At 42.9% G+C, this 50,948-nt stretch overlaps 1 protein-coding gene across 2 annotated transcripts; it reads right to left on the bottom strand.

Moving 5' to 3' along the window:
* Nucleotides 1-1,110: 1,110 nt before the first annotated feature.
* ASMTL (acetylserotonin O-methyltransferase like) lies at nucleotides 1,111-43,709 on the bottom strand. 2 transcript variants are annotated; one of them, XM_053309599.1, is made up of 13 exons: nucleotides 43,547-43,708; nucleotides 38,799-38,930; nucleotides 37,223-37,270; nucleotides 33,794-33,858; nucleotides 24,054-24,115; nucleotides 17,966-18,074; nucleotides 11,909-12,320; nucleotides 9,121-9,283; nucleotides 7,364-7,548; nucleotides 5,928-6,060; nucleotides 4,954-5,094; nucleotides 3,775-3,897; nucleotides 1,111-1,482 (listed from the first exon to the last, which is right to left on the bottom strand). In XM_053309599.1, exons 1-13 carry the CDS (start codon nucleotides 43,637-43,639, stop codon nucleotides 1,265-1,267), a joined length of 1,884 nt encoding a protein of 627 aa, XP_053165574.1. In that variant the 5' UTR covers nucleotides 43,640-43,708; the 3' UTR covers nucleotides 1,111-1,264. The 2 variants fall into 2 exon arrangements, with proteins under 2 accessions (XP_053165574.1, XP_053165575.1); XM_053309600.1 differs by lacking the exon at nucleotides 4,954-5,094 and having other exon boundaries at nucleotides 43,547-43,709.
* Nucleotides 43,710-50,948: the final 7,239 nt, after the last annotated feature.

Below are 50,948 nucleotides of genomic sequence, written 5' to 3'. Positions count from 1 at the left end.
GGGGACCTTGGGGCCCGATCCCACCATTCCCGTCCCCCCGCCAAATTACTAAGGGCCAAATTGGCCCTGAAAAATGCCGCCGCCGAACCGCCCTCCCAGCTGCCCGATCCCACCATTTGTACAGGAAAGAGGAGCTCGCCAGCAGAGCTCCTCTTTCTGCAAAGGCTCTTCTCAAACTGGCGCTTTGAGCGGAAAGGGCGTCCTTTCCGCTCAAAGCGCCAGTTTGAGAAGAGCCTTTGCAGAAAGAGGAGCTCTGCTGGCAAGCTCCTCTTTCCTGTACAAATGGTGGGATCGGGCAGCTGGGAGGGCGGTTCGGCGGCGGGGCCGAAAGCATTACTAGCGCCCGTTTTTCAACGGGCTAAAATTCACTTGTTACCTATAAAGCCCTTAATGGCTTGGGGCCAGGCTATTTAAAAAGAGCGCCTCCTCTGTCATGAGCCCGCCCGCCTTTTTTGATCTTCTGGAGAAGTCCAGTTGCGGTTGCCACTAGCTTGTCTGGTGGCGACTCAGGACCAGGCTTTCTCTGTGGTTGCCCCAGGGCTTTGGAATATGCTCCCTGCTGAACTAAGAGCATCTCCCCCTCTGTTTTCAGGAAGACCCTCAAGACTTTCCTGTTCTCGCAAACTTTTAATTAGAATTTTAATAATTTGTTTTATATGGCTTTTATTGTGTTTTATGTATTTTAACCTGTGATTTTAATGTTGGGATTTGTACACTGCCTAGAGATTTACATATCAGGCAGTATAAGAATATTATAAATAAACAAATTATATATAAAGACACCCTGTTCTGAAGATATGCTTCTCCAAATACTCCACCAACATAACAAATTATACTACAAAATGTTTACACAGAGGATTGGCATGGAAGTATACTAGATGAACATGCAGCTCCACAGAAGTAGGAGGTTACTTCTGAGTAAAATAGCTTTTTACTAAAAAATGGCACCTTTTGTTCCCAGTCTTCCTTTTTGAAACTCAAAATTCAAAGAGTGCTCTTAAAATGAGACAAGAAGGAAGAAACTAAGCAGAATGGATTTGCAACTAGAAATTGCTGATCATTATATAAAGACATCTGCAATGTATTTTTCAGGAAGAAGAAAGTCGCTAGTGGTTTTCTTGGTGTTTTAATCAAGTAAGATAAGGTTTTACACACAATTCGTACTGTAACAAAATAATTGCCCTAAAAACAGAAAAACCCAACTAATTTTGGCTGATGAGTGGCACTAAATTATGTTACTTGCTTCAATTATTCACCATTCAATTTAATGGGTAGACATTTTCTTGATACACAAAATTACATCTAATAGGTTTCCTGTGATCTTAGTCTGCACACTGGTGAATCCATATTTCTCCAACAGCTGTTTGTACTCCATATCACTTCTCTGCTTGCCTTCAGTCATACTGAGAGCCTGTAGAACAGCTCTTGCAGGGCTTGTTCGCTTTTCATTGAGCACAATTTCTGCTACTAGCAAAGCACTTCCTGCATTTCCAAAAGAGTAACCAAAAATTGTTTAGTAACACATCCTTAGTTTACAAGTCACCAACATTTCCTCCCCACCGGCGCTACCACTGGCTGGGTTTTCTCCCTATCAGAGTCAGCAGTTTTGCTTTTTTCCTTGCAGTTTTTCACCTAGAAAGTGAGTCTTTTAAGACAGCATTTCATAAAATACAGTTTTAAAGAGTCAAATCTTTTACAGACAAGTCTGCTATGGTGGATAGAATGCATAATCATTACACAACTGCTGCAGGGAATCATTGTATCTTTGCTCAGTCAAACCATTCATGTGTGGAAATCATATTTTCTCAGCTCTGAAATCACAACCTTTTGTCTTTTGCAAAATGTAGCTTCCCTTCCCCTATACTTTCATTTTTATGAGGTATGTTAATGATCATTTAGGTTACTATCTGTGATGTTACTGGAGACCAGTGATGGATCCTCCCCACCGCATGTCTACATTATGTTTAAAAATGACATTAAATTTGGTTTTTTGTTTGTTTTGAGTTTAAGAGGCTGACACTTCCTACTGTTCTACCCCTGTGAAACCACCAGCAATGGAAGGCTCCTCCCACCTTTTCCACACAAACTGTTCTGCTACTTCATGAAACTTTTTCTTCTTTCGTTTAAATTCCTGGCTATATACTACCTCTCTCCAGGACTAGAACACAGACATGTTATTTTATTTTATTTTTAAAGGCAGGGAGGGGCTTCCAACAGGCAATCCTCCATGCAGGATAGCTGCTGTCTTTTTTTGTCTTCTGAAAAGGCCTGTGTAACCCAAACCTAAGACCAAATCTTATGAAGTTTCTACTATTAAAACTTGTTATTTTCTCTTAGCTTACAAGATATTTGTTTCTTTTACAGCAATGTATTTTAAGATCACACTGTAGGCCTCTCCTAAAAATGCTATTAGCAGGAACCTAATGGTTCTTCAGAGCCAACATTTAGATCAAAGGTGCCTCTTATTCTAGCTATATAGTGATAAAAGTCCATTTTCCAAGACTCTGGTAGGGATGTGCACAAACCTGTTCGGAGGCCCTTTTAAGGTTCTCCAAACCAGTTCAAATGACTGGCTTTTTGGCCAGTTCAAAGGCCGAAGAGAAAACAGGGCAGCAGGGAGGTACGATGACGCCCCAAGGGACACTTAAAATGGAGTGCTGGTGAGGGAAACGCAGCGGGAGGGACAAGGGCACCCTCCCCCACCCTTAAAGATATGCCCCCCCACCTTTGAGCCACCCCCACCCCCCCGCTGGTTCCTTGCACATCCCTAGACTCTGGGAGGATTTAATATTACAAGACATACACACAAATGGCAGCCTCATGTCCAGTTCCTTCTCCCGTCTCCATAACACCTAGTACAGCTTTCCCGGTGTCCTACATCATTCTTCCTCCTTCCTCCTCATAGTTGGATAAAGCTGTCCTCTGACAACTTTTAAAAAGTCTCTAAGGACACATTTATTCACCCAAGCTTTTAAACTAGACTTGTGGTTTCAAATTGTTTTACGGTTTTAATTTCTGTTTTAATTTGTTTTATGTTGCTGTAAACTGCCCAGAGATGGAAGTTTGGGGTGGTGTACAAATATAATAATTACATTAATTAGATTAATTAAAGTCAAAAATAAATAAATAACTGCTTGTGGCTGATGGGGCATGGACAGATGGGTAAGTTGTACTTAACTTTGCAGAGGACAAAAAGGAACTCAACACAAAGTTGCCATTTTTGTTGGGAACACCATGTTTCTTACAATCATTGATTTTATCAAGAGATCTGGAAACCAGAGAGTTTTTCACTACATGTCTAGAAAAGAGGCTGCATAGCAAGAATTGCAAAATGCTCCCAAGAGCCATTTAATTCCTGTTAATGAACACCTTTCAATATTGTTAGTAAATATACTAGCTTACAACCCAGTGATTGAAGCGCATGCATAAGGGAGGGCTAGGGGACATTACAGTGGCCTGTCCACAACTTCCCTAGCCTCTACACACACGCTGTTGTGCAAGCAGGTGAAGCTTCCCAGCTCTGCCCACATTCCAGAAGCAATCAGTAAGAGAAGAAACATGTCAGCTTCTGGAGTGGAGTATGGACAGAGCTGGGAAGTTTCGCCCGCTTGCACAACAGTGTACATGTGAACAGACCAGAGGAGTTGTATGTAGGCCTCCGTTGTATTCCTGCAATCCCTCCCAAGGCATGCACTTCATAAGTTAGAATGTCAGTCACTGTTTAGTACTGTAATATAAATTCAAAGGGAAAAAAGAAAAAGCCACAATTCTTACCTGGTTTGCAAACAGCAGATATTTTGCTTAACAATGTATTAATCTTTTCCTCAGAGCAGTCATGTAGAACCCGTGAAAGAATATAAAGATCTGCTTCTGGAATATTATTTTTGAAAAAGTCTCCTGTTTGGAAATGCATTTTCATTAGTCTATTAGTTTAAGAAACTAAATTTTCATCTCAGTAGCTTCCTACACACCTAATGGCGCAGTGGGGAAATAACTTGCCTAGCAAGCATGAGGTTGCCAGTTCGATTCCCTGCTCATATGTTAACAAGCAGAAAGTTGCCGGTTTCAATCCCCACTGGTATTATATCGGGCAGCAACTATATAGGAGATGCTGAAAGGCATCATCTCATACTGCACAGAAGGAAGCAATGGTAAACCCCTCCTGTATTCTACCAAAGAAAACCACAGGGCTCTGTGGGTGCCAGGAGTCAATACTGACTCAACAGCACACTTTACTTTGGCTTCCTACAGTATATGCATTGATTTTTCTATCAGCATGCTGATATTTACATTTCTCATACAGGAGTCAGGGATTCAGTTTTGAAAGAATGTAAGAAGCTGTCACCATTGCAAATATATAAAGAAGTGTAGGCTCACCAGGAGCAATTCAAAGAAACCCTAGTTAATTTCAGTATTTGATCATAATGGGTTGGATCTCCAGGTATCTTTCAGCATTTGGAAAGCATCTTGCACTCAGGAAAGGGCTGTATTAGACCTTAACTTAGGATACTACACAAGAAAAGTGAAACCAAGTTTGTGCACCCTCTTGCACAAGCAAAAGTAAGATCACTGCTAGAGATCTTTTCTCTAGGATAAAATCTAAGAAAAAAATGGGAGTGACTAACCATACAAGCCTTCCTAAGCCCTTTGGAGGAATAACAGGATAAACAACAGGACATAGCACTGTGTAGATTCTTGTGCAACCCTCTACACAAGCATTTGCAGATTAGCACTAACCGCTGTTTTCCTTCTGTTCACGATTCTTTGGCCATAACGCAATGTTCATGGATGCAAAGAAGTTAAGAATAGTTTACTTGTATCAAAAGAAGTATTCCACATTTTAGAAGTGATGAAAAGAATTCCATGTTAAGTGGCCCTTTGACAGAAACATTCTTCATGTTTAACTTCATGTGTACCCACTTAAAACACAGCAAGGTGCTGAATAGGTGGTACCTGATTGGAGTGATACTCGAGTTGTGTTTTGGCTTGGCTGAAAGCTGGCAACACTTGCAATGATATCTGGAAGGTCAAATATAGTGACTTTCATGTCTGGGTAGAGAAGGACTAGCTCATAAGCAAGAGCTCCAGTGCATCCTACAGAGAGCAAGATATTCAAATAATGGGAGCTTTTGTTAATTCTTATTCAGTTAAACCTTAGGTCTGATGGTATTAGCATTCAGTGTTTACCCAAGAGTATATACATTAAAACTCTAGGCTTGCACAGCCTACATAATTTCCCTGTGTAACCTGCCCCCTCAGCTTTTAAAACCTTGTACTGCCAGCCAAACTGAAAGTTACCGTACTGAGCATTCAGCTGGATGCATGGGATTGGACCCTAGAGTCTCAGAATGAAGGGAGATATAAACATGTAAAAATGAAATACCTTATTTTCCTGAATCAAAGATGATTCTGAATTTAAGATGGCCTCTTCTAAAAAAAGGTTATGCCTGTGTTTAACCTGAACGGAAGAGGACTCTGAATTTAAGACAACCCCCTGATTTCCAACATAAAAGAACTTGGGGGGAACCTAGTCTTGGATTCAGGTAAATACAGTAAGATAATATCTGTCGCCACTTAGGCTTGCTTTGATTATTACTGGATAGTGAAACTACTCCACAGAGGCCCAATTGCAAATCTCAGTACTTTTACCTTAACTGTGAACTACTCTAAGCTACTATGTAGTTTTGAACATCTTCGTTAAGAGAACTAGAAATAAAAAAAGTCTTAACTTCACCCACAGCAAAAGAAATAGTTTTAATTTATTTTGTTACATGCAAAAAAGAAAGTGATAGGGTTTTGTGTGTGCTAAAAATCAGGTTTTAGCTTTAAGAAGTAGAAACAAGAAATGTCACCACACTCAAAAGGATGCATAGAGAGAATTACACATTAAGCCACAATGATTTTTAAGACTTTTCATCAATGCCTACCTCCCAAATCGCATACATTTCTGAACGGGGAAAGATCAAAAGCTGTGGCTACATCTCTTGCTGTCACTTTGGCAATGCTGTGCATGGCACTCATAAAATGCTGCTTCACTTCTGCACTTTGGCAATAGAAATCCTGAAAAGCAGAAAAGATAACCAATGTTTCTAAATTCATTCTGAACAACAAAAACATAAAGAAATATCTCTGATTTATACATTTATTGAATTTCTATACTGCCTAATATATACCATCTGTACTCTAGGTGGTGTACAGATTAAAACAAAAATATAGAACATTTAAAATTCATAAAACAGAAACAGATCAAAAGACATGAAAATTTAAAAGTTAGATTTCAGTTAAAAGCCTGGGGAAATAGGTATGTCTTCAGGGTCCTCCTAAAAACAAATGGAAAAGGATACGCTCTTATTTCAGCAGGAGCGCATTCCAAAGCCCTGGGGCAGCCATAGAGAAGGCCTGGTCCCGAGTTGCCACCAAATGAGTTGGCGGCAACCATAACTGGACCTCTCCAGATGATCTTAATAGGCAACAGGGTTCACGACAGAGAAGGCACTCTCTTTAGTACCCTGGACTTAAGCTGTTAAGAGCTTTATAGGTAATAACCAGCACTTTGTATTTCATTTGGAAACATATCGGCAGCCAGGGCTGTTCTTTTAGAATCAGTGTTATATGGTCCCTTTGGGTAAATCCAGAGACCAATCTGAATGCCACATTCTGTACCAATTGTAGTTTCTGGACTACATACAAAGGCAGCCCCACGTAGAGTGCATTACAGTAGTCAAGCCTAGAGGTTACCAGCTTTAAGGTCATTTGTCTCCAGAAATGAACGTATCTGGTGTATCAGCTGAAGCTGATAAAAAGAACTCCTGGCCACAGCCTCAACCTGAGAAACCAGGGAGTTTGGGATCCAGGAGCACCCCCAAACTACGAACCTAATCTTTTAGGGGGAGTGTAACCCCATCCAGAACAGGCAGATCTAAACCATCTCTTGGATCCCAACCCCTACAAATAGTACCGCCATCTTGTTTGGATTCAACTTCAGCCTGAATTAAAACGTACTCCTGAAAACCGCAGCATAGCTTTTTATTTTCATCATGACAATAAAGTCAATTGCTTCCAAATGGATTTGTTAGTGTGATTACTCAAGATGGGAGCACCATGATATGTTTAATACGATGTCACACATTGTCCTTGAAACAGTTTCAATAGAGAACAGAAGAAGTCAAGTGCTATACTCTGGATCACATCAAACATACCAAGTAATTTGCCAGGTTTAACAGAAACCTGAGACATAAGAATAACCTTTTCCCTTGTTATTTTTGCCCACTCTACTTTTCAAAGTTTTTCCACTGTAATGACAATCTGAAGTTGAAGATTTTCAATTCAATCTTTATTGAAGAATATGTAGAATCTGCATTACCTGAAACAAATCTCCTGCTTTATTTCCAGTCATGCGACAGTTCAATGAAGTCCCTTCTTTGACTGCTACCTCCAAGTGTGTGTACAAAGGCCATATGTGGTCATTACAGTGGAGAACATAGTCATGAAGTGAATATTCACCATCTGATATAAGATATAAGTTTGCCAAATCTGCATTGCTGTAACCTTTAAAAGATGTTGAGAGGTTTTTAAGCTTAATTATGTTTCTTACCAAGTAACATTAGCATAATTTTAAATTCATTCAACTGAAGATTAGAAACTCAAAGCTTTGTTGACACAAATGTAAGAGAAATTAACAGAATCTCAATAATAGTTTTGTATCTCACAATCTGTTTGCACATATTCTTGTCACCAAAAGATGTAACACAAAAAACACTGCTCTGAAATATATTGTTTTATATCTAGAATATATTATTTTCAAACAGCTTCACTTTGGGTACAGAAACGTGCAGTGCAAGTGGGAATATAGGAAGTATCCCAGGGATAAGCAGGTACCATTTCTCACAAGACAGGATATATCCATGCTAGGGATGTGCACGAACCTGTTTGGCGTTCTATATCTATTCCTAGTAGCGGCATGCACACGCTTCATCTGGTCACTTCTGGACCAAGGAGGGGATTGGGCAGCAGTGAGGTACTCTGCCACCCCGGTTTTCAAAGGAGCGCCAGAGGGGGAAATGCAGCGGGGGGGGCACACTCCCCTGTCCTTAAAGGTTCCCCCCCGCCCACCTTCGAACCATGCATATCCCTAATTCATGCCACCTGCAAGGTAGACAGCCTTGGACAGAAAATCCAAATAGGTAAGAACAGCCCAGCCATGCATTTCAGAAGCAACCATGTTTTGCATGGCAACACCATTTTCATATTTTTGTGATGGCACCAACAAGCTTAAGGCCAGTCCATGATCACAATACACACAGATTAGTGCCAGTTCACACAAAATATGTTTCCCCATTTGAGTAACTCCACTTGTTGCTGGGTATGCATTCATATGGATCAATATACTATGTGTACTACCCATCATGGGTGCAGAAAGCTGCAAGTCGCATCATAACAGCCACTGAAAAAAATGGCTGCCATTATTTGTGATTTGTAAATTTGAATATAAGTAATCAAAATTAAGAAGCCACCTAATGGTGCAGCGGGGAATTGGCTTGACTACCAAGCCAGAGGCTGACGGTTCAAATCCCCGCTGGTATGTTTCCCAGACTATGGGAAACACCTATATTGGGCAGCAGAGATACAGGAAGGCATCATCTCGTACTGCGTGGGAGATGGCAATGGTAAACCCCACCTGTATTCTACCAAAAGAAAACCACAGGGCTCTGTGGTCACCAGGAGTCAACACCAACTCGATGGCACACTTTACTTTTAATCAAAGTTATAATTTAAAAAGGACAATTTAGAAAATATTTAGTTTTGAATTAATCTAAAGCAGGGTTAGGCAACCCTGGCTCTCTAGCTGTTGTTGAATTGCAGCTCCCACTGTCCCCAGTCACAATTTATTGTGGCTGGAGACTATGTGAGTTGTAGTGCAGCAGCTGGAGAGCCAAGGTTGCCTGCCCCGATCTAAAGTATACTGTATTAGAGTTCCAAAGTAATGCAATTCCATTCATTTATTTTATCACTCTTTCCCCTCCCAGACTCTATGAACCAATAGTAAAGTTAACAATCTGTTTTAAGGGGCTACTATCTCCAGGCCCTCCCTCCACCAATTGTTTTAAAGGAAACTGTCACCTTGGTGGTTTTTTTCCAATAGGTCAAGAGCAGTACAGGCATCAAGTAATCTTTCTGTGCCACAAACAGAGGCATTAAGTTGATCTGCAACTTCCACTGCGGTCATGGCACCCTTGTCTTTGAGAACATCAAATACCTTTAGCTTACAGGCCACAAACAAAGCCTGTAGATATGGGAAAATAATAATTACTAAAAGAAAACACCAAAACAAACAAGTATGCTCCATAAGCCACTTAATCCCATTAACATCCACTTGATCTGATTTAGCCTCTCTGAAATCAACAAGTTTAAACTAGTTTACATGCAAGCTCACCCAATTAGATGCCTGGTTGTTCACAAAACTCAGGATTATCAGCACACAGCACAGCCACAAAAGAGTCAAATGTTGTGGAATTGTTTGTCTATTGATTTTCTCCCAGCTCTGTGCTGTTACTTCTGTCACAGTTTGTTCCAGTCATCAAACAATAAAAAAGAGTCAAGGTAACAATATCACGGAAGAAGAGACATCACTGCATCGGAACTAACACCTGAATACATTTCTCACTTGCAGTTGACAATGGCAGACATCCACACTAACTTACTGAATATTACCACTCAGGAGATATTCTGAAGGACTATTTAATTTCAATAGGATGACTCAAGAGTAATTTAGTCTGGATGCCCGCTACCGTGCTAAACCGAAAGTCAACTGTAGTGGAAACTAACATTTTCTTTCCCCCCTGATGCTTTAAATATTGAGATTTGTCCTTCTGATCCAACAGCAAGCTAGCAAAGGTTCTTCCTGTCCTTGGTGTCTGGCTTGCAGACCAGCTCTACAGTGAATCCTGATGCTGCTTCTGATCTGTTGGCGTTTTCTCTGCAACACATCTTGAAAGATAAGATACTGCTATTTAAAGCAGGACAAACCTCAGTGAACAGTCCTTTATTATAAGCAACAACAAAACCTCCTTTCTGAAGAACTAGATGTTAATTGGGGTCTATTAGAAACAATTCTTAAGTACACAACAACACAAAAGTATCAATTACTTCTGGAAAAAAAATGTTGGCACCACCCTTTAAAGTAGAAGCATGTAACTGGTGGTATGAAGTCCATCAGAATTCAAGTCATGCAGTGGTGCGACAGAGGTACCTACCCTGAGCATCATTTGCACAAAATGGACATCGGGTATTATTGACAGCTGTTACGTTATGTAATGTTCCCATTCCAGTATGGAATAATTAAAGATGTTTTCAAAATAGTAAACGAAAAGCCAAATACTGGGAAGGATTGCTGAACTTGTAGTAGTGAGCATGAACTGTCCCCTTTGCTAAGCAGGGTCTGCCCTTGTTTGCATTTAGATGGGTGACTATATGTGAGTGTTTGCTGTTAAGGTATCACCAACATAGGAAGCTGCCATATGGAGTCAGACCATTAGCTCAGTATTGCCTACACAGACTGGCAACAGCTTATCCAAGGTTGCAGGCAGGAGTCTCTCTCAGACCTATCTTGGAGATGCCAGGGAGGGAACTTGGAACCTACTGCATGCAAGCATGCAGATTCTCTACCCAGAGCGGCTCCATCACGTAAGGGGACTCTCTTACAGTGCTCAGACATGTAGTCTCCCATTCATATGTAACCAGGGCAGACCCTGTTTAGCAAAGGGGACAAGCCATGCTTGCTACCACAAGACCAGATATCCCCCTTAAGGGATAGGGCCATAGCTCAGTGGTACAGCATTTGCTTGCACACAGACGGTCCCAGGTTCACTCCTTGGCATCTCCAGGTAGGGCTGGGAAAGACTCCTGCTGAAACGTTGTCTCCAGCCAGTCAGTGTAGTATTGTCAGTGTAGACAATACTTAGGCCAGTGTTCTGACTCCATATAAGGCAGCTTCCCATGTTCCACCTTGCTCAGAAGCTTAATGTATGTTATGTAGCTTAACTTTAACCGTAATTAAAAATACGATATGCTCCAGAGGCTTAATGAGGGCAGCAGGTCAGAGTGAGTGGCACCTACAGAGTCTCATCAGTTCTGTGTTTGCAGCTTAACACAATAAAGCTCATTCAGACACTGAATACTGCTGATGGGAAAGGACAAAACTAGAGATGGAAAACTGGACAGCAAGCAGCCAGAAGATTTTTTTTGCACAACTTGTATACTTCTAGTAGGTTCCCAATTTTATACCCTCCTCTCCACACCCCCATCCTAGGAACCATTAGCAATAGGAGTCAAGACTAGTCATGCATCTTTTAAGAGCAGTGCTGATGAAAAGTCAACTTTTAACTGCTTAGACTTTGCTCAGTTGTACCAACCCCCCCCCCCACCAAAAAATACCCAACACACACACCTGCTGGCTGCTTGCTGTCCATGATAGTAACAGCACTGAGTTCATGTCATGTGAATGACAACTTCCTATATTCAACAGGAGGGGGAGAGGTTTGCAATGGTATTTACATCTTATAACTACTGTCCCTTATTTTACATCACAATTGCTTAAGCTTAACTCAAAGTATTGGAACTAGTAAGAAGTCTATTATTCTAGCCATACATATATTGCTTTAAACACAGTATTTGTTTAAATTACATTTTAATTTTATTCCATCAATAGACAAAGCTACATACATGCAAACCAGTCACTGCCTTGCTCTACTGGGCTATGCCAATATGTATATTTTATATTGCAAGGTCTTTGGATTTCAGGTTGCCTTCCGCAAAATGTCGTTACATGCATCAGGCCCATAAGGGGCACATTCTATATAGTAACAAATATAATTCTACAAAACTATAAACGAAGTAAAGAATGTATTACCTTTGATGCTCTAAAACCATCCAGAAGTTCCATGAGTTTAGATGGGAATTGTGTTGCATTTTCTATTACTCCATTCTGATTTTCCACAGGCACATTATAGAGACTGGTGCTACTTTCACATTTTCCTGGACTGTGACCAACTGCAGTGCTGATCAGTTTCTTAGAATCTTTACAATGTGTGTTATCTGAAGAGTCACATTCTGTATCACTGAGGATCTCAAAAGTCTCTACTGAAGGGATAGAGTCATGCTTTATATGATGGATGGTGTGCTTTGGGGGTGGGTAATATAGTTCTGCTAACTTTTTGCAGAAGTGATTCAGGGGAAATCCCACTACATTCAAGAAGTCACCATGGACATATTCCACTAACATTCCACCTAGAGCCTGTATCCCATATCCACCAGCTTTGTCCCTAAGGAGAAGGTAAACAAAAGGTACACTTAGCTAAAAATAAAGATAATCCTTCAGCATATGCATCTCAGTTTCAATTTGTCAATATGTTGTATCTGAACATACCTGAAAAACTAAGCAGTTTGGCCAGAATAAAAAGACTTATGAAAGCTCACATAAGCAGCTTGTGCTAGCCCAGTGGAATTTGACTGTTTATTTTTGATCCCTTGACCCCAATTCACAACACAGACTGTTCTGAAACTCCTGTTTCAAAAATATGTTATCAAGAGGCAAGCAGGGGGGCTGTGGTTTCAGACCAATGGGTTCTGCTCCTGTGTGGAGACCATGTCGGGAACGTTTCACAGCTCTTACTCTGCACTTGACTTTTGGCAGTAACCCCGCCCCTCAATGGTATAGTGTGCATGCATCCCCGCACCCCACTGTTTGAATGTCCACCCCCTAGAAAGATCAACTGATGTAGGAAGGTTGGGTGGGCATGTGCAACCACAGATGACCACTAGGAGAACCATAATTACAGGTACGCAACCTGTCATTTTCCTACATAGTCTCTGTGGTTCACACTGATGTTGAAATTTAGCAAGCTTATGTACATACCTGGTGGTAGGTGCAGCCGGGATCTATTGGAATAAAACCTGAAGAACCTTTCTCCCAAAAGCGGTGTCCCATATTGTCTGAACATTCAGAGCATAGAGAGCAATACAAACTGAAGTAAAGACCCAGGTAGCAGGCTGACAGATGGTCTTGAAAGGCAGTGCCCTGTCAAATGCTGTAGAAGCCGAGATGGCTCTCGTGGTGTGGATTGTTACCAACACTAGGGGTTGTTAACCAGCCAACTAGTAGGCAAACAATATTGTTTCCATAATCCAAAGTGATATTCTCTGTGTAGGTTGTAGGTAGGAATCTCTCTCAACCCTATCTTGGAGATGCCAGGGAGGGATGTGAAGTAGAACACAGGAAATAGTTTTCCTATGAGTCAGACAATTAGTCCATCTAGCACAGTATTTATACAGACTGGCAGCAGCTTAGAAGATAACGTAAGAACAGCCCTGCTGGATCAGGCCCAAGGCCCATCTAGCAATAGCAATAGCAATAGCACTTACATTTATATACCGCTTTATAGCTGGAGCTCTCTAAGCGGTTTACAATGATTTAGCATATTGCCCCCAACATTTTGGGTACTCATTTTACCGACCTCGGGAGGATGGAAGGCTGAGTCAACCTTGAGCCCCTGGTCAGGATCGAACTTGTAACCTTCTGGTTACAGGGCGACAGTTTTACCACTGCGCCACCAGGGGCTCTTTAGTACAGGTTTCTGTTTCACACAGTGGCCCACCAGGGAAGTCCACAGGCAAGAGCTGCAGGCATGCTCTCTTTCATGCTGTTACTCCCCTGCAACTGGTATTTAGAGGCATTCTGCCTCTGAGGCTGGAGGTGGCCTATAGCCCTCAGACTAATCACTATTTATAGACCTGTCCTCCATGAATTTATCTAAACTCCTCTTAAAGCCATCCAGGTTATTGGCTATCACCACATCTTGCAGCGGAGAATTATTTAAGTTAATTATGCATTATGTGAAAAAGTACTGCCTTTTGTCAGTCCTGAATTTCTTGGAAATCCGTTTCATGGGATGACCCCTAGTTCTAGAGTTATGCGATAGAGAGAGAAAAATCCTCTCTATCAACTTTCTCCACACCATGCATGATTTTATAGATCCCTATCATGTCTTCCCTTAGTCTTTTCTCTAAACTAAAAAGCCCCAGGTGTTGTAGCCTTGCCTCATAAGGAGGGTGCCCTAGGCCCCAGATCACCTTGGTTGCCCTCTTATGCATCTTTTCCAGTTCTACAATGTTATCCAAGGAGTCTCTCTCAGCCCCATCTGGAGATGCTAGGGAGGGAACTTGGAACCATCTGCATGCAAGCCTGCAGATGCTCTTCCCAGAGCGGCCCCATTTCCTAAGTGGAATATCTTACAGTGCTCATGTGTAGTCTCCCATTAAAATACGAACTAGGGTGGACCCCATGCTTAGCAAAGGGGACAATTTGTACTTGCTACCACAAGACCAGCTCTCATCCCATAGACCAGCTCTCATCCCATGGGCACACAGCAAGCTTACGTACATGCGTGTTGCATTTGTATGAAAGAAATTAAAAAATGGGATTTTCAAAAAGACCATCCACATAAAAAGACAACATCCTGCTAACATCCAAGGTGTGAAATGCCCTCTCTGCCAGAGAAGTGGGATTGGGAAAGAAGACTGGCAGAGACAGTAGCAGAGATCTGTGGATCTATCTTGGGTTAGAAAATTATATCTGGTCTCAAAACCACTTTGTCATGGTAGAAGGTTAGATACGGTGGAAGGTTAGATACTTATAAAGCATGTTGCTCACTGATGTGCCTAGCCAATGTTATGGCCACTACAAATACTGTCTTAAAGGTTAAGAGCTGGATGTCTCATGTAGCCATCAGTTTGAAGGGCTTCCTTATCAACTGTGAGAGAACTAAAGGTAGGTACCAGAGAGGTGCAATCCTGAGTGAGTCTGGGTACAAATTTGTGAGTCCCTTTAGGAATTTCTTCACTGCTGTCTCTGAGAATAACGAACAGTTGTTATAGCTTGGCAGATGGGCTGGAAGTGTAATTAGGTGCACTCTGAGTAACGAAGATGGGAGGCCAGAAGTATTTAGGTGATGCAAATAAGTGAGCACATCTTGTATGGAGACCCTTTGAGGATCTATGTTCCTTTATGTCAGACAGAGAGATAAACATCTGCATTTGTAGAACTTAACAATCGCATATTTCCTGGATGCCCGGAGTTCAACGTGGATCAGCTCTGGGAACTGAATAATTATTTCAACAGCAAGTCCTGCTTTCCATCCTGTGTTTTATCAACTGGAGAGGACTGTGATGCCTCATCAGAGTCATCCAATTCATCTTCTGAAGCATATTCCAAAAATGACTCCTTAAGGTGGTTTGTTTTAGTTGGTTCCTGAGTAGTAAGTGTTAGCAGACATAGGTGGGGCTAGAGTTGGAAGTGAGAACCCTTGTCGTCCTCCTGCCCCTATCTTCAATGTTGTTAAGTTCGAGTCTCCTCACAGTAGGTATTGGCAGAAGTTAATGTTTGTGTCTGTGTAAAGGCTACTTGCAGAGTCCAGAAGGCATCTACAAAATTATGTCACTGTGGTAGAAATGGGGATTGAGCCCTGGAACAGGAAAGCATGAACAGGAGCAACGTCTGCGTCTGAAGTGCCCTGGCTTCAGGCCCTGGTTCTGATGGTAGAGAGCATGTGAGAGAAGCGGGTGGCTGTATAGACAACTGTTGCTTAGGTACTGATGTTCAGGACTACATGTTAGGCACTGTGGATGGTTCCAAAGTTGTCAGCCCTAATTTCACTTCTTTGGGATCTTTTTCAGTGATTGCCCTACAGGGAACAGCTTAGCCTTCTTAACTGGCAGGCTACTTAGCTGAAGTCACATCCAGTGGTCTTTTTTTCTTTTACTGGATCTGCCTCCTTAGCTAGCAAGGCAGGGATTGGTGAATTTTCAGGAATGGGTGCCATTTGAAGCTTCAGCCCAAATGGTGTCTGGCTTGAATCAATCGAAGCCATGAGAATCAGTAGTTGCTTGTCTGATATGGACAGAACCAATGAGGGAGAAGTGTTGGCAGAGAGCCCCTGGGTGTTCGAGGCAGTCCCTGGTTGGATAACCATATGTGATGCTGATCCTTGCTGAAAAACTGCAGGCATCTGGATTGACAGTGCATGTTCCCACAACAGGGGCCTGAGCCTGAGGGCTCTATTTCTCCTCGCTGAAAATGAGGGCCAAACTATACTGTGTGGGCTTCACCAAGGCACACAAGACAGCAGGAATAGCCATCTGTGGATGGAATTTACTTGGCAGCGGCATCTCTAAGGTTTCAGGCAGGAGTCACTCTCAGTCATATCTTAGAGATGTCAGGGAGGGAACTTGGAACCTTCTACATACAAGCATGCAGGTGCTTTCCCCAGAGCAGCTCCATCTCCTAAGGAGAATATTTTGTAGTATCCCATTCATATGCAACCAGGGCAGACCCTGCTTAGGAAAGGGGACAATTCATGCTTGCTACCACAAGCCCAGCTCTCCTCATGTCTTCAGCATGGTCTCTGTGCAGGTGCTGAGCCCACTGGTATGAACCACAGAGACCACAGAATAGCATATATTGTTAAGTTGCTATGAGAATTTTTCAGAAGGAAGCCAACCTGGAAAGCCTCTTATGCATTTCTAATAGAGAAGACAGTACTAACAAAAACCACAGCTGCCACAAAATAAATTAATCTTTAGAAAACACTGAGATTTTACTAAAAATCATGCACTTTTTCCTAGTCGGAGAGACAGGAATTAAGGGTACTGGTGTGTCAGCCTCAGTTGATACTAATTTCTAGGCTGGTGTACCCTCACACAAACCCAGAGGGCATGTTTCTTCTCTAGGTCATATAATTTTAAGGCTGATTGATGCTTGTCTCATTTTTAGATTCCATGAACTTTTGACCCATCAGAAGCACACGTTTAATTATGAATAAGTGACAAAATCCTTGTAGTAAGAAAAACAGCTAAATCCACCATCAATCCCTCCAGCAACTGTGCTGTGGCAGCATTTGCTTATTGACTTGCATAAAAAGGTCATAATCAGAACATCTGTCATTCTTTGCTAAAAGCCTGAAATTGTTCCAAAAAATCCCTAATGTTTTCCACTCAAATCCCATGGTTCTAGTCATGCTCTTCAAGAGGACACAAAAACGATAGGAATTTTCCACTAATCCATGCATTGCAAACAAATGTATTTTTCCCCACACCAACAAGAGTTACTTGAATCTCACAGCCAGCTATCAGCATTTCTCTGATTGTTCAAATAGGAAAAGAATAGGAATGAGAACCAACCACATGGTGAGCTCTAGACAGGGATTCTTAAGTCTCAAAAGCCACCCCCCACCAAATGGCACCAGAAATCTCTCCGCAAAGTCAAAAAACTTTGGGAGTAGCCTCTTAATGCAGCATGAAGTACTGCAATCAGGAGGGGTGTGGGTTTGGTGTATGCTTAGATACAGTTGCGTGCATCTAAGTAGCACTTTGAATCATTGCTTAAAAGGTCTGGGTGATGTTTGGCTGACAGGAGTGTCATTCTGGAAGGATTAGGAGGGGGGAATAGTTTCAGATATATATTCCAGAAGCCTCTTTATTTCTGGTAAGTTCACTGGTTCTACAGTACTGAACGATTACTTCATAAGCAAACTGAAAGTGGCCTATGCACTTGGTACACATTCCAAAGGCAGAAATCCCTTTGCTTCTGAAAAAAGGAAGTCACTGACCCAAAATTGCTAATATAGCTGTAATCAGACCAGATTTCTGCCATCTTATCCTGTCCCTCCCCACCTACTGAAAAATGAAATGGTGCCACTGGTCATTCTACTCTCAAAGCAAAACAAACGGCGGGTGGAGGAGATACATGTCACTGCATTATGTTCCCAGCCTATTACTTCATGTTTACCTCACACTCACACATTGGCACATGTTCACTATGTACCCATAGTCACTTTCCCCTCATGCTTTAAGCTCTTTTGAGCTATTAGGTCTGGCATTTCCATTCAGGAACACTCCCCATTGTTATACTTACATAGGCTCTCCACTGTGAATATACTCCCATAAGAGTTCTTCTGAAAGTTCAGCAAATTTCACTTTAGTTTCTTCATAGAAATCTGTGACTTCAGTCTCTAGCTGATTATCTAGAAAAATTAAGAAACCAAAGTGTAACTTTAAAGAAAAATGGGGGGGGGGGGGATATTGCAGAGGTTACAGAGGTTGAGAATAACAGCTCTGCATCTCCTCCTCCTCACCCCCACGTAATATAAAGTAAAAGTAAATGTGTGACATTACAGAATTGCACATAGCACTTTGCTAGAGACAGTCAATGAAGTGGAAGGTGCAGGGAAACCTGCAATATTGTTACCACATGCTATGTTTTACTATTTGTTTACTATGTTTATATTCTGCCTTTCTTCAATATGCATGCTGTCCTTAGTTCCCAGACAGTCCCCCTTCTGGGCACTGAGCAGACTCACTCCTGTTCATCTTTAGCAAAGCTGCTAAAACATGTGTCCTCAGATCACAGCTCTTTCGTCAACAATATGGGGGAAAGAGAGCAGGAGTAAGAGTAGACAGCAGTAAGAGAGCCATGGCGGTGCCTTTAGTGGCAGCCATGCATCCTTTGCAATGTCTGTTTATGGCCTGAGACACTGTCTGCTCATAAAGCTGAATAAAGTGGTAAAAGTCCAACATGGACTATACCACTTTAGGCTGCAGGCAGGTGATGCTATTTGTGAATGCTCCCCCGTGTAAAAATAAAGAAACAAAAATACCACCCCCAAACTCCCCAGAACATCCAGACTAACCATGTACTGGCGCAATAGCATTTTCCATGTGGCAAGAGCATTGTTTTCATTGATTACCCTTTCCCTTTGCAGCTGCCTATATTTCTCAAAAGTATGACCCCAAGAATCCCCCCCCCCAACTCCCAGGGACATATTTTTGGTAGGAACAGAGTTTCGTGCACACCTGTGAAGCAGGGGGCTCCTTTAAAGCGCAGGGATGGTGTCCTTACCTCCTCTGGCACTGCTTCAAAAATCACTGGCACAGGGTGGCTGCAGGTGCGCAGGGGCCACTTCCAGTACTATGCTGACTGGGGTGGCAAGAGGGTATACAGCTGCCTCGTGCCAACAGTTTTTGAAGCAGCGCTGGAGGGGGAAGCACAGTGGGGGAGGGGAGGTAAGGATACCCTCCTCGCACCTTAAAGGAGCCCCTGCCCCCATGTTCAAACCAGTTCAAACGCCAGTTTCCAAACTGGTTCGGTGTTCTAGGAATATAATGCTGAACTGGTTCGTGCAGATCACTAACAGAACACATTATTGTGCTATTGTGGTATTGGTCTGGATGTTGGCCCCTGTAAGCAGAAACTTGGTATATCTGGAAGAAAGGTTCTAACTCAGCCTACTGTATTAGTTGTCTTCTTGAAGAAAGGTTGTTTTTAAAATAAAATAATAAATAATAATATGTGATTATAGTCCATTCCATCACCTCAGTTGTATGCATCCAGAAACCTGGCTCTTGGGGGCGGGGGGGGGAGGGCAGTGTTTGAAACTGCTTGATCTCTTGCTGTTGTTATTTCTTGGACCTTGGATTATGAAATGAGTGCTGCTTACGCTTGGATTTTTGTCATCTGATTTTTAAGTTTGTTGCATTCTTTTTTGACTTTAGGTACTGTTAAATGATTTTATGGTGACCAGCTCTGGGTATCATAAGAAAAAGCTTTTTAAAATAAAACCAACAGGTTATATAAAGTAAGTGTTTCAAGAACTCCAGCTATACTAGTCACATTAGGAAAGCGAGACTTTGGAGGTGACAGACTAACTCGGACTGGTTTTTCTCAGGCAAGCACTATTCGGTTCAGCAAAATCATTAAAGTCCCTTTCCTGCATGCAAAAGAGCGGCTCAGTTTAAAGGGATATAGGTCAGATTCACACACAGTGAGCAGCTGGAGCTTTGGCCAAGCCGCTGCAGCTCCAGGTGTGCACATGAGCCCCGCTTCTGGTCTTGGTAATGATATGCCAGGATTGGTGGGTTCATACATCATGCCCAATCTCGACATATTCTACCCTAAATCTGGCACGAATCTGGACAGCTGTAACTGAAACTGTGACAGATGTCTAGCTCCGTACCACAAGTAGGGTAGAATATGTCATGATCAATGGGTTCATACATCACTCTCAATCTCAGCATATGGCTCCCAAGACCGAAAGCAGGACTTACATGTGTGTGTCCAGGGCTGCAGCAGCTTGGCTAAACCACTGGTTCCACACTACATATGAACCCAAGCCACAGAAGCCATTTTAGTACTGCAACAGAGTTGCCAAACATGAGTTTTCAAGAAATTCTTATATTCTATACTATTTAGAATATAATTATATTCTACTATATTATATTTATATTCTTAAAGATTCAGATACAGAAATTTTAAGGCTCTCATGTTGCTAGCTGTGCTTGTTCTGCATGCTCCCAGAAGCCTCTCTGCTTATGTTTCCATTAATACTCAGCTGCTCTTCAGAATATACATAGGCTCTTTATGGTACAGAAACCAATGTTTCATATATAACAACTAATCTTCATTCATTTCTAACTCAGATTAGAATGATTTCAGAACTTAGAAGAAGTATTTGTAGTACTAGAATTCTTCAAAGGCTCATACAGGCAGGGGAGCATGCACTCCCAAAGTTGAAGATATGCAATGAACCAATATTTAACTGTGGTTGTGTGCAATACCTGAACCATCCCAGTTAGTCCAGCTCTTTTCTAGTTACCGAAATGAATAGACAGACAGACAGACAGACAGGATTCTCTTTTTGGACATTTTAATGTGTTTGAGTCCAAATGTGTGGACACATAAAAGACTGGTTCAGATGTAACAGGAAGCCATTGTTTCCTGCTACATTAATGATGCCTCTATCTCTCCTGAGCCCAAATGACCCCTCCTCCCCTTAGCCTCTTGGTTCTGTTGCAGAAGTGTCATATAATCATCTAGGTTTATTTAAACCATGGCTCTGCAACTCACACAGACAACTGTGCTTTAATTCTGGCTTCCAAACCAGGATATGAAGCCAACTTCAAACTCTGGTTTCACCTCTCATTTTGGAAAGTGTTAAAATGGCAGCTCCCAGCTTGCTGCAGTTGTGGTTTAAACAAACCAGGATATTGATGAAGATGAGCCGAGGTGGTAAAGTGAGGGGTAGGAAGAGGAATGCAGGCTCAGGCGCATTAGAATCTATGTTCTACTTACTAGGAAGCCATGCTGCATCTGAACCAGCCCAACGTCTCCCTCATATGCACACTAGCTGCGAGTAACCAAGCCATATAAGCAAAAGGAATGGCATGAGCATGGGAGTGTCACCTTTACATGCTTTACCAATCTTTGGACTGGGGGAGAAGGATTTGCAGTCACAGCCAAGAACATTTCTACATTTGCAGAAAGCTATATTTGCCAATTATAAATACCCATTGGTAAGACATTAGGGTCCAATTTACTAAGAACGTGTTTCATTCATTCATTCAATTTATATACCACCCTTCCTAAAGTGGCTCAGGGCAGTTTACACTAAAATCAAATGCACATAATAAAACAATTAAAATATTTTTTTAAACCAGATTCAAATTCAAATTAAAACTAGATATCATTAAAAGCCAGGCGAAAAAGATCCATCTTTAAGGCTCTCTTGAAGGCCTCCAAGACAGATAATCCTCTTATATGCACGGGGTGCACATTCCACAACCCAGGGGCAACAACTGAGAAGGCCTGATCCCTGGTTATCACCACCAATCCCTGGTTATCACCACCATGAACTGGTGCCACCCAAGGATGGACCCCACCTGATAATCTTAATGAGTGGTGGGGATCTTGAAGAGATCTCTTATCCTTCCAAAACAAGATGTTGTAGTATCCCTATCCAAACTGCAAAAGTTTGTTAATATACTGAAAGCAGCAGCAAAATGCAGTGAGCTAACAGGCTGTAGTACATATCATTTCAATGGTAGTAGCGGGGAAATGCTTGACTAACAAGCAGAAGGTTGCTGTTTCAAATCCCCGCTTGTTTGTTTCCCAGACTATGGGAACTATTGTGTCCCAAATAATATCCAAGATAATATCCTTGAGACGAGGGAAGAGCCTTTTCAATGGCTACACTTCAGCTGTGGAATTCCCTAACAAGGGAGGTCCACCATGCCCTTTCTCTGCTGGCCATCTATCCTCAGGGTGAAGACCTTCCATTTAAACATACTTGTGCCCTTTGGGCTCTTGGTCTCTGGGTGTAAGCTATTGTTTATCTGCTGCTCTACCCAGGGTTTTGATTCCTTTTTATTGTTTTTTTTAAGCCACATTGAGCATTTTGAACTGAAAAGGTGAGGTATGATTTTTTAAAATAAGTACACGAAATGTGACTAGAATCAGCAGTTTTTTTGCGGTACACTCAGGAATGCCCAGACAGATTTAAAACGTTTTTCTTTTGAGCCACAGCCATCATGGCATATTATAAGCTGCTTCTGAAAAATGCCTCAGTTTCAAAGAAGTCTGGCCTTGTGGCACGAAAAGTTGATTTCTAACAAATATAACTTCAAAGCTCCCCTGGGCACATGAAACTAGTTGTGCAGTTCTTATGCCCTCAGCCTTCATTTTGTGTTAGACAAGAAAATAACTGTTCAACTAGTAACATTATTATCCAATTTAATTGGCAGAAGACTGTAGTATTTATATTCCCAAATGGACTCCCCACCCACCCCACCCACTTTTTCCTTTGAATTTTGTTGCTTTAAACAAAAGAAAGGAAAAAACCCACTCTCATGACACTTACTTGTTTTGAGATTTGGAGTTTCTCCCCATGTTTTTACAGATGTTTATTACATTTCATCCCAAGGGGTTACAACTGCAAGGACAGCACACAGAAACAAGACACTTCCAGCAGGGACATTTATGCCAGATGAAGATTTTATTAAATGCCAGTGATTGCAACAAAATCAACCTTTGGGGGGCTTTGGACTTTAACTACTACAATGGTTCTAGCTGCCAATGCAGCTGCCTACAGTCTCTCATCTTCATGCCCTTCTCCATTACTGCTGCCAGAACTGACTGCTGCTCACCGAGTTCATTTAAGGCTATTAATAAAAGTTGAAGTCACATTGCCAAAATAATCCCTGAGGTTCATTTTGTCCTCTCTTGCAAACATTTATGTATTCATTATTAACAAGCACTCATTTGAGGCAGACATTTGGGACAATTATCTGGATTTTCTGTAAATATAATTACAATAGGTTTGGCCAAGTTTTGAATTTGATACTTGTGCAAATGGAATCTATGAAGAGATTCCAATCAAGCCACCTACAATAGAGACAGTAAAGTTTGAATGGATACATAATAACTCAATTAAAATCAATGGGACTTTTACTATGGATTGAAGGGAACTGGACAATGTCCAATTCTATTACAATTAAGATTATTTTGATGTTCTGAGCCATGCTTAAAATGCTTATTTGTTGTAAGCTGCTCTGATTTGGAACAAAAGACAGGCTGGAAATTTAAAAATTGAAGAATTCATCCTGTACTAAAAAAACTCAGTTGTAAGAACAGTTATCCAACTATACATCTCTGTAGCCACACTAGGTATATCCTGTACCCATTTGACATCAAGATCTCTATCTTCCTCCCCTGCCTATGTAAACAGCATATCAAAGTTTTCCTTTCAGGCATCCTCTCTCAACATTTGGTTACCTAACTCGGTTTCGGCTTCCTGCCACCCATTTAACAAAATTTGATATAGACTAACCAGTCAGTGGAGCTATTCTGACTATCAGTGGAAAGTGGGCTAAGGGTGCTTAGCCCGCTGTCCACCGATCGTGAGACTCACCGGGCTCACAGCTGATCAGTAACACCATCTACACCCTGGGTTGAGGATGCTCAATATTTCATTAACTTTGCAAACAAATGAGGATCATGATCTCTTTCACAATCTTATTGAAATGTAGCCCTTTAGAAACAAAGTACACCTCAGCATAAACAGATAGAAGCAAATCAAATTCCAGATGAGCTCACAGTGAAAGAAGTAAGCAATGCTGTAGAGCCAATGAGATCTGGGTTTGCCATATTCATACTAGTTCTTACCAATTACCTTTACTGTTGCAATGAACAATTGCAACTCCTGTGAAGACACTGTGCTCCTTGCCACTTAGCCTATTAAGAGGAATAGATATATTTAGGTTGCAGCCATTTGGCAATAAATACCAGCTTAAATTCTATTAACTCTTGCATGCAAGATAAAAATTATGTCTGTTTATGAATACAACAATGCTGGCACACTACCTGGTTTTAAAGTCTCAAACTGACTCTGAATGTTAGATTTTCATTTCAGAGCAATGAAGAATTAAAGAAAAAAATGTCACCAAGAAATCAGAGTCACTTTAGTGCATTAATACATGAAGCCTTTCAAATCCTACACACTGCAGTAGCATAGACTGCTAGTCAAATATATACATTACATCACTTCAACACGCTTCATAAAGAAAATAAAGGTATAGATGCAGATATAAATACACTAGTAAAAGTCTTCCTGAAAATGCTAAGTTGTCTGGCTTTGGAAGTTTTACTAGAGCTTGGTTAGGCAAGCTCTGAGACTGAGCAAATGTCTCTTCCCAAGGCTTAGGGAGCACCTTTGGTTTTGTCCAGATATATTTAAAACGTTAAACCCTTCTTTGTGTGCAAGTACTTTTTAAATCTGAGTTAAAGTGCTGCCTACAACTTAGGCTAGAAATAGGCATTTGATAATAAACATATGAATGTATTTGGGTGTTTTCTACATTTCCCCTCTTTTGCTGTTGCCATATAGAGATGGTGAACTTCTCTGAGCAAGAAAGAACTCTGGCAATTTAAAGAGCTTGCTCCTGTGAAGGAAAGACCTCTTCCTACTTTGTTTTGTGGGCTGTATTTTGTGTTTTGTGCTTGCCTATAATAGAATCTATTATATATTTTGAATAATTAGTTTGTGCAAAATAAAGTCATACTTATTTCTTACATTTCTATACTACCCTATACAAAAGAGTCCCTGGGCAGTTCACAATCTAAAAACCATTAAAACATTGACACAATTAAAACAATTTAAAAATACAAATAAAAGCTTTAAAACCCAAAGTTTTAAAACTATAGACTAAAAGCCTGGCTAAACAGGTATGTTTTCAGGTCCTTCTTAAAAACATTCAGAGAAGGGTAAACTAAATTCATTAGGAAGCACGTTCCAAAGTCCCAGGGCAACTCTAGAAAAGGCCCAGTTTTGAGTCGCCACCAACCAAGCCAGTGGCAATCCTACCCGATGACCTACAGATACCAAATTTTGCATACACAATCATACCACTGAAATTAGCTGAAAGCACCACTTTTTATACTGATACAGGAGGACCTCAATATTTGTAGGGGTTCTGTTCCCAGCTGCAGCCACAGATATGGAAACCGTGAATATCAAGCTAGAGTCAATGGGATCACATGGGTTAGGTTCCTGGTCAGCCAGAAATTGCTCAAAAATGGCTGAAAATCAGCCAATTTGGGGGGAGCTCTTTGTTAAGCTTTGCTGCTACCCTCAAGTCGTGCTGTGCTCTGGAATGCTTCCAAATCAACCAAAAATTTCCAGGTGTTCTTAGTTTTTTTCCTTAAACAGAGTCATTTGGTGGCTCCGAAAAACAAAACAGCAGCCAGAAATGACCTCCACGGTTATTTCCAGCCATTCCAACCGCATCTTTTTTAACAACATATGCCGAGGTCGGGTGTCTTTTTTGCGAATGCGGTTACACGAATCCACAGATAAACAGGTTGCTTACCTGTAACAGATGATCTGGAGGTGATCCGTTGTATTCATAAAGAATGGGTTCTGCGCCTGCGCAGGGACCTCGCGGACCGACTGACTAGCTCCTCGCGACGCCTCCAACCGCCCTGCACGTGATCGTGTCCATACTTTAATAGGCGGTTGGGGCGTGTCTTCCTCAGTTTCTGCAGACCGCCAGACACCGTCGTGCATACTGACGATCCTTCTTGAAACTTCAATTTCACCGCCTTGATGTTGCGGGGAGGCTGGGTGGGTATTATGAATACAACGGATCACCTCCAGATCATCTGTTACAGGTAAGCAACCTGTTTATCTGGATCGTGATCCGTTGCATTCATAAAGAATGGGTGATTAGCCAGCTTCCCGCTTTGGCGGCGGGTCATCAAGGCAGCACCCTCTTCAGGATACTCCGACCAAACTCTGCATCTTTCGCTTGCCGTATGTCCAAAGCATAATGCTTCACAAAAGGATGACATGAGGCCCATGTGGCTGCCCTACAGATCTCCGGCAGTGGCACACCTGCCAAATTTGCTGCTGATGCTGCATAAGCCCTCGTCGAATGCGCTTTAATAGAACTTGGGGGTGTCACACCCTGAGCATTATATGCCAGCCGCACGGCACGTACAATCCACTGCGCGAGCCGCTGACGCGTCACTGATAAGCCCTTAGGCTTGCCACGGTAAAGTACAAACAACTTGTTCGTTCTCCTTATGGACCTAGTGGCGTGCAGATAATACAGCAAGGAACGCCTTACATCTAGCGTATGCATCTTGATTTCCAACTGCGTCTGTGGGCTTTGGAAGAACACGGGAAGCACGATATCCTCATTGATATGAAACTCCGACACTATTTTGGGCCTGAACCTAGGATCCAGGCGCATCACTACTTTCCCTGGGTAAATTTGGGTGTAGGGCCGATCAGCCCGTATCGCAGCCAATTCGCCCACCCTACGTGCTGACGTCATTGCTATTAAGAATACAGTCTTTAAAGTCAGCATGCCCAAGGGTGCAGCCCCCAAAGGTTCAAACGGTGCTTCCGTCAATGCATTCAAAACTAAAGTTAAGTTCCATTGCTGAACGGGACGCCGAACAGGTGGGTACATGTTATTAACCCCTTTTAGGAATTTCTTAATCTTGGGGTGTGAAAACACAGTCTTTCCATCCCAGCCACCATGCCCGGCAGATATAGCCGCCAGGTGCACCCGAAGTGACGAGTTTGCCAAGCCGGACATTTTCAAGGTCGTCATATACAGCAACACCTGCATGATAGTCGCCCGTTTAGGGAAGAATCCTTTCCTTCCCGCATAGCTGCGAAATCTCTTCCATTTACTATTGTAATTACGCCGAGTTGAAAGCCTCCTACTATTAAGTAGGATCCTTTTCATTAACCTATCAGCCACGCTGTCAGCTTCAGCGTGTGTAGTTGTGGGTGTAAGATCATCCCCCTTTCTCGACTTAGCAAGTCCGGGTAAACGGAAAATTGGTGATACCGGCCCTTCGACAGCTTCAGCAGAAGAGCGAACCACGGTTGTCTGGGCCACCATGGAGCCACCAGAACCCCCTGCGTCTCGTCTCTGAGAATTTGCGCTAATACCCTGGGGACCAGCGGTTGTGGGGGGAACAGGTAATATAGGCCCTCCCTCCAGAGAAGCTGGAACGCATCTCCCAGTGAGTGTTTGCCATGTCCTGCACGAGAGCAATAACTCTGACATTTTTTGTTCGCAGCAGTGGCAAACAAATCTATTTGAGGCGTACCCCACTTCTTGAACAGCGGCCGAAGGTAACACTCGCTCAATTCCCATTCGTGCTGCTGGTTCAGCTGAAACGATCTGCTCAGCATGTCTGCCTGAACATTGTCCTCCCCTTTGATGTGCAACGCCATAGGGCGTATGGAGTTCGCAATACACCAGGTCCACAGACGCTGGCTCAAATGACACAGGGTTCGGGACACCGTTCCACCTTGTTTGTTGAGGTAAGCTATGGCGGTTGTGTTGTCTAGGTTCACTTGTACAACCCTTCCCTGCAACTGGGGGCGGAAAGCCTTCAACGCCAAAAACACCGCTAAAAGCTCCAGATAATTTATGTGCTTCAGTTTTTGCTGTGGAGTCCACCGACCCTGTACTTGACAATGACCACAATGTGCTCCCCAACCCCATAGGGAGGCGTCCGTTGTCACCCAAAGGGATGGTGTCCAGGGTCGGAACTCCCTTCCTGAGAGTAGATTGTCTCGTTGAATCCACCACCGTAGTGACCTCAGGACACTGACAGGGATGAGTAACATCTTTTTCTGGTTGTCCACATTCGGACGGAATTTGCGGAGGTACCACAACTGAAGGTCGCGCATATTTAGACGGGTGTAAGCTACAGTAGAGTTGCAGGATGCCATTAGCCCCAGAAGCCTCTGGACGGCCTCCGCTGGTTGACGTGGCAACTTCTTGAACAGAAGCACTAAATCCCTTATCTGTTCGTACCGTGACTCCGGCAGAAAAGCCCGCTTCTTCGCCAAATCCAGTATCGAGCCTATAAAGTTCACTTGCCTTTGGGGGTCTAATTTGGATTTCTTCCAATTCACATTGATTCCCAACTGTTGAAGCAGTTGCAAGACCAATCGTGTCTGAGAAAGTAACCCTTCTCTGTCTGCGCTCACCATAAGCCAGTCGTCGAGGTAAGGGTACAGCCTTAGGCCCTCTGTTCTTAAGAACGCTACGACTGTTGCCATCACCTTTGTGAACACACGCGGGGCTGTTGAGAGCCCGAATGGCAAAACTGTGTACTGGTACGCTGTATCGCCTACTGTGAAACGAAGGAACCTTCTGTGATTCTCGCGAATCCCTATGTGAAAATAGGCATCCTTCAAATCCAAGGTGATTGCCCATTCTTCTTTTAGTAAGAGATGCAGAATGCCCTGTAAAGTGACCATTCTGAACTTCCTCGTCTCTATATAACAGTTCAGCTCTCTTAAATCCATTATTGCCCTTATTCCCCCATCCTTCTTGGGGATCTGAAAATATCTGGAGTAAAACCCCCTCAGTCTGTCCATCCACGGCACACGCATTATTGCTCGTTTCTCCAGCAGTACCTGCACTTCGTCCTGAAGTGCCAGTGTTGACCTGGTGTATTTCACACCCTGGAAAGGTGGCAAATTCTTGAACTCTATTGCATAGCCATAAGTTATAATTTTCAGCACCCACTGATCTGATGTTATGTTGTGCCACGCATTGGCGTGGCGTGCCAATTTGATGGATACATTGGCTAACGCGAGGCTGTTCTCGGGAGCCTCGGGTACTCTGGCTAATGCGAGGCTGGTGTTGGAGGCCTTTGGTATTGTAGTTGGTGTCGATGTGCGGTGTTGCAGTGGATGGACCTTCACTTCAAAGAGACTGCTTTGATTGGTCTTTAGCAGCCCTCTGGCCTTTAGGTTTCTGATAATAGGGCCTATTCCTTTGATAAGGCTTGTTTTGTCTCCTGTAGTCTCTTCGATCCTGTTTATTAGAATACCTATTTTGCTGTCTTCCGTAGGGGCGACTACGAGACTGCTGACTAGCTGAAGAAGTGGATGTCATGAACGTTTTTGCCGTGACCTTCATCTTTTTCCAGGATTCCATGGTGTCATCCGTAGAGTCTGCAAATAGCCCTTTCCCATCAAAGGGCAAATACTCAATTTTATCTTTCATTTCTGGCTGTAAGTTAGTAGACCTCAGCCACGCGTGACGCCGCAAAGTAATAGCTGTTGCCATTGCCCGCGATTCCGTCTCCGCTAAATGCTTGTACGTGCTCAGCAACTGCCTGGTCACCACCGTAGACTTTTCATAGGTCTGTGCTAGAGCCTTTTGTAAATCATCTGCCGACAACGTGGACGAGTCCTGGAAAAAAGTGTCCCACAGATGGTGGGCATATCGTGTCATACATGCAGCATAATTAGCGATTTTCACTGCTAAACTGGATGTAGAATAAACTCTACGTCCCAGGACATCAAGCTTTCTCCCCTCTTTATCAGCAGGGGTAGTATGGCGTTGTGCACCCTTTGACGATGCACACTCCACCACTAAAGAGTTCGGGTCTGGGTGCCTCACCAGGTAAGTGTTATCAACTTCTTGCACCCTATACAAACTCTCCAACTTTCTCGAAGTGGGCGTTGAAGTCCTCAAAACAGTCCATGCCGACTGTGCCGCCTTCGTAATTGCCGGAATCATTGGTAGCGACACAGGGTGAGTGACCTTAGCTTTTGCCATCATATTATACACAGGATCTTTAAGATCTAAGACTGGTAGCTGAATTTCCAGGCCCAAAGCTTCCGCCATCTCACGTAGTTGCGCATGGTACGCTTTCAGTTCCTCTGAGGGAGAGAGCGAGGTACCCGGCGCAACCTCCTCTGGAGGGTCAGGCTCTCTGGGCTCGTGCATGGTGCTTGCCTCAGTGTCTGACAAATATGATGTGTCTGAGTCGCTGTTCCTACTGCTTCCAGTCTCATGTGATGAAACACACTGCGTAGCAGGGACAAGGTTAGAAGGTGCCCCTTGCAACGACACCTGGGGACGTATGGATTCTGAGCGGTGTGGCAAGGACGGGTTATTTTGCAGCAACCTGGCCTCCAATGGGCGCTGCCGCTGTGGCAGTGGATCTTCACGAAGCGACTGCTGCGCCTTCCAAATTTTGTATTCCGCATAATCTGGTGGAAAAAACACTTCGGGGTTGTGGCGGAAACCACAAGCATGTGTGATGCGGCCCACAGGAAGAGACGTGGCCGTTGATGCATCTGCCGTTCGTGCCCGAATAGGTATCGGCTTCGGCAGATTATGATGTTCCACCAAAGGAGTCATGAGCTGTCGAATGGGACTCGTGGCTGCTGAAATGAGTCGAGTAGTCTCTGGAGTATGCACGGAGGGTCGCCCTGGAGACGCAGACGGAGTCTTAGGCACTGCTGTCCCACTCAGCTGGTCGTAGGTAAACCCGTGAAAGGTCGACCCGGAAGGCGTGCCTTCACTAGAATCCAATAAGGCCAACAATGGAGTCCGAGTTTTCTGCACAACAGTTTGTTCCTGCATGACTCCCTCACCAAAGTCCATATAGTCCTCCGAATGATAAGTCACCCTGGGGGACGCCGGAGAGTGAATTGGGGTTCTTGCAGGAGTTAAGTCCGCCACCAGCCGGTGTCGGTCTCCAGTCTGGAAAACACTCGGTGTTGAAGCAGTACATTGTTCTGGAACCTGAACTCCCGCAATCTGTGTAGACGAGGCTTGGAACTCCGACACCTTCGGTATCGAGTCGAACCCCATCGACGCCGACAGCAGCGGGTCTATCGATGTCGATGGGGAAGTCGACGCCGGTAATGCCCGATCTCTAGATTCTCTTCGATGTCGAGCTTTCGATGCCGACGCGTGCTCGTGCCTCGACGTCGATCTCGACGCCAACCTCGATGTCGATGGCGAACCTTCCGATGACGGGGAACTTTGTTGCACCCATGGAGACGGAGTCACCTTTAAAGTAGTATCCCAATCTTCCGCCTCGGTCTGTAAACCCGTCGGCGAAGGAGTCCTACTACGGACTCGTGTCTTTTTGGATCTCTTCCTCGGTGGCGAGGAAGCGCCCTCTTCGTCTGTGGAGGAATATCGCGCCTTTTTGTGTTTGCGCCTCTTCTTCTCCACACTCCCGGGCCTTTTAAACTCCTCTTCCATAGTGGCTTTAGACTGCGATGAGGCAGAGTCCACAACAGGAGGAATCGAAGTCGACGGTATCGTAACGCTCGTTACCGACATCGATGTCGAGGGCCCCGAGCCCGGCCTCGGCGTCGGGGGTCTAAGTGCGTCCTCGTACAGTGCCGCCCGCAAACGCAATGCCCGATTTTTCAAAGTTTGTTTAGAGAAAGAGCAACAAATCTTGCAGTTCATCGGGTTATGTTGCTCACCAAGACAAAGCAGGCAGGCATCATGTGTATCCGTTGATGGTAATTTTGCTCTGCAGTTAGTGCAGCGCTTGAAAGTTGTTTTAACCGCCGCTTTCGACGCCATAGCACTCAGCGTCTCACGGCCAATAATAATGTTCCAATTTACAAAATTCTTAAGGGATATCCAAAAAACGTAGTCCAAAACAGTCCAAAGGTCAAAGCCAAACGTAGTTCCGAATCCGTTCCAGTCGTTGTACCGTGAAAAACTATTAATATACCGAGGAGCAATCGATCTGAGGTTTAGACGCAATGGCGGTCTAAAAGAAACTGAGGAAGACACGCCCCAACCGCCTATTAAAGTATGGACACGATCACGTGCAGGGCAGTTGGAGGCGTCGCGAGGAGCTAGTCAGTCGGTCCGCGAGGTCCCTGCGCAGGCGCAGAACCCATTCTTTATGAATGCAACGGATCATGATCCAGATAACAAGGTTTCCTTGTATGTGCTCAGTGAAAATTTAAGTAATTATTCTGGATATCATACTTCCCGTTACGTACAGATATCAAATTTTGCAAGAACAATTCTGCCACTGAAATTAGCTGAATACACTATGTTTTACACCAAAATATGCTGGAGGAAGGTATATTTTGGGGTAAAAGCATATTTTGGTGTAAAACATGTTTCCTAACCAAGGACAATTAAAAGACATATCTTGAGAAAGGAATTCTCACTGACTTTCTCATAATTCTCGCTTACTTTCTCATACAGTGGGCCAATATAGACAGATGTTATACAGGTGCTACTGCTACAATATAATCAATGAAGTAATAGCAGAAGAGAGTACTGGGCTGTATGTTCCCTGCCTTACCTTCTTACTATGTAAATAACATTCAAACACTGCTTTACTGTGTTTCTCTTGAGGTGTAATTTCCCTCACCCCAAAGACTATCCATCTAGCACAGGTGTCTAGACCAAAAAACCCTCTCAGATAAGATCTTGTTCAATTTTTATACAAAAGGTGTGTGGGGGAGGGGAGCTTAGTCCAAAAGCTTTTTAAATGCTTTGTTGATATAACCTGAAAGTATTGTTTCACTTGCTCTCTCACATTTACAATTATAACCTTTGCTTTCAAAATCCTGGCCATGAGTCTAATATTTTAAGGTCATTTATATTTTTTAACATAGCAAGCGCAACCTAAATATTCCCCATTTTTCTTAATGCAAACTTATTAAGTATGTAAGGAGATACATACTTGATACTAGCTTTTCAACAGGTTGTAACTCCTTGCAGTTTAATGTATACATTTCAGGCACTAGATTTGCTATCCACCTCCTGCCCCAATAAAAACATTTATACCAAATAAACTGAAAAAATCAACGAGACAGGGGTCCCTCCAATTTTTCTCATCTCTGTGCGGAATGAGTTTTGCTCTGGGCAGCAATATCAAGGCAGTGTCTGCACACCTGCATTCAGAATGGGGCCTTCCTGATTCAACCTGAGCAGGATCTAAAATGAACTGAGCGGACATCCAAAAACTGGTGAGCACGCCCATGTGTGCACACATTAGAGGGAACAGTGGACTAGATCATCATAGGAACACAGGAAGCTGCCTTATACCAAGTCAGACTATTGGTCCATCTAGCTCAGTATTGTCTACACAGACTGGCAACAGCTTCTACAAGGTTACAGGCAGGAATCTCTCTCAGCCCTATCTTGGAGGTGCCAGGGAGGGAACTTGGAACCTTCTCCATGCAGTTGCTCTTCCCAGAGCAGCCCCATCCCTTCAGGAGAATATCTTACAAGGCTCACATGTAGTCTCCAATTCAAATGCAAACCAGAGCAAACTCTTCTTAGCAAAGGGGACAATCCATGCTTGCTACCAGAAGATCAGCTCTCCCCTCCTTGTCTAAGGACCACTGAAATCAATGAGACAAGTAAGTCATTACAAGTAAAGTCCCACTAATTTCAATGGAACTTAGTCATGACTAAATTAGCCTTGATGCAGTCCATTATAATTACTCATGTGGAATCTTATTCTCTGGGCTCAACATGCCAATAATTGTCTATACCTAACCACATAAGCCACATAAATGTAATACAAGTATAAATAGTGATGTAGGAAGTGCATATTGGTATTTAAAATATTAAAAGTATAAACCTTGAAAGCATCTTATATGCATCTTGCTTGTCCACTGGTTTCTCCAAGATCTGCTTTTCTATGGTCTGAAAGGGAAATATATAGAAATGAATTTTAAAACTGTACTTAAGTAGCTCATTAAATGGATTTGTTTAATTTTCTTCCTTGACAAGGTGTCAGAGTGTCTAGTTCAGGGCTGCTCAACTTCGGCCCTCCTGCAGATGTTGGCCTTCAACTCCCATAATCCTTGGCTATTGGCCACTGTGGCTGGGGATGATGGGAGTTGTAGTTCAAAAACAGCTGGGGGGCCTAAGTTGAGCAGGCCTGGTCTAGTTCCTTGAGGATTTGCAGAAGCTAGCCTCAGAGGGTCTTCTCTACAGGACTAGGGTCAAAGATCACTTCAGTGAGTAGGTGGGCAGAGTTAGACATAAGCAGAAAGTTTTTATTTCAAGGATTGTCAATCACTTGTAGAAGAACCTTGCTTCCCGAGCCTCTCACAAAAGCGATGGAACTGTACACTCCTGCAATGGCAGAACATCACAGTCACAACTGCTGCAATCTTGTTAGCGTGCACACTGTGCAGGAAAACAGGCTGCCGCATGTGGATCCCTTACCAGATTAGGAACCCCATCCACAAATGGGTGCTGCACAGAGTTCCCCCTCATATTCATTGGTTCAACATGTGCAGCTGCATCAGAATCCACTTATAGCCCTAATTAGTTATTTAGAATGAGAAGTGGGGATGGGATTTATTTCCCCCCCCCACTCTCTGCTGTTTAACACAATCACCCAGGGGTGTAACAAGGCTGGAGTGGGCCCAGAGACAAAATTTTTAAATGGGCCCCTCACTCATGCACACACACACACACACTTCACAATATATAGTCATGTGACTTGCCTCTGGGGGGCCCCTCGAGGCGTGGGGGCCTCCAGACAGCCGCCTCCCCTTGCCTAATGGTAGTTACGCCCCTGCAGTCACCAATTTTCTGCTTTTATAAGCAGCAAGACTGGAACCAATAACCACAGAGCCTCTAGCTGGAGCATTGCTATAGATGAATGGAGGTGGGGGGAAACAAGTGTCCCTGGGCCCCAGGTGGGGGGAACATTGGGTAAAAGCTTGCTCTTCATTCCTCCCCTTCCATATCCCCAACTTGGTGACATGCTGTTGACTCCCGAGGACTCATCTTGGCTTCAAGCAAGATAAATCCTCTTGGTGGCGGGTGGTGGGGGAGTGTCAGGCAGCATCCCTCCCTCCTCTCCTCATGTCTAGCTGGCTAGTGCTCAAGTTCAGCCACTCCTCCCTCAGCGTGACAGGCTCAACAGCAAGGGATATATCATCGAGCATCAGGTAGCCAATTACATGGCCAAAACGAGAGAGAGATGCTCCTGACACTCTTCCCCTCTCTCTCCCTCCAAAAGTTGAGTTAGAATTGAAAAGAATTTCAGTTAAAAGATCTTGGGGACCCTTTCTAAATCCTGTCTTCATTAAAAAGAAGGGAGGGAGCAAGGCAGAAGCAGGGGGCATCTTCACTTTGTCCCAGGGCTCACTTCAACCTTTCTAAGACCCTACCTCTACCTACCATTTTGCATGAACTCAGAATGGCACAAAGGGGAGAAGAGAGCACCATACTCACTATCCAAATTGATAACATCTATTGTCTATTTTGAGGAGTTTCTGCAAAATAAAGTCATACTTCCGGATTATCTACAGATACCAAATTTTGCATACATAAGCCTGCCACTTAAACTAGCTGAATGTACTACATATTATACCAGAAAATGCTGAGTGAAAGGTTTAGTTTTTTAAAAATATATATTTTTAGCAGAAATGTTGAATATAATGATCATTTGTAAACCATTATTCTCAGATTTAACTGATTTTTATAATCTGTTCAATAATTCAAAAATGGCACCATGCCCAAGAGAAGTAGTAGTTCTCAGGTTCAAATCTACTATGTATGATACTTATTCAATAAAATGAATAGTGTTTGAAGTGGAAATCCTACAAATTTAAACCTGTTCTTTTAGTTTGCTTTTACAAGCACATTAATTTAAAAAATTATATTATATTTCATTTCCTCACCTTTCCTTTAAATGTAATCTATGCACAATTATTTTTCCAATGGGCTGCACCTATTTATCCTACATATTTGGCTCCCGTGCTCTTTATCAAGAGAAGAACCTCAAAGCAATCAATGTACACCAAATGTAATATACATTTAAAAAAAAATAATGGTTATCTTTACAAAGATCCCTTGTATTTTAAACTATTTTGCATTACTATTTCACATTACCAGCTGATGTGGTGCATTGGGGAAATGCTTGACTAAAAAGCAGAAGGTTGCTGGTTTGAATCCCCGCTGGTATGTTTTCCAGACTATGGGAAACACCTATATCGGGCAGCAGCGATATAGGAAGATGCTCAAAGGCATCATCTCATTCTGCATGGGAGGAGGCAATGGTAAACCCCTCCTGTATTCTACTAAAGAAAACCACAGGGCTCTGTGGGTGCCAGGAGTCAAAATCAACTTGACGGCATACTTTACCTTTTATCTTTATTTCATGTTGCAATATTCATTTCATTTTATGTTGCAATGTTTTATGCAGCCAAACACTTGACTACAAAAGGTGTATTTAAAGCAATGTGTACTTATCCAATCCACTGTTCACACTTACATGTAAATGTTTCTTTAACAGTGCTTCCTTTTTTAGACTGTCAGTCTAAAGATATATGACCTTAAAGCTTTTATCAGTTATTTGGGTATTAAAGATTTACTTTTGAAATTGAGGTTCTTTTTTTCAGCTTTCTGATGTTGGTGTAGCAACAAACCTTCTTGCCTTTTCAGCTTCTGATGTGAGTTTAAAATATGAACAACCACTTCGTTCCAGGTTTGACTCTCTTGATAGTGGATTCTAGGTCAATTCAACACTTCCATCCACATGCATTTTGCAGGTAGAATTAAATTTTCTGAGAGCAACAGTGGGATTTCCAACCCCATTAGCTTCTCTCACAAGGCTAATGTGGGGCAGGCAGAGAGGTGTTGAACCCTGCACCTGCTCGTGGATTCTCCCCTGCAAATGCCCCTACCAGACCATTTTAAATTATTATTCTCTTACTCAGTGCCAAAAGCACCTTAGCCTGGAAGAAAAAAAGCTTCAGGGTAGCACTTATGGGGAAAAGTTGGCAAGCATGGGGAAGGTTTGGGCACTGTCCATTGTTAATACCTCTCCCTTGAAAATGCCACAGATAGGTATTAATTCAGAAAAGCACTAGAAAGGAGCAGTAACAACATTAGCACTCAATTTAAGAGGCAGGAGAAAACTCACAGCAGAAGGATAGGCTAAACGGCCTGGCAGAACTAGTTTCTCTTGTGTGATTATAGTATCAAACACCACACAGGTTGCTAGTAAGAGACTTCTATAAACTAGCAGCTGATAAGTAGAACTCACCACTATAGTGTCTGCTCCTATAACGACATCTGGCGTTCTAAGATGCTTCTGAAAATATAGAAATACAGTGCATTTTGCCCAATCTGCACACCATCACAAGTCTTTTTACAAAATCAAGATGTAGAGATTCTCTCTTGCAGGGCTGCTTCACATATTACAGTGTTGAAATGTGCCCCTAAAATATCTTAAGTGAATATTTAAAAGGTTAATGTGAATGTGATTCAAGTCAGGTATCAAACAGGAACAGGCATTAGGTTGGAAATGATTTATTGCAGTAACCTAATGAGTGTACACTTAGCTGCAAATCTGTATTTGCCACTGCACAATATGCAAGATGGCCCTCAGAGTGGGTGTTCCAAGACAGTAACCTTTATCTACATGAAATAGACACTCCAAGAGGTTCAGTCACATACTTTTGCAGACTATCTGGAATCATTCACAAATCACTGTGTACCTATAGAGCAGAAGATCCCAGCCTTGCGTCTTCAGATGTTGTGGCTGTAGATGATGGGAATTGTAGTCCAACAACATCTGGGGACCCAAGGCTGGGATTCTCTGCTCTGGAGAATTCTGGTGACCAAGGTTCACCCTAGCTACAAAAGGCATAGACATATTTATTATTTATTTATTATTTATTTATTTATTTAACATTTATATCCCGGTCTTCCTCCAAGGAGCCCAGAGCGGTGTACTACATACTTGAGTTTCTCTTCACAACAACCCTGTGAAGTAGGTTAGGCTGAACCATATCCACATGTAAATCATGTATTTGTAAAGCATATTTGTAAAGCATATTCTTTACATGCAGACAGTTCCAAGTTCAATCCCTGCTATCTCCAGTTAAAGAATCAGGTAGGAGAGGATGAAAAAGATGTCTCTCTGCCTGAAACTCTAGAGAAGTGCTGCCAATCAGAATGCAAAGTACTTGGCTAGACCAGTGGTCCCTCTAATTTTTTTCATCTGTGCGGAATGAGTTTTGTTCTGGGCATCAGTATCAAGGCAGTGTGCGTACACACCTGCATTCAGAATGGAGCCTTCCAGATTCAACCTGAGCAGGATCTAAAATGAACTGAGCAGACATCCAAAAACTTGTGATCACGTGCACGCCTAAGATGGAAGAGTGGGCTAGATGGACTAGTTGCATTCTTTTTCCTCTCTCCCATCCCCGGTAGTGGGGAAGGGCCATAGCTCAGTGGTAGAGCATCTGCTTTGTATGCAGAAAGTTTCAGGTTCAACCTCTGGCATCTCCCAGTAGGGATGGAAAAGACCCCAGTAATAAACTCTGGAGAACTGCTGTCAATCAGTGTGGACAATACTGAACTAGATGTACCAATGATCTGTCTAAATATAAGGCAACTTCATATATCCTCAGAGACGTGTTTTACGCTAAAAGACTTCCCTGTATTAAGACTTATCTAACTTGTTGCCAAAATACTGATGTAGAAAAGACTTACAGAACAGCTGTTGTCAATGCAACAATCAATCTGAAACAGGCACATAAGATTAACAGTAGTCCAAACAACTCAAGACGCTAGCTCAGAAGCACCAAATCAGATCATGAAATTAAATGGCTTACTAGATGCATTCTTTTTGCCACTTCAAGTGCTTTTTGTTTTGCAGTTTCAACAGCATATTTGTAAGGAGCATCAAAAGATGACTTCTCAAGTGTCTCTTTGAACCAGGATGGAACAACTTCAAATCGGAGGCCCTGTAAGAGATAAAGGAAATAAATGACTGCAAGAAACATTACAAAAGCTGACGTTCACCTGAATGTTTTCTGACTGAGGAACTACTGAACCCAATTTGATTCAGAGGCGCCGTCTAGAGAATTTGGCTTTAATGTTAATGCTACAGTAGGAGACTGTTTAGTCACTCCCAGCCACTCATTCCTCTCACTGCTCCCCTACCTGTCAAAAGCCAGCAGAAAAATTATCCACATTTCCATTTGTAGGAGGAAATGGCAATTTCATCATCAATCCAAATCCAGCATTTTTCTGTATCAGTACAATGTCAGGGCTTTATTGGATGACTGCACAGTTCTCTCTTTGATTTAGAATATCACAATAAACATTCAGCTTAATAGTATGCATATGTTTACTCAACAAGTCTCACTGATATCATATATAATTTTCCAGATCTCATTTAAAAAGAGATCCAAGTACTCACTATCCCCTCAATAGATTCCAATCAGCAACATAAAAGATGCTTCCTCCATTTGTGTCAGCAACAAGTCAGCTTACTTGACAGGCTAATATTGAAACACAAATCCATATACATAAGATACCATTTATCTTATATTTTGAAGCATTTGTTTGTGCAAAATAAAGTTCAAATTACCCACAGATATCAATTTTTGCATACACAATCCTGCCACTTAAACTAGCTGAATGGACTACTTTTAACACCAGTATATGCTGGCTGTAAGGTTTTAAAATGTATTTTCTTAGCAGAAATGCTGAATATAATTCTATTTTTAACACTCAATAATAAGATCAATAATTCAAACATTTTACTCAAGAAAAGTTGGATATTTCTCAGATTCACATTCACTATGATTCAAATTTACTATGCATGGTAATTATTCAACAAAATGAACAATGTTCGAAGTTGAAATCCTAGAAATTTAAAACTGTTTTTACTTCCCTTTTGCAAGCACATAAATAAAACATACTATGATATTTCTTGAATTTTCCTGTAAGTGTAATGTACACAAAATGACTTTGCCCTGTCAACAACAGGCTACAGCTCCTAGGTTTTTATATTTCTATCCTCTCCTTCCTTTAAGCAGCTCAGGGCAGCATACATGGTCCCCTCCACCCCCATTTCATCCATACAACAACCCTATGAGGGGCATTGGCCTGAAAGGTAACGTGACAAGCCCAAGCTCACTCAGTGAGTTTTGTGGCCAAGTGGAGATTTGAACCCACATCTCCCCAGTCCTAATCTGACACTTAAACCATTACTACATAGTAGAGCCTTCTTGAAGAACTCTTCATACAACTGGTTCCAGCATTTATGTGTTTTAGAATTAGGAAAACAGAATAGCTCTGATGCAAAGACCTGCATTACATTCAACTTCTCCAAATGATCATGATGCTATCTATTGTCTAATTTGTCCTATGACCACACAACTGAATGTTTTAAAGACAACCAGTATGGCTAAATGTGAAGAAAGAAAGCAAAGGAAAGAAGAAAGGCATCACTGTACTCCTCCAACTCTGATGAAATATTTTCTCCAGCATAAAGAACTATTTTATATTGGTTATTTTCAAATAGAACCAAGAACTATTGGCTATTTTCAATAGCCAAGCAACCTGATCCTGTCTTTTTGGCAGTAAATCCCATTGATTCCAATGGAGGTTATTTCCAAATTTCACAGCCAAAGTGACTAGGCTTGGTTTCAGCAATAAGCATAACTAGAATATAGTGCACTTCATACTTAACAGGCTGAAACAGAAAGTTCTTGTTTACACAAGAACAATTCCAGGTGTTGCAGGGCATTTGGAAGCAAAGCCAATTGGCTGATGTCAAATCAAACTTCCTAAAATTAAAAAAAAAAAAATTCTAGAAAGCTTACAAGGTTTTGCAGCAGTTTAGGTGTCTAAAACTGCTTCAAGTTATCTAAAAGCAACATCTGTATAATACCTTTATCAAGACCAACATCACAAAAATGAGTTCACCAAAACTCTTCATCAGGCTAGAATAAATAAAGACAAGATGACAAAAGGGAATGCAAAGATAGTGGCAGTGGAGATAAATAGCTGTAGCAGGACATGATGCAAAGCCTGAGTCCACAGGTCAAGACTGTTTAAGATGGACTAAAGAAGATGTTATGCCAGACATTGACAAAAAATAATACCTGATATGTACATCTCTAGGCAGTGCACAAAATTTAAATACATGACACAATAAAAACAATAGAATACAATAGTTATTCAAACAAGTTGTTAAAATTATTAAAAATTAATTCTAATTAAAAGCCTGCAAAAACAGGAGAGTCTTGAGGGTCTTCCTGAAAACAAACAGAGATGGAAATGCTCTTATTTCAGCAGAGAGCACATTCCAAAGCCCTGGGGCAGCCACAGAGAAAGCCCGGTCCTTGACAAACATTGTGGAGAAAGGATAAATGAGCTTCTCTTTAGAAGTAGGCTTTGGCGGAGTTTGCTGGTAGCCAAGAGGTTAATATTGAGGCAGTGGAAATTTCCCAAAACCCCTAGGTGTGAGGACTGGGTACAGGACCTGCTTGAGCTAGCGGCACATGAAAAATGGGTCTTCTTAAAAGTAAATAAATTGGATAAATAGTCAGAAATCTGGGATAACTTCCTTGATCTATTCTTAGTATAGAAAACCCTCTGACCTACCCACACCTACTAGTGCAATGATGAGTATCCTTTCCCCTCTTCCCTTCCTCCCCCCTCTGCTTTTTCCCCTCCCTCTTTTTCTTTCCATCCCTCCTTCCTTTTCTCATCTCCTCCCAACCAGTACTGAGGGGGGTTGGGTTTAGGGGTGGGGGGAGGGAACTGGGAAAGACATCATAAAGCGGGGGGGGGGGGGACAGGGAAAGATGTATGTAAAATACAAAATGTCAAAAAACATAAATTAAAAAGAGCGTGCTGCTCAGAACAAATAAATCTATATATTTACAGAGAACTGCGTGGGGATGTTTGGCAAGCCCCGCCCCTGCTGCAGCCACTACCAATGAAAAGGCAGGGGTGGAGCAGCTGCTCAGCACCAAGACAGACAACCATGTGGCGGCGGCGGTGGCATGGTCACCCAAAATTGGTTGCCTGGCTGGCAGGGAGAAAGTGAGGGAGAGAGGGAGGGAGAAAGAGAGCCGGGTGGCGGGCAAAGCCCCATCGCCCGGAGAAGGCCACCGACGGGCTTAGGAGGAGGCGCGGTGGCAGCGGGGGGAGAAGCAGCCTGGCAGGGAGAAAGAAGAAGCCCCACTGGCCTCAGGAGAAAAGAAGCGGGAGGAAATGACAGCAGGCCTGGGTGGAGGAGGTGGCTGTTGCCAGACCGGCCGGTGGCCCGAGAAGAGGGCACGGGTTGAGGAGGCAGCTGTTGGGTCAGCAGGGTGGCAGCGGGGGGAGAAGGATGAAGCCCCACCAACCTCAGGAGAGAGGAGACTGGAGGAAGTGGCGGCGGGCCTGGAATGGACTGCGGGGGGGGGGCAGAGCGTGCCGGCGAGGGGGCTGCGGGGGGGGGGGGTTGCGGCAAGGGGGCAGAGCACACCAGCGAGGGGGCTGCAGGGGGGGCAGAGCACACCAGTGATTTGTCAAGCCCTTTGTTATGCAGACTTCTTTATGGTATCACATGCTTGGTGCAAGAAGATCTTAGTTTGCACTATAGGCTCCAGGAACAGAGAAGCATTATTGCTCTGTCTCTGAAAATATAAAAGCCTGGAGCCATTTGGATCTGCCTCTAGCAGTAATCAGAACACCTTGTAAGTCAGAGAGCAGGAGTCAAGAAAACCACAATAATCCATACAGCAGCACAGCTAATCAAGAAGTTGGTGTAACACCACCTTCATTCCACCTTTAAATTATTGCAAACAGCAGACAGGCTTTCAGGCATGTCCAGCTGCAACCATTTCTCTCCCCACCCCCACCTTTTGTTTTACTTAGATCCAGTTTGATTAAGAGCATTTATGAAATAAAAAATCCATTCACTTTTTTTGAGAGGATGACAATGATGGACAGAACGGCTACCTGCAATTCCCCCCCCCCCCATTTAGAAGTACAGGCCCTTGCAAATCAGACTGGCTGTTTTAGTGCTTGGGCAATGGCAAGTGCACAGGTTTGAGCATCTTGTGCCAGGGCTCAATCCTGCCATTGGAATCAAAGTCCTGCCCCATCTAATTCCAGGTGTATGGGAACTGACTGGTTACCAGCAATAAAGAAAATGTACTGTGATATACTCATGGCACTTTATTAATTATTTACATTTTTGAGGGCTGAAAGCAGGACCTGGGGCAAAGCTCCAACTCAAGTTAAGCTTTACTTGTTTCCAAAAGGAGGGATGAAGGAACCATTTATCACACTATTCAACATGAACAATAGCTGGGAGATAAATTACAATAGCTGCCAACAGGAGGAAACACGACAGATGCTGCAACCTTCCCAAGCAGGAAGGCACAATGAAGGAGAAAGCTTCCTCGCTGAATTCCTGCTTGCCTGCGCAGCTATACAAGCACAGCAGAGCCCTGACAGAGCGGAAAATGGCAAATCTTGCTACTAAGCGGAACATCTGGGAAAGCAGAAAAGGGACCCCAGCTAAACGCTCCGCGTCCCGGACAAGACCTTTGCGGCCAACGGGCACACTCACCACATTAGTGAGAATCTCCTGCCTGCGCGGAGAGGCGCTGGCCAGCACCACCCTCTTGTTGACTAGCTTCCCAAAGACCGGGTTTAACACCATGGCCGCAGCACTAACAACAACACCTGCGAAGCCAACGGGACAGGAAACGGAAACCCGGAAACAGAGTCTGTGAGCGGCGCCTTTATTGCGGCGCAGAGTGGAAGCAGAGAAGGGCGGAGTCAGGAGAGACGTTCCGCCTCCAGCCCTCCGCTACTTTGCAGTTCAGTAGTTCTCCGGGGCTGTGTGAGAGCTGGAGAGATAGGGCCCTTCCTCGTTTGTCCCATGGAGGCCGGGGTTGGGGAAGAGTGCGCATTTGGATCGTGGTCTGGCAGAAATAGTGGCCTGAAAATGGAAAGTTAGAGATACTTAAACAGAACTAGCAAGCCCAGTATAACAACACACACGTCCCTATAGTCTCAAAGGGGAAAAGAGGGGGGGAAAGAGAGAAAATCTACACACACACACACACACACACGATGAGGCGTAAACGACCCGAATTGGAAAATCTTTATCATTTTTCAAGCAAGAGCCACTTTGGCCAAAACAGAAACAGAAAAACCACCCTACAATGAGAAAGCTCTTTCCCACTGTGCTGGCCTGCTTCCACACTGTACTGCACTTTTCTCAGTGCTGTCTATTTAAGGGAGAAAGCCCCCACTCTCAAGAAGTTTAGGAGGAAAGCACTGAGAAGGGCAGCACTTTCCAGCACTAGTCTGTGCACTGTTTCCTGGGCTCCATTTCCGCTAAAGGAGCTCCACCCCGCCCCACCTGCTGTAGGCAGAGTGCAGCATTCATTATAGGGGTGTTTTCCACAGAAGGCTTTTAGCTCACATCTCCTTCGGAATGGAGGTGTGTTCACATATTGGCCAGGTTTACTCCGAAGTCCCTGTGAGTTATCGGGGAGCACGATACACGATTCAGATTTTTCATTGCATGTTAAGAGTGCAGCTTGATTTATATCCAGGGTTAAAAAATCCACCTTTTGTGTCGGTTTTGGGGGGCAACTTTGAACTCAAAGTAAAGATTGCTGTCTGAAAACCCTCCTGGAGTTTTACCAGACACCAGGCTTTACTGTGGGTTTTCTGCAAGGCTTTACTGATAGCTCGCAGGGACTTTGCAGTAAATTTGGCCAATATGTGAATGCACACCTCCATTCCGGAGGAGATGCGAACTAAAAGCCAAACGTGAAAATCTTCCAGGTGAGAATAGTTATCACCGGATAATACTAGGGCAACTGTGCAGAGTATTCAGCTTTGGCTGAAGCTTCACACAGGTCCAAAAGAATTAGTAAGGGAGCTGCTCTTAGAGTTGATGGGAGTCCGCTACTGGCCCCTGGGCCTTACAATAAAGAACACTGACCTAGATTGAATCTTAATATAGGAATTAAGAGATATATCCAACACTTGATATGAGCTGAACTTGAAAGCTATTTGAATTGCCAAATATTGCATGATTGGGCAGAAAGGGAAGAAACCCTACCAGAGTGAGCATAAGTTTTATTTCAGTTATGTTTATATCTAAAAAGTCCTCCTACAGAATAATTAGACTGCACTGAATTGAAGACTGAACATTCCGGGTGAAAAAGATGATTGCTATCTGCATATCTAAACAGTTTTTATTCATGCCTATATATAGTAACCTATGGAACGTCCTCAGATTGTCTAAAGACACAACCTCGGGATTCAATCACCACTACATTAATTGATAAGGGGAATAAGGGGCAGCCCTGTTGAGTATTGGATTACCGACTCTGACTGAAGCGATTCCTGGAGAATTTCCAGCTCCCCCCACCCCACCCCACCCCACCCAATATTTTTTCCAATACTTTCCACAGTATCAAGCCGTTAAAATCTTCAGGATTGCTTGCAGTAGTTTCCTGGAGACTGATGTCTAGGAATTTGCACAAACTGGTTCGGAGGCCCTTTTCCGGACCTATGGTCCGGCGGCTTGGACAGTTTGGTGCTGGGGGGGGGGTTACCTTTAAGCAGGAGGGAGGGTGCTCTTGCTCTCCCCCACTGCATATCCCCCATCGGTGCTGAGCTGAAAATCGCTGGCGTGGGACGGCGACATACCCTCTTGCCGCCCTGGTCAGTGTCAGACCACAAATGGTGCGCGTGCGCCATAGCTGCCCCGCAACAACTATTTTCAGCACAGCACCAGCAGGGAAAACACAGCGGGGGGGGGGGAGCATGTAAGAGCACCCTCCCTCCTGGTTAAAGGTACACACACACCCCGCCATACCGGCCGCCTGCCAGTTTGTGCACATCCCTACTGATGTCATTTTCTGCAAACTTCAGGCTAATCCTAGAGGGTTAGTAACTCCAGTTGAGTATCCTCTTCTAACTTAAAGGAATTTGAGGGAATCACATTAACTAATACTCTGGATATAAAGCTGATTACATTCTTTTCATCCAGTTAATAAACTCAGCAGGAAATTAAACTTTATTAGTGTATTAGTGTATGATATACACTATCCAACACTGCAAAGACAGAATTACAGTGGGTTGGGAAAGCTCGACATAGTGAAAGATGAAATGAATCGACTACAGATTGACATCTTGGGCATCAGCAAATTAAAATGGACTGGAATTGGACACTTTCAGTCAGAAAATCATACCGTTCACTACTCAGGACCCGAAAAACAAAAAAGGAATGGTGTTGCATTCATAGGAAGGATATAGCAGTGACAGTACTTGGGTACAAATACGGTCAGTGACCGACTAACATCAATTAGATTTCATGAACAACCCATGACAGATTTTCAAGTCTATGCCCCAATGACTGATGCAGAAGAAGAGGAAATTGTTGAGTTTTATGCTCAAGTTCAGTCTGAAATTGACAGAACATGCAAGCAAGATGTGCTGCTGTTGGTTGGGGACTGGAATGCCAAATTTGGAAATGGTAAGGAGGAAAACACGGTCAGACTGTATGGTCTAGAAAACAGAAATGAAGCAGGAGAATGACTTATTAGTTTCTGCCAAGCCAATGATCTCTTCATTGCTAACACATTCTTGAAACAACTAAAGTTGCACCTATACACATGGACATCACCAGACAGAGTACACAGAAATCAAATTGATAACTTTATTGGTGCAAGGAAGTAGAAGAACTCAGTTATAACAGCTACGACATGGCAGGGGGGCAGTTGTGGAACATATCACGAACTGCTCATGTGCAAGCTCCAAGTCAACCTAAAGCAGAAAAACTAAGTAGAACATCAGGAACTGCTTTGAAGTTCTGAACCTCATGGATAGGGAACCAGAGGAACTGTGGAATGAAATCAGATAGGTTATTAAGGACAAATGTGAAATGAGACTGCCAAAGACCAAGAAACAGAAGAAAGCAAAACGGATGTCAGAACAGATGGTAGAAATTGCCATGAAGAGGAGAGAAGCCAAAGTCAAGAAAGATAAAGACCTCATGAAAGTTTTCCAAAATATCCCTGAACTCAGAAGGAGGTTTCAGCCTCAAATTGGTATGTTAAAGGATGCCAAAGGACAGATAGTAACTGATTCAGAGGAAACCAAACAGAGATGGAAGGAGCATATCTGTACAGCAGGGATGTCAAAATCCAAGATACTCTAGCAGATATTCCCTAATTGCAAGAACCTCTAGTACGGGAAGATGAAGTTAGATCAGCACTCCAGTCATTACCAAGTCAGAAGGCTACAGGAATTGATGGCATAGCTACAGAAATATGGCAGGCAACAGATAAGAATCAGTCAAGGCTCTAGCCAAACTATGCCAACAAATTTGGAGAAAGACACAGTGGCTAACAGATTGGAAGATGTCGGTCTACATACCCATACCAAATAAAGGAGACTTAACAGATTGCGCAAACCATTTCACAATATCCTTAATTTCACATGCTAGGAACTTGAAACCTTCTGCTCTTCCCAGAGCGGCTTCATCCCCTGAGGGGAATATCTTGCAGTGCTCACACATCAAGTCTCCCATTCATATGCAACCAGGGCAGACCCTGCTTAGCTATGGGGACAAGTCATGCTTGCTACCACAAGATCAGCTCTCCTCTCATGTTATTGCTGATGCACACTAGATAAGTTAGAAAGCCCAAAAATACCAAAAAGAAGTAAATATGTGTTTCATTGACTACAGAAAAGCCTTCGACTGCATCAGACATGTCAAGTTGTTAGGAAAATGGGCGTCCCAGAACATCTCATTATTCCCATGAGAAACCTATACACAGGACAAAAAGCCACAGTCCAGATGGAACATGGTGAAACAGACTGGTTCCAGATCAGCAAAGGAGTAAGACAAAGCTGTACCCTTTCTCCCTGTTTATTCATCTTATATGCTGAACATATACTGAGGGAAGCTGGATTGGAATAAGATGAGCGCAGTTTTAAAGTTGGAGGAAGAAACATCAATAACCTGAGCTACGCTGAAGACACTACTCTGATAGCTGAGAATGCGGATGATCTGCAAACTATATTAGTGAAAGGAGCACAGTGAAAAAATGGGACTATGACTAAATGTAAAGAAGACTAAGCTAATGAAAACAGGTACAGCAACCAGCCTCAGAATTGATAATGAAGACATTGAAGTGGTGGATAGCTTCTGCCTTTTAGGATCGACCATCAACAGTAAAGGATCCAGCAGTCAAGAAATATGCCACAGACTAGCACTTGGTAGGGCTGCAATGAAGACCTTGGAAAGGATATTTAGATGCCATGATGTGTCTATACCTACAAAGATTAGAATTATTCAGACAATGTTTTTTCCTGTGACACTCAATGGATGCGAAAGCTGGACTTCGAAGAAGTAGGACAGAAAAAGTATTGCTGCTTTTGAACTTTGGTGCTGAAGACTTTTGTGGATACCATGGACAGCTAGGAAAACAAACAAATGGATTATAGAACAAATCAATCCAGAATTTTCACTTGAGGCACAAATGACCAGGCTCAAATTATCATACTTCAGGCACATAATGTGAAAACCCAGCTCCCTTGAGAAGTCCATAATGCTGGGAAAAGTTGAAGGAAAGAGAAGAGGATGAGCAGCAGCAAGGTGGATGGACTCGATTTCAACAACAATGAATGCAGCACTGAGAGACCTAAAAGGCCAAGCTGAAGACAGATAATCCTGGAGAGAATCTTAGCCACAGTCTATACCGACTTGACCACCCTTAATCAATCAATCAATACTCCAGTTAATTAATCAAATGCTTTTTTTTCATCAAGAGAAAGGGCCAACATTAAGTCTTCTCTGCTCTACTCCAGATTGTGAAATCCTTCATGTCTTGATACCTTTTCAGTCTTCATGTTATAAATTGCTGCTTCTATTTCTGTAGCTTTAGAATGTTGGGCTTGGACCAGGGATACCATGAATCTCATTGGATATTACCATGAGTAGTCACTAGTCAGCCTAATTTACCTCAGAGTATTGTTGTGAGGATACAATGGGATAATGTACATGTACACTGCCCAAGCTCTTTGGAGGAAGATGAGATACAAACGAATGAAATTTCTTTTCCCAAACACCTGAAAGAAGACCTCATGATATTCAAGTACTTACGATGATATAAGGTATACATTGCTTGAAAGAAACTGCATTGGCCATGTAATACTCAAGAAAAGCAAAAAGCAAACCCCCTAAAGTGCTGTGTTGTATTAAATAAATTTATCCTCCTTGCTGGACTATAAATGGAAAAGATCAAATAGCTCTGTGTGAAGAGGCTATCATAGCTATATGGGGATTCTGATAGATAATCATTATAATTCACTTAAGAACAAATTTTCAGAAAGCAGTGGAATTAAGTGAGACTCAGTAAGTTGACTGAGAGGGAGAACAATGACACCAGGAGTTATCGGCAAAGTGGCGGCCTAGGCTGGATAATCAGGTCAAAGATTACTACAACCAAGGTTTAGTTATGAAACTGTTGACTTTTACAACAGCGTACTGTTTTTTTTTTTTTAAGTATGGATTAGAGATGCAGATAAGAATTTTACTGTATTCTAAATATCTGTGTTCTGCTATGAAAGCCATCTCTATCAGTAGACATTCAGTATTTGGAAAAAATGTTAAGGGCCAGTATTTTTACTCACTCAGACTATCTGTATTCCAGCAAAAGTTTAAAATTAACTCTAATCCAACTTGACAGCAAATGGTTCTCAAAGTTCTGCAAGTTCAAAAATGAAAGTTTACAGGACTGCTTGGAACATGCATCTTATGAGTTGGTGCCTGATTATGTTGCGGGAGAACTAATTTGTAGTATTTGAATTTCATGAAGAGGAGTGGATCAAACACACCACAAACACCCTATGTAATTAGGCAAGGATGCATGGGAAGGAGTGATTGGAGTATCATTTGAACTAGTCCATTGATAGACTTTCCTCCTCAATAACTATTCATTTTCAAATCCATCTCAATTAATGGTCATAACCACATCTTGAGGAAGTGAATTCCATAATCATATGCTGTGTTTAAAAAGTGGTTTTTGCTTTTTGTTTTTTCTGCTCTAAATTTATTGCCAAGTCTGTTTCACTGGGCAACCCTGAGTATCTAGTGTTATGAGAAAGGAAGAAAAATTCACCTCTTCACACTATTAATGGTTTCTTAAATTTCTGTGATATTCCTACCTTAATTATCTTTCACCCCTAAACTAAAAGTCCTCAGGTGCTTCAGCCTTCCTTTTGGGGAGAATGGCTTCCACTCACTAATAATTTTGGTTGTCCTTTTCAGTTCCTTTCCCAGTGTTCCTCTTTTCCTTGGATGAGAAGTTCTTAGGGCAGCAGTATCTGACTGGGTTTCTTTTGACTGAGACAGCACAAAAGTCTTATGACTTGTTTCATCAGCAAATCATTCTGAAAAGGAATAGGAAGTCAGCAGCCCATAGCAATGTCCTTTTTGAGAAGTGAACAGAATATTCAGAATGTGGCCACACCACATCATAGATATATTATATTATATTGGCCAACTTCATTTCAACCACTTTCCTAATAATTCCTAACATGAAAATTTCCTTTTTTTCTCAGTCACTACTCACTGAGGTCATTCCCACGACCTTCAAGTCAGGTGGGGAGGATGGGAGACCTTCAAATCAGGTGGGGAGGGTGAGAGAGGGGAAGGCAGGATAGCACCTCCCTCTCCCCATCCCCCAGATGATTTCCAATCCTCTTCTGGCCACGTGGCTCATTACCAACATGAACGGTTCTCCTGGGAGCCGCACGACCACCTGGAAGCCAGGAAAATACTGCCCAGCCTCCAGATACCCCTACATGCACCACACAAGAAGTGTGAAACATTGAGGAATTCTCCCTCAGCCAGGTGCTCTAGGCAACCAACTCTGACACACAACCAGAGACCCAGGAGGAAGGGCGCGCTTAATCCCCTCTACCCAGGTAAAGGT

The sequence above is a fragment of the Hemicordylus capensis genome, chromosome 3 (assembly GCF_027244095.1).
Source record: "Hemicordylus capensis ecotype Gifberg chromosome 3, rHemCap1.1.pri, whole genome shotgun sequence".
Taxonomy (NCBI): domain Eukaryota; kingdom Metazoa; phylum Chordata; class Lepidosauria; order Squamata; family Cordylidae; genus Hemicordylus; species Hemicordylus capensis.
The sequence above is the reverse complement of the archived record's forward strand: the minus strand, read 5'-3'. Positions and strand labels throughout refer to the sequence as shown.

Coding starts and splice junctions, on each gene's coding strand:
- ASMTL (XM_053309599.1), bottom strand. CDS start 43,639: ATGGTGTTAAACCCGGTCTTTGGGAAGCTAGTCAACAAGAGGGTGGTG. Junction 6,061..7,363: donor AAGCAGGAGATTTGTTTCAG/GTAATGCAGATT, acceptor TCTGCTTTTCAG/GATTTCTATTGCCAAAGTGC. Junction 1,483..3,774: donor ATCTGCTGTTTGCAAACCAG/GTAAGAATTGTG, acceptor TTGGAAATGCAG/GAAGTGCTTTGCTAGTAGCA.